This window comes from Phodopus roborovskii, unplaced genomic scaffold (genome assembly GCF_943737965.1).
Source record: "Phodopus roborovskii unplaced genomic scaffold, PHOROB, whole genome shotgun sequence".
In the NCBI taxonomy this organism is placed as follows: Eukaryota; Metazoa; Chordata; class Mammalia; order Rodentia; family Cricetidae; genus Phodopus; species Phodopus roborovskii.
Window position 1 is genome coordinate 27,709,597 of NW_026126407.1, and position 60,948 is coordinate 27,770,544.

The window sequence follows — 60,948 nt, forward strand, 5'->3', positions numbered from 1 at the left end:
CACATGAATATGATCTTTCTCTCTCTCTTTGAGGATGGGTCTCCTTAGGGGACTTTTTCCCATAGCCTACAACCACCTGGACAGTGTCCTCAAGACTTGCCTTCCTCATCTGGCCAAGAGTGCTCCCTCTGCCCTCCTAGTTGTCCCAAGAGCCAGGAAGAGCTGGCTGGCTGACCTGGCTCTGTGCTGCTGCCCGTCCTGAGCCAAAGGTGTGTAGCTGAGTTTCAGCACCATGTCCTTCCTGCTCTTTGTCTTCTCTTGTCCTGGATTATCTGTAGGGGAGTGGGGAGAATTAGGAGGGGAGGAAGATAATGTAGTATCTAAGAGTACACCAATGAGGACCAGAGTTCAAATCCCCAGGCACCCACATAAAGGGTCTGGCATGATAAAGTGCATGCCTGTGTTCTCAGCACTGTGGGAGATACAGACGGGAGGATTGCTGGGCTTGCTGGATGCCAGCCTAGTTCTAGGTTTAGTGAGAGACCCTGTCTCAAAGCCAGAAAACAGACAGTGACAGTGCAGGACATCCCATGTCTTCCTCTGCCTGCATGTGGGCACAGGTACCCACATACATGCAAGCATATACACAACACACTTTCTCTATGTGGGATACAGACCACGCAAGACTCTAAAGTCACAGGCACCTGGAATGAACCCTAGCAAAGCAAGGTCACCAGCACCATCCTCTACTTCCTCCTTCTGTGTTACATCTGGTTTGCACTGGCTGGAGGGTGTGACATCACTTTGCAACTCGGTGAAATAATTCTGACCAGTCTAACAGCCTCTTCACCTAAGTTTCCTCCTTCGACCAATGAGGCCAGTGACATTTGATGTCAGGGGACCAGTGTAGCACGGTGAATCAGTGTGCCCGATTCATTCATTTGCCTAATTATACTGTAATTGTCCCACAGCAAGCAGACAATTATAATATCAGTAATACTCTTTTTAGCCACAGTGCCTCTAGTGCCAAGTTATGGCTCATGTCCTGGGTCTTCCAGGCATCCTAGATGGTGGAAGTTAGCAAGAGGGAGTCTCCTCCTTCTATCTCCAGAGGCCAGTTTAGAAGACTGTGTGGTTCTGTTCTCAGGACTGGATTTAGCCTTGCAAATGATTATTAGCTAGTGCCAACTGTAACGCAAAGAATTTGCCAGAACACCCTGAAAGATACAATCGCCAGAGTAGCTGAAGCCCTCTGTATCAGGGACAGAGAACAGCAGAGTTGTGGGAAGAGACACAGTGTCTCTTCTGGGGTTTTCCTTCTTGCTGGAGAGGGCCTCACCCATCCAGGTGAGGTAGATGGCCCTCCAGGGGATCTCATGGGATGGGGATGTTTTGTGTCACTTTGAGTGACATCACTGACTCTTACCCACAATGTCTGGAACCACTTCTAAAGGTATTACCAGCTATGAGCCCACTGGAACCACAGAGAACACATGAGACACACAATCTAGCCGCACCCCAATAAGAGAGAAGTCTCCATCCATAAGACAGGGAGGAGGGACAGGCATGCTTGGGTTAGCCCGCTTCTCAATAGCTCAGCTGTGAAGGCTCCTCTCTCCTAAAGCTGATAAATAATCTTTGCTATTTCTGTCTTTAAAAAAAGAAAAAAGCCAGGCAGCTGTGGCACACACCTTTAATCTCAGAACTCAGGAGGCATCTCTTGAGTTTGAGGCCAGCCTTGGTCTATGGAGCAAGTTCCAAAACAGCCAGAGCTGCACTGAGAAACCCTGTCTCAAAACAAAACAAAAGTGTCAAAGAAACTGGGGGATGGCTCCGTAGGAAAAGTGCTGTTACACAATCATGGGACCTGACTCCAAAACTCCAGAAGACACATAAAAAGCCTGACAAGGAGCAAATTTCTATAATCCCTGAGCCTAGGAGGCAGACACTGAAGGATGAAATTTGCTAGATAGCCAGTCTACCCAAATCAGCAAGCTTTAAGTTCAGTGTGAGACCTTATCTCAAAAATTGGAAGGAAGGAAGGAAGGAAGGAAGGAGAGAGAAGAAAGAAAAGAGGCAGGAGAAATGGCTGAGCTGTTAAGAGAACTGGCTGCTCTTCCAGAGGACCTGAGTTTGGTTCCCAGCATCCATGTGGTGGCTCACAACATCTGTAACTCCAGCTCTAAGGGATTCACCACCCTCTTCTCTCCTCCACAGGTGCTAGGCATGCACATGGCACATGGACAGACATTCAGGAAAAACACTCATACACATAAAATAAAGTAAAATAATAAAAACTAAGAAAGGGAGAAAGGGATGATTAAGGAAGATACCTACACAAATGCACACATACACACGGACACACAGAAAACACACATGCAAATGAATATCAAGAGCATGTTTGAAATCCATGTCAAATGGTAGCAGCAAGTAAAGGCATCTGCCACTCAAGTGACTACAAAGCAGAGCGTGGACACCTGTCAGTTCTTCCAACCTCAGCCAGGCAGGTGACTTTGAAGGATGATTTGAGCCCAGAACAATGACAGAACCTTCGAGTGTTTAGGGAGCCTACTGGAATGAACCGTTCTTGAATTCATCCTGGCAGGGCTTACAGCATACCCACAGTACTCTGAGGCTGACAGAGAGGAATGGGAAAGAAGCAGTCAGAAGCATGGTCCCGTGCAAATTCTGACCCAAACAAATAGCAACTATGGATGGGTGGCATTTCCTAGCAGCCCTTGCAAACTTACTCATCTTCCTCAGATCTCAGCTCCTTCATCTCTTCCTCTGAAGAGCCTTCCTCCTGTGTTCAGTGACAAGGCCTGACCTCCACACTGTAGGCTGTCCAGCACATCTGGGTGCCTCTCTCTTGGCATCTACCACCACTGTAAGTTTATATCTGCCCAGGCAGCATGGAATCCGATTTCACAGATGATTCATGGCACGTGCTTAGTCAACACTCCTTCATTGAGTGAGGGAGAACTGAGTGGATGCTTCTCTGTCTTTTGTCTGCAAACATCGAAGACACTTTGGAACTGGCTGTTGATAAGGGATAAGGATAACAGCAATAGGGCTCCATCCATCTGGGCCCTCAATTCCAAGCACAGTCACAAACCAGACACCAACACCTGGAAAGGTCCCACTGCAAGGGACTTTGACTCGGATGATGGAAACAGGGAGAATCTCAAGAAGTCTCCATGGAAGCTGTGTGCAAGGAGTCTGGCTTTGAGAACAAGCAGCCAAGCAGGCCACAAGCTTGAGCCCATAAAAGACAGTAGTGAGGCTACCACCTTTAAAAGCAACCAGTCAGAAACCTAGGTGCTCAAGAATAGGAAAACAGGAAGAGGCCCGGACCTCTCACCCCTGCCGAGCCAGTGTCGGTCCATGAGGCATAAAGTAGGTCACCCGCTCGCTGCAGGGAGGAGCTGTGTATTTTTATAATCGGGTTTGAACACTGTCGGGTGATAAGTATATAACACTTCTGTCCCCTAGGGTGTGGCCTCAATTTATGAGCCTTATTTTTAACTGAAGGAAAGAAGTGCTGGGTCGAATGACACTGATATACAAAGGTCCCGAGCCTCAGAACGTGGCACTAGAAAATCAGACAGACCATCAAGGCAGGTGGCCTGCATGGTAGGTACCAGCCACGCACAAGCCTAGGAATCACTGCCTTTAAGAGGGGACGTCCAGCTGTGGCTCTGTCTCCCTTCTTCCTTCTCTTCCACAGCTTAGCTCCCCTGGCTAACTTGGTCTTCTCCCCTAATGATTCCAAGAAGCAGGCTGGCTGCATAAAGTGTAAGAGGCTGTGAAGAGGGAGGCCTCACCCAAGGGCATCTGGAGCATCAACTCAAGAACCCGTATCTCTTTCTAGGTTCACTTCTTAGAGTTCCTGAGACACTGGGGCCTTCAGAAAGAGGCTCATCCAGCCCAAGAAAAAGCCTAAGGAATGGCAGGTGACACACAGGCATTCTGAGTGGCAGGTGACACTCAGGCATTCCATCGCACCTGGTCAAATCAAACCTGAGGGTGTCATGCTATGTAAGATAGGAGGAGCCCCACCCACTGGGCCTTTATTACCAGGTAGGGGAAGGAGCAGATGCAAATGCCTTGGAAGGCCTCACTTCTCAGTCCACATCCAGCACTGACTGCATTTCCCAGGAGCCCCTGAGATAAGTGTGGTCACAAGCCTGAACTGTCACCAATGGTTTACTCGTCCATGTCAACTTGACTGTGTTTAGAATCGCATGAGAGACACACTTCAAGTCGTTTCTAGAGAGGCTTAACTGAGGAGGGAGGCCCATCCTAAATGTGGGCAACACCATCCCACAGGCTAAATAAAGAGGAGAAGGCAAGCTGAGCAATGGCATGCATCTCCCTGCTGCCTGTGGACACCGTGTGACTGGCTGCATCACAGTCCGACCTCCACTGACTTACCTAACGTGAGGGACGATACTCTCAAACCATGAGCCAGCATAAACCCTTCCTTCCTTAAGGAGAGAGAGAGAGAGAGTGTGTGTGTGTGCGTGTGTGTGTGCGCGCGCGCGTGCGTGCGTGTCTGTGTCTGGTCTGTGTCTGTGTGTGTCTAGTGTCTATGTATGTGTCTGTGCCTGTATGTGTGTCTCCATCTGTGTGTGTCTGTGTGTGTCTATGTATATGTCTGTGTGTGCATACATGAGTGTGCATATATATGTGTATGCTGGCACATGTGCTATGGCAGGTTTGTGGAGGTCAGAGGTCAACCTTGGGTGTCATTCCCCATCTTTCATCTTGTTTGAGGTAAGATTTCTGTTAATTTCCACTGGGCCATGTACACAGACTAGCTGGGCCATGAGCTTCTGAAGATCCTCCTGTCCCTGCCTCCCATGTTCTCAGGACAGCTAAGACATATATTGCCACGCCCAGCTTTACACACGTTCCAAAGATTCAAACTCAGGTCCTCTCCTACAAGTTTATCCTTGTGCAGCAAGCCCTTCATCCACTGAGCTATTTCCTAGCCCATAAACGGTATTTGGACCCAGCAACACAATTACTAATACAGGATTTGACCAAAGTGATGGGGGCCCTTTGCAAGCCCAGCCCATATAAACCTTCCCCAAGAGACGTAGCCCACCTCCCACTGCCTTCCAGTATGGCTGGAAAGGAGATGATCCTTTAGTGGAGCAGTTTTCAGCCTGTGGGCCATTGCCCCTTTGGGGGTCAAATGACCCTTTCACAGGGGTTGCCTAAGACAATCAGAAAATACAGATATCTACATTACAACTCATAACAGTTATAAAGCAGCAACGAAAATAATTTTATGTTTAGCGGGTCACCACAACATGAGAACTGTATCAAAGAGTCACACCATTAGGAAGGTTGAGAACCACCTAACTGACTGCAGATCATGTAGACCAGAAATATGATATGGAAGGACCCTGGGTCAGTGCTTGGAGGAGAGCTGCCTGACTGGGGTCACCCCTGTTGGATTTGAGGTGAGCTAAGTAATTTGGATGTCGAGGACTATCTGTCTATCTGTCTCAGCAGCAACTATATGGCCTGATAGACCAGGGCACCCTGTGGGGCTGAGACCAAGAGTACCTGGCCTCCTCTCCTAGCTCAACTGGCAAGCAGGACAGGACTAGACTGCTAAGCAGCAAGCTCTCACACAGTGACAGCTGGAGGACCAGGGACCAGCAAGCACCAGACTTCAATTGGAAAGATACCATGTGACTCTACCAGAGCTCAGCAAGTAGATGGGCTCATGGTCCTGCTCTCTAGGATGGCAACACCACCACCACAGAAAGTCAGAAGCCAGGAGCAAATACTGCAAACTGTTCCATCTGTTAGCACTGTCAAGAGACAGCTAATCTCTTGTCAAAAGACAGCTAGCGGGGTGGACCCCTGGGAAGATGGAGATGTCAGGGTCTCAGTTCAAGTAGGTACAGGGGACACATACAGAGCCCAGAGTGCTCCCATCACACTTTCACACATTTAGCAGATCGGTCACAGAGCCACCAGCAGTGTGCCAAGCAGTTGGAGGCCAGGCCAGTCAGACAGATGCCCACAGTATCTGCGAGCATGGAAGTTCCAGAGGCCTCCTTCCTCAACCCCAACCTCAACAAGTCTCCAGAGGGGTTACCAGGCCAGGTCATTGCCTGAGACAGCTTCTCCTTGGTTCCATGGTCCTGAGGAATGGCTTTAAGTTTTGGTTTTTGTTGTTATGTGCTGTGATTGTGTGTGTGTGTGTGTGTGTGTGTGTGTGTGTGTGTGTGTGTGTGTGTGTGTGTGTGTTGTGAATGAAAATGCAGTACCCAGAGAGGCCAGAAGATGGCATCAGATCCTCTGTAAGAGCAGTACTCAACCTCAGAACAATCTCTATAGACCCCTGGACTCTGTTATGTGCCAAAAACATCTCCATTCTGTGCAAAAAGCCCGATCTGCCCTCCCCTCCCCCTTCCCTCCTCCCTTCCCCATTCTTCACGGTCCTCTCCCACTTAAGTTCAAGTCACCCAGGTGGCAGGCAAGTAGCTTTCTTCTCTGCCTGACACTAAACCAACTGATAAGGCATTGTGGCAAATAGGAGACTAAAGGTCACCCTTAGTTCTAAACAAGACAAATTAGGACAGTAATTTAAATATGAGGATAAGGGGCCAGAAAGATGGCTTAGCAGGTGAAGGTACTTGCCACTGAATCTGAGGGCCTAAATTCAATCTCTGGAACTCACATGGTAGGAGAGGACCAACTCCCACAAGTTGTCTTCTAGTCTCTGCACGCATATACACCTTAAATATAACACACACACACTCATACACACACACTCACACACACACACTCATACACACACACCACAAACACACACACATACACACATCACACACACTCATACACACACACCATACACACTCATATACACACACACCACACACTCATACACACACAAACTCATACATACACACACACACCACACACTCATACACAAATACACACACATACACTCATACACACACACTCACATACACACACACTCATATACACACACACACAGCAAGAGAATGAAAGAAATCTGGGGTGATAGCTCAGTCAGTAAAATGCTTGCCTTGTAGACTTGGGTACCTGAGTTTGACTCCCCAGAACCCATGTGTTTGTGTTTGTGTTTGTTTTTGTTTTTGAAATCCAGTCTTGGTGGACTGATTAGAATCCTACATGGAGACTTGGGTGCATTGTATTTCTAGGACTTGCTGACCAGCCAGCACAGCTTACGTGGTGAATTCCAGACCAGTGACAAGGCGGATGACACCTGTGAATGATGCAGGGGATTTTCCCTGGCTTCCACACACATGGCATTAAAAAACAAAAATAAATTATGAGGAAAACTGATTTCTTCATGGTCTGCCTTGTGATTCATCACTCTGGGGACCTGGAGCACAGTCACAAGTGCATGTTGTCCAAGGGCTCTGGGGCCAAGATAACAGTAGGTGCAACTATCCTTTAACACCCATGGGGAACAGGACCCAGGACACCTCTACAGATACGGGAATCCATGGACACTCAGGTTCCTTCTACACATCGGTGTGGTATTTGTACATAGCCTCTGCTTGTCCTCTGGGTACTTGAAATCAGTCTGGATGACTTACAATGCCTAACACAATGTAAACACTGTGCACAGAGCTGTCATACTGTGCTGCGTGGGGAATACTGACAAGACAGGAGCTGCCACAAGTTCAGTACAGGTGCTTTTCTCCCCCAGGAATTTACAAGCCGTGGCTGATTAAATCCATGAATGCAAAACCCACAGATTAATAAGGGGGGTTGGGGATGTAGCTCAGTAGGGTAGAGTGCTTGCCTAGCATTCATGGAGGTCCTGGCATGGTGGCCCATACCTATAACCCCAGCAATTGGGAGCTAGAAGAAGGATGATCAGAAGTTCAAGGCTATCCTCAGATATCTTTGAGTTTGAGGCCAGTCTGAGCTATATGGTATCCTGTCCAGAGAGAGAGAGAGAGAGAGAGAGAGAGAGAGAGAGAGAGAGAGAGAGAGAGAGAGAGAGAGAGAGAGCAGACTGAATCCATTATATTCACTTTGTCTCAGGAACAACAAGAGGTCAGCCAAGAAGCTAGGAAGAGTAGAGAGCCAGATATATGGGAAGTGGCACGTCCCTTAACATGACAGCATATGCAAAGCTAAACAAGCTGGCAGGTGAGTGTGGTGGCTTGAATGAAAATGGGCCGCATAGCCTCATGTGGAATGGAACTATTAGGAGATATCGCCTTGTTGTGGTGGGTGTGGCCTTGTGAGAGGAAGTGTGTCACTGGGTTAGGCTTTGAGAGTCCAGATGCTCAAGCAAGGACCAGTGGCTCACTCTCAATTCCTGCTGCCTGCCAGTCTGGATGCAGACCTCTCGGGTACCTCTCCAGCACGTCTGCCTGTGCGCACTGCCGTGATTCCCTCCATGATGATAACAGACTAAACCTGTGAACCTGTAAGCCAGTCCCAATTAAATGTTTTCCTTTGTAAGAGCCGCCATGGTCTTGGTGTCTCTTCCCAACAGTAGAAATCCTAAGACAAGGAGGGAGGGCAGAACAGGAGTGCTCAAGACGACAGGTTTTCAGAGCAGGATCTTAGCCAGATTCTTGCTTCGCCTCTTCCTAACTCTGTAATACCGTGTAAGTTCCCTAACTTCTATGAATCTCCATCTTGCCCTGTATAAAATGGAGGCCATGTCCCTGCTCCTTGGGGGGCAGGGTAGGGGGCTAAGAAATCAAATGAGGTCATTCACGTTGAGGATGTGAGGATGCCTGGCGGTGGTGGTGGTGGCCATGGAATGGTCACAGAATCCTTCCTGTAAGGTACCACAGTCCAATAGGCAAGTGATCACTGAATGTGACAATATGGGGGCAGAGCTGGTTTGAGGACATTTATGAGATGCATAACAAAGGGTTCGGTCTGAAGGAAGCAGTGTAAAGTACTGTTCACATGAAGAGTAGCTTCCAATGAGGGACAGGGTAGTGATGCTGGACGTGGCAGGAGGGAGGGTTTCAGGAAGGAACACACCCTTGGCATGTACGAAATGGGCAGGGATGACAACAGACTCATTAAAAACCCAGTACACACCTGCAATCCCAGCACCCTGGGGGCGGGGGAGGGGGGGAGGACAGAGTTCAAAGTCATCCTTAGCTACATTATAAATTCAAAGCCAACTTGGGTCATATGAGACCCTTTCTCAAAATAAATAAGTAAATAAATGTCTGCCTTTTGGCTCCTACACTCTGGTAGGACAGACAATAAACAATGTTAAAAAGCAAAGCATGGTGTTTTAAAATGAAAAAAAAAAAGAAAGAAAGAAAGAAAAGGGCTGACAAGATGGCTCAGCAGGGAAAGGTGCTTGCCGCCAACCCTGACAACTGGAGTTCAATCCCTAGGTCTCATATCATGGAAGGTAAAAACCAACTCTAGCAAGTTGGCCTCCGAGCAACACGTACACACACACTATATTTTTAAAGAAAAAGGAAGAAAACAGGAAGGGGAGTGGATAGCCACTGAGTAAAGCTGTACTCAAATCAATCTGGAATAAAGGAAAAGAATAGCCAGGAAATGAGGGTGGGCTGAGGACTGGGCCACTGTGGAATAAGGCTGTGGCTAAAGCAAGCAGCCCTATGCCCCATGGCTGAACCCCCAAGGCTCCCCAGGAGTCCCCCAGATTCATGCTTACTTCCCATTTGAGCTATGAAGTTCATTCCAGCATAACTAGAACTGGTCTAGGCTGTTATTGGTCTAATAGGAGGATCTGCACACTGCTGGGGCCTGGTCACAGCGGGAATCTTTGCTGGTAAATCGTATTGCTTTGCAATCACAGGTCTGAGGTATTTCTGGCAGCCTGTACCAGCTCACCAGCATCATTTATTGATAACAGTGAGATGGATGATTGGCATCTGACCTCAGAGAGGCCTTCAAAAGGTAACACCATCAGGCTGGTGCTACAGCAAAAAATCCACCTCTGGCAAACACAGTATAAGAAGCCCTTGCCAAGATTCCCAGTCAGAACTCCTATCTGAGAATCCCACGGGTCTGCCAATGACCCAGGAGAGAAAGAACAGGAGAATGGCCTTGCCCACAGGAGACTTCTCAGTTCAGAGCAGTCTTTCCAGACTATACTGCAGTGACAGTTCCTTTGAAGAACGCTGCTGCTGTGTCGCAGCCTGTCTCACACAAAATCAATAGACTTGTCCGCATCAATGCCATGGGTCTTGTGTATTATCAGCCACCAAGCCCTGTCCAACAGCAGTAATGGGCATGCGCTCAGCCCTCTTCCTGCCTCTGGGTCACAACCAGAGATTCTCTGCTACTTTAAATTACACCCCCCCGTGTGTGTGTGTGTGTGTGTGTGTGTGTGTGTGTGTGTGTTCACTGAGCTACATCCCCAAGTCCCATTGCAGCCATTTTCAATTTTGCCTCTCACTCTGGACTCCAGAATCAGGCACTGCTGACAAGGAAAGGCCAGCAAAACTCCCAAGAGTTTCCAACCTGTAGGGGAATAAAAAGTTCTCTGAATTAAAACCTGTGGCCATGGAAACTGAAATTTAAAAATCCGACATTTCTAAGCAAATTGAAGCTTATGCAATTAAGCAAATGAATGACTAATGAAATGATTATAAAGCACTTTGCAGACAGCCTATGTAAATGAAGGCAGAAGATAAGGAGACACGGTGATGGTCTCCCTACTGTCACTTGTGATTGGGAGGGTGCTGCTCTAAGTCCTCCTGCAGAGACACCGGGCATCAGTATTCAAAGACATGTCAGTGTCTTGACAGCTCCAAAGATGAACCCTTTGGGAGAATCTGGAGGTCTTAACTGCAGGGGCTTGAGATTTGCCTGTGAACCCTGATGCCTGTTTTATCTCATTGGGCAGGCAGCCGGCCTAGCTTCACACAGAACAACTGGAAAGAGCTCTGCAGAGCATCAGGCAACTGAATCCTCGAAGACCCTCTTCCCCAGCAAAGCAACCTGAAACCAGCTGGGCTTAAAACTTCTGATGCTTGAGAATATCTGCACATGCCCCAGGCCTCTGGGAACAAGGATTCTGCTACTCCTAAGTCCATCACAAAGATGGCTGAGTCCCGTAAGATGGCAAAGCAGACATCACTGTGAGCTTCTGGGTAGAAGTAAAGGGGGTAGAGCTGTCCTCCATCATCTTTAACCAAGCAAGTTTTTCATGGAGGCAGGGCATTCAAGGAGGGAACTACAGAGGCAGCACCAACTGAGCACCTCGGAGGGACAATCTGGGGACAGGTGTGCTAAGAGCAGAAGGCTTCTTGAGAACAGGTGGGCATTGCATTACCTTCACTGCATATTTCTTTTTTAAATACTTTCCCCTCCTTGAGTTTTTCAAAACAGGGTTTCTCTGTGTGGCTTTAGAGTCTTTCCTGGAATTTGCTCTGTAGACCAGGCTGGCCTCGAACTCACAGAGATCCACCTGACTCTGTCTCCCGAGTGCTGGGAATAAAGGCGTGCGCCACCACTGTCCAGCTTCACTGCTTATTTCAAAGAGTGACATTCCCATGGCTCCAGTCAATATGCCCCCAGCACATGCCTCCACCTCCCTTCTCCACAGTTCCCATGTGCTGGGCCACAAATAGGACCCCTAGACCACTTTCCCTCCCTAAGGCTCAGGTACCATTGCAAATGAGGGGACAAAAGACTGTAAGAGCCAGAGGTCAGAGAGGACCAGAGGGAAAGTGTCTCTGGACATGACAGGACTACTGTCGTGTGCTTCTGACACAAATCATAGCACCTGGGGTTGCCTGTACAAAACCTGTACAAGATCAAACCATTCAGTAGTCTATATTCTAGTATGGAGAGGAAAAGGGCTCATGAGTTCCCACCCCTAACTAAGAGATATAGTTTATGACTTCTCAGGGAGGGAGACTCTTTAAGGGTGTGGATCCTGGCAGGTTGACCATGCTCCAGTGGATGGCTCCACACCCAGGAAGATATAGACACCACAAACTGGAGTCAGTGGGTTAGTTTTTATAAATACATATATATAAACACACATATATATCTTTTAAATATTAACATATACATATATATGTATGTATGTGTGTGTGTGTGTGTGAGCGTGCACGTGCGTGCGTGCATGCGAGAGAGTGTGTGTGTGTGTATTTTTTTAAAGAGGACATGAGGCGGACCTAGAAGGAGTTAAAGGGACCAGTTGAAGTGAAGCTAATAAAAATACATTATATGAAATTCTCAGAGAACAGAAATATTTTAAAGATTGTTTTTCCACTGTAGCCACAACTTACCAATAAATAAAATGTAATGGGGGGGGGGTAGTGGGGATATGGGGCAGTGTATGGGAGTGCTTGCCAACTAAGCCATCTCACCAGCCCCACTTAGGGGAGGGTTAGAACTCAGGTTGGTGCTACAAAGAGAAGCCCAAGCAAACCCCACACGAGACCTGAGCAAAGCCCTGTCAAGTCTGGCCTCCATTGCCATGCTGACCACACTGGGACAACTATTAACACACTCAACCGACAGACAAGGAAACTGAGGCTAACAGAGATTAACATGACCAAGCCTTGGTCCCAAGCTGGTCTTAGACACTCTAGTCTCGAATGGACTTTGGACAAGATAAGCTTGGTACTTTTCTGGAGGTCTGTAGCGGTGAGTGCCTGGGTCAGCCCCAGACCCATTCCCTAAGCAACACACAACCCAGTTCTGTCTGACCTCCCCAGCCCACCAGGAGCCCAAGATTTTGAGCACTGCACCAAAGGGTCTTCCTCTAGGCTTTAGTAATCTAAACAGTAGTTCGTTAAATTTGATGCAGTTTTGTCTGGTTAATAAATAGTGTATGGGGCTAGGTGTAGCTCAGTTGGTAGAATTCTTGCCTAACTAATAGGCACAAAACCCTGGGTTCCTGTGCCACCACCAAATAAAGCCGGCATGGTGGCACATACCTGTAATTACAGAACTGAGGAAGTAAATTCAACCTTGGCTACCTCAAGGCCACCCTGAGCTACATGAACCCCCTACCTCAAAAAGTAATGTAAATGACAGTAACTGTTAGGCCACATTTATTGTTATATGCCAGCTAATAAGGAAGAAATTATTCATAAGGCAGACTTATCTACTCTAGGGAAGGATTTAGTGAACATTGAATACAACTTTTTAAAAATACATTTAAAATATATTATTATATTTACTGTGTGTGTGCACATATGTGTGCTTATGCATGTGCATGAGTGTGCGCATTAGTGCACAAGGGTGGAAATCGGAAGACAACTTGTGAGAACCAGTTCTCCGTTCCTGCCATGTGGGATCCTGGTACTGAATCTTAGTACAATCGTTGTTACTCTCTGAGCCATCTCTCAGGCCAGAGCATAACTTCTTTAATGTGTTTAAACTGACCTGACACCATTTTTGGCGTTTGCCCCGAGCTCCGCCAAAGCTGAACTCCACCAGGTACTGGAATCCTGGCCTTTAGCGTCTGCCCTTGGAGAGGGGTCCAGGTGCCTTTGTTGCTGCCAGGAGCTGGGCATGGGGCCCAGAAACACGCTCAGCCCACCCCAGCCCAGTGCCCTTGAGTGGCCCCTCCTCTTCTCATGCTCTGCTGGAGGTAACCCTGGTATATCCAACTAACCATGAAAAGCACTTACGTCTCCTAAGTGCCCATGACTGGGGCCCGTAAATTACCAGGGACAGCCCTGAGTGTTGTGATGAGTCAATTGCACTGGTCCTCCATAATGAGCAATTATTTCCTCAGCCCTGCAGCCAACCACTCCCACACCCTACAGCGCAGAAGCCACTGACCCATGGCGCTGGGCTCTTTGGAAGGTCATGGGTGACAGCCAAGGGCAGCAATGGGTCCCTGATCAGACGCTGGCTGAAAAGACAGGGTTTGGGGATCTTTGACAGGAAATTAGTGTCAAGAAACTAATCATGGCATTGTGACTGTATATGAGTAGTATCTTTCACAGGTGCATATTGAAATAGGGGGAAAATGGTGTGATGTTCTCAATGTGTTCTTTTTTTTTTTTTTTAATTTACTAGTATATATGCATTTATTGTGTAGAAGGAGGGCTGTATATCACAATACATATGTGGAGGTCAGAGGGCAACTTAGGAAAGTTCTCTCCATCCACCCAGGGGTTAGAACTCAGGTTGTCCACCTTGACAGTAGGCACCTTTATCCACTGAGCCCTCTCACCAGCCCCATGCAATGTGTGTTCAAATATTTTGGGAAATGCCAGGCAGCAGTGGTATTTGCCTGAAATCCCAGGACTCTGGAGGCAGAGGCAGGTAGATCTCTGTGAGTTCAAGACCAGCCTAGTCTACAGAGCAGATTCCAGGACAGCCAGGGCTACACAGAGAAACCGTGTCTTGAAAAGCCAAATAAATAAATGAAAATTTAAAATGTCTTGACTTAAGACTCCTTATTCTGTTACTATGAAAGTTTATGAAAGTGCTTCAGTGTTGAAATATGGAATTTGGGGTGATCGAAATCTGTCTTACATTGGTGTTTCTTATGTATTGCATGGGACATTCAAAGAAGGAGAGTCACTCCAGAATGCAATTTCAGGCTCTCGGGCAGCAGGGAGGAACCTCCCACCTGCGATTCAAATGCATATTTATTTATTGATTGTTACACAGAGGTTGTTTTTTGGGTACAACAAGTTCCTCAAGCCAAAGCCCCTTTGATCTACACTGTATGTTCTCTGACAGAAATCACCACAACCCACAAATTAGTCCTTATTGTGTAGTGTTTGCAGTACCCAGCAATTCAAGACACTCCAAGTGTGCCTGGATAATCTTGTGACCAAAGAAAGTCATGCAACAGACAGAAACTTTCCTCAGAAAAACAACTCTGTAAATCATAGAAAGCAATCACTGTTCTCTGATTCTTTTTCAAGGCCTAGGTACCTTCAACAAACAACTATTATATTCTAATGTTGCCTTAGATACAGTGAGAAACAACTGTTTCATTCTATGTTTACCCTAGATACAATAACTCTACTAGAGTCCCACTACAGTCTTACCAGGCCATGGTCACTCATATTTGGCCCCAGGATAAACTGTATCTTATCCCCTTTGACTTGAGAATAGTGTCTTTGCCCTGATGTTAAGAAACACACATTCAGCCAGGGACCATGGAGCACACCTGCAACTCAAGTACTTAGGAAGCTGAGGCCAGAGGGTCGTGAGTTTGAGACCACATTGACTGTGTAAGAATCTAGACTCTGAGCCAGGCATGGTGGTGCACACCTTTAATTGTAGCACCCAGGAGGCAGGCAGATTTCTATGAGTTCCGGGACAGTCAGAGCTACACAGAGAAACCCTGTCTCAAAAGACAAAAAAAAAAAAAAAAAAAAAAAAAAAAAAAAAAAAACCTAGACTCTGTTTCAAAAGAAAGGTGCCAGGGTGAGGGAGGGGCTGTCAGGCAGGGTATCAGTGAGTGGTGGCTTATACCATAAACCCAGCACTTGGGAGGTAGAGACAGGAAAACTGACAAGAGCTTTAAGGCAGTCTGTTTTACAGAGTGATTTCCAGCCCATCCTGTGCTACAGAGTAAGATGAGAGGGGAGGGGAGGAGAGAGGGGGAGGAAAGGGAAAGAAAATACATATCCAACTGTTAGGGAATAACGTACAAACATACTTGTCACATTTAGTAAGTGTGGCTGAGCCTTCTCCCCACCACCTGACTGCTCTGCCCTGACCTCGCTCTGAGGAAGTCAGTGACAGCATCCACCAAGCCAGCCACTAGCAGGGCCCCTCCTGCCCTGCCCAGGCTTCACCAGCCTCTCTCCACCCTGACAAGGGACTCATTTGCCTGACCATTTATCCTCATATTGATTTTGCTATAAACCCACACAGCACTCCCCTCCCAAATCAGGAGGAGAAACTTCTGTTGATCATATTGGAATAAGGTTTGTTGTTTAAAAAAAAAAAAATGCCTGAAACATCGAAATGGAGTAGGCTCTTTGTGGGTTCATAAATCACCCGGGATAATGCCGCAAATGATCAGAGCGCCTTAACCACCTGGAAAATACGACACCGTAAAGCAGCTCTGACAAGGAGTCGCAGTTTCTCCCCAACCCCCACCCCACTCCTATAGCTACTTTGAACAGTGCTATCAATAAATATTGCTATTTGCTGAGCAAAAGAGGGAAGCTGTGTCCATCCCCTTCAAAAAGTTCCCTCAAAGTCACTTTGCCCCAATGGCAACATGGTGGGTTTTTTCCCTCACACAGTAAATATATCCCAATTATGAGCATGTCATGTTAGCTTTTACAGTTCACTAATCACAAACTTTTTGGAATGTCATTGCCAACCAGCATCTTTCCCTAATCGGAATTTATGGTTCTGTTTGGCCTGTTTGCGAGAAGGGGAGTCAAAGCAGTTTTGTTGTTCAGGGGTGGGAGGGCTCCACTCAGGCCCAAGGTCAGATGGCCTGACTGCTCTCAGAGTGAGGTTTCTGTAGAAACCTGTCCCCTGGAGTCTTTGTCCTGACCTTGGCCACTAGGAACTTGTGCCTCCCTCCTAGTTCGCCTTCTCAAAGGTTCCAAAACACAGCGGCAGCAAAAACACTCAGGAAAGCCTATAGTCACACGTTCTGGAGGGGCCTGAGCTTTGACTCTGCAGATCTGAGCCCTGAGCCCCTGGGGGCTAGCTTTCCCTGAGATCCAGCTGAGCAGCCTAGAATGGCTTTGCCTCAAGTCTGCACTGTCCAACCTTCATGCTCTGTGTGGGCCCTGCAGCTGATGTACCTCACTAAGTTAGATCAGAGTAAGGGAGACACAGAGAGAAAGCCTGGCGGTGATGGCGCCTCTAATCCCAGCACTTGGGAGGCAGAGGCAGGAGGATCTCTGTGAGTTTGAGAAGACCAGCCTGGTCTTCAAAGCTATACAGAGAAACTCTGACATGAAAAAGGAGGGAGGGAGGGAAAAGACAAAGATACAGAGAGGAGCTGGAGATGGCTCTTGGAGACAGTGCTTTCTGCACAAGCCTGAGGACCTGAGTTTGGATTCCCAGACCTGATGTAGAAGCAGGTGTGATAGGGTGTGTCTATAACCCTAGCCTAGTAGTTCTCAACCTGGGGTGGCCTAAGGCCATCAAAAAACACCAATGTTTGTATTGCAATTTATAGCAGTAGCAAAATTACAGTTATGAAGTAGCAACAAGAATACTATGAGGAACTGTCTTAAAGGGTCGCATTGGGAAGGTTGAGAACCACTGTCCTAGCAGGTGGCAAGCTCCAGGTTCAGTGAGGGACCTTGTCTCAAAAAATAAAGTGAAGAGATGGCTTCTGGGTTAGGAGCAATTGCTGTTCTTGCAGAGGACCTGAGTTCAATTCCCAGCACCCATATTGGGCAGCTCACAACCACCAGCTCCAAGGGATCAACTGCCTTCTTCTGACCTCCATGGGCCTATACTCACATACATATAACCACATGAAGACACATATACACACAACTTAATTTTTAAAAAATAAGGAAGAAAGCAAGATGAAAGAAAGATGAAAATGCCTAAAGTTGTCTTCCGCCCTCCACACTTGGGTGGACAAAGCACACTCACACACGCATGCACATGTTATGGAAATCAAACACCAAAAAATCACCCATGCACTGGGAGAGATAAGAGAACTCTTTATGCAAATGCTGGGAGAGAGGGTAGAACTATCTGTGTGGACAGGACCCATGCTAAGACTTTGAGAAGGCCACAACACATTTCCTTAGAACCTTGACAGGCTAGATAACCATGCTATAAGCCCTGTCTGCATGATCATCTGAGAGTGGTCTTTGAGTCCCCTGACCACCATGGAAGAAGCCACCACAGTTAAGCATCTTTGCAGGACATCTGCAGGTAGTCCTTTGAGCATTTCTTAACAAATGGGTTCCACGATATGACCTTTGAGCAGAGGGCTGTGGCAACCACTCCTGTGGCAGTTTCTCGCTAGGGTTTTTCTCTCTAAGACAAGAGGAGGGGGCTTTGACAACAGGCAGGAGTCAGCCCACTTAAGCAAAACTTAGCTCATTTTCCTTCTACACAATTATACAGTTTCTAGGCAAAGGTTTCCATAATGCTCTTCTAACATAGAGTAATAATTTGATTGTGTTAGGTAAAAATACCAGAGTACAAATTAGGGGGCTGGAGAGATGGCTCAGCAGTTAAAAGCACTGACTGCTCTTCCAGAGGACTCAAGTCTAATCCCCCGCACCCACATGGCAGCTCACAATCATCTGTAATTCCCAGTCCCAGGGGATCTGACACCCTCTGAGGGGCACTGCACAAATTCAGTGCACATTCAGGCAAAACACCCATACACATAAGGGGCATACATACATACATACATACATACATACATACATACATACATACATATACATACATACATACACACACAAAATATATGCCCATATCATCTCCAAATACACACACTCCCTCACACTCTTTACACACACACACACAAACACACACTTTTACACAGACACATTTGCTCACACACTCTTTCTTCCATATACTCACACACTCTTTTGCACACACACTTGCTCACACATATACATACACACATGCATACACAAAATATATGTCCATATTATCTCTTCACACACACACACAAAACCTTACTCTCTCTCTCTCTCTCTCTCTCACACACACACACACACACACACACACACAGAAGGAGAGAGAGAGAAAGGAAAAGGAGCAGGGAAGAGAGCGTCTTCTCCAGCCTTGACCTATAAGGAAACAGAGGAGATAAAGCAGCTGATTCCAAGCAGTGAAAGGACAGTTGGACCGGAAAGCAGCTGGGAGACAAAGGACACAGGGACCAATCTCAAGGAGGCTTCTGGCCAGATCTGAGCAAATTTAACATCAGAAAGAATAATGACATCCTATTCTAACACATGGGGGCGGTCCATGGCAGAAGAGGGGAGGAGGGAAGGGGAGATCTTTTCTGTACCTAAGAATGCCAGCTAAGACATGGAGAGGAGACCCTACAACTAGGGAGCTGCTGCAGGAGAGAAAAGAGGGTGGGGTATACCTAGCCTACAATAAGCAGTTTGTGAGACTTAAAACTAATACAATGAAAATAAAGAAAGGAAGGAAAGGAGGAAGAGAAAGGGAAGGAGAAGGAAAAATGGGGGACAGGAGAGAGGAAGACAGGAAGCATGGCTGTGGGGAGAACTGGACCCAATAAGGACTATGAATAAAATCTAAAACTGGGTTGGGGTGCAGCTCAGTAGTACAGTACTAGGGCTGGAGGCCCTAGATTCAATCCTCAGAATCATAAAAGGGTAATTTAAAAAGGCTAAAACTCAGAGTGGGGGAGGGGGGATCTAGGAGTCACACAAAGCCAGGCCACATGGCAAACTGTAACAGGGCTATGAACTGCAAGAGAAACCTGGCCAGGGTCAGGACTTGGAATGGGCTCAGAGTTGGAGCTGCCTAGAGATAGCACTCAAATAAGGCTCTGGACAATCAGAGCTCATCCTAGGGTGTGGTGCAGAAGGGAGTTAGAGTATCCCAGAATGGGACCTAGATGCATTCTGGAGCCAGGCAGGGTCCAGGGCCCACAGAGCAAGGACAGCATCCCAAGCCTCATCTTCCCCTACTCAGTACTGGGCCCCAGCTGGCAGGTTCTGTCACTCCTATTTCATGGCTAGTTCACTCCAGCACTGCTGCAGAATTTCCTAATGAGTAACAGGTGTCTCTTGCCAAGTCTACACAGAGAAGCAGCCCCTTCAGGGGCCAGGCATACTCTATGCAGCTATCTCCAGGGTAGAGAAATAACTGCAATATGATGTCCCTTTCAAATGCCCCAGATGAACACCCTGTTCTGTCTGGCCAGGACAGAAGCAATCAAGAGGCTTAGGGCTGGACACTGCCCATCTGTTCCTCTCTTCCAGGGCGACCTCACGCCTGCCGCTCGGTTGTCCCCTAGGGAAGGCCTTATCCACACCTGTCTACTGCTCCAGCCTCCTGGCCACACTGTCCCTCCACAGGAGTGGAAGCAGCCATCTGTCTTCATCAGCCTCTGAGACAAACAGGTGCTCAAGCTGTGGGGTCTGTGTCAAGAGTAACATACGGTACAAAAGCCAATTGTCACCTGTCATCAAGTGCTGGCCTCCTGTCTCTTTCAGGGTTGGCTGTGGGTTTCTGACCAGTTCTACCTCCATCTCCCCTGGGAGCAAGCTGAGCTCCTGCTCTTGATAGTTTCTAGAAACCTTCCAGCCTCAGACAGAGAGATGTGAGAAGCGTGTTCTGCAAGGTGATTGCTTGTGACTAGTATTTACAACAATAACATTTTTTCATGAGTTGGGGGGGGGGTCTGTCACTGCAGGAAATAAAATGCAAATTAATAACTTCGAAGATTATAACGTGATGAAATAGGACACACAGTTGAAGAACTAATGGATTAAGTACCTTTAAAGCCTGGGGAGAAAAAGAAATGTCCTTCAGAATCAAACATGTAAGTCAAGTGAGGTGACACACATCTGTAGTCCCTGCACTTGGGAGATGAAGACAGGAAGATTTGTAGTTCAAAGTTCTCTTTGGTTACACAGTGAGTTTGAGGCCAACCTGGAATACATGAGACACACACATAAAAAGAATGTGAATGGAAAAAGACATTAAGAATAAGGAGATGGGCCAGTGAGGCAGCTCTCCAGGTAAACTGCTTGTCACCAAACCTGATGATCTGAGTTTGATCCCCAGAGCCCTTGTGCTCAGTGCTCTCTCTCTCTCTCTCTCTCTCTCTCTCTCTCTCTCTCTCTCTCTCTCTCTCTCTCTCTTCATTCTGCCTTCTCTTGATCAGGCTATTGTTTTTCTAACCCCTCCAACCCTCCCATCCCCTTTTCAAGACTCAGCCCATTGGTTCACCTCCATCATGGCTCTTTGGGGTAGAAGGTCCAGAAACAGCCCTGTTATTCCCTCCCTTTAAAACAAATCAGCAAGCCCTGCTGGGCAGAGTGGTTCACATCTGTAAACCCAGCACTCAAGAGGCAGAAGCAATAGTAATGCAAGTTCAAGGCCAGTGGTGGCTATATAGTAAGACCCTGTTTCCAAAAACATCAAATTAAATTCACAGATGGTAAACACCAATCATAAAGCACCAGAAAAAAATCATTCCTGGCCGTGCTTCCTCCTCCTCCTCTTCCATCCTCTCTGATCGGCCTCACAGAAGGGGGAGTAATAGCAGAAGCCGCTGTGGAAAGAGGGCTCAGTCCCCACAGAACAGGTGTTCAGCCTGGGCCAATCCGGGGGATGTAGGAGAGCCACCCTCCCCCTCGTAGTTGGTAACATGGTGGAGTAACTGCTCCATTGGGATGCTTCCTATGACAAATGACCAAAAAAAAAAAAAAAAAAAAAAAAAGCCCAGTTCAGAGCTGGGAGGATCATGCATTCAAGGCCTGCCTCAGCTGCAGAGTGAGTTCAAGACCAGCCTTGACTAAGAATGAGCTGTCTCTCAAAGTAAAAGAGGGCTGGGGATGTAGCTTAGTGGGGGAGTGCTTGCTGATACGTCTGCCACCATCTCCAAGTCCTCACCCCTCTGCTCTGTCACTGCAGGCTCTTTGCAGCTCTTCACACCTCCCACCCCATGCTTCTTCTGCCTTAGGATTTTGTAGTCTCTGTTCCCACCTCCTTCAGATCTTTAATCAAACATCACTGTCTTCCTTTCCTGTTGCTGTGATAAAAAAAAACTTGACAAGGAAAGGGTTTTCCTGGCTCCCAGTTCCAGGTTGCACAATCCATCACTGTGGAGAAGTCAGGGCAGCAGGAACTTGAAGCAGCTGGCCACATGCATGCATGTTTGCTTTCTCCACTGTCCTGGCTGGTCTTGTGTCAACTTGACACAAGCTAGAGTGACCTAAAGGAGGGAAACTTAATTGAGAAAATGCCTCCATAAGATCCAGCTGTAAGGTATTTTCTCATTTAGTGATTGATGGGGGAGGGCCCAGCCCTTCGTGGGTGAGGCCATCCCTGGGCTGGTGATCCTGGGTTCTATAAGAAAGCAGGCTGAGGGCTGGAGAGATGGCTCAGCAGTTACGAGCACCGGCTGCTCTTCCAGAGGTCTGGAGTTCACAACCATCTATAATGAGATCTGGTGCCCTCTTCTGGCATGTGTATACATTAAAAAGTAAATAAATAAGTCTTTAAAAAAATAAATACACAGCCAGGTGGTGGTGGTGCACGCCTTTAATCCCAGCACTCCAGAGGCAGAGGCAGGCGGATCTCTATGAGTTTAAGGTCAGCCTGGTCTACAGAATGAGTTCCAGGATAGCCAGGACTGTTTCATAGAGAAACCTTGTCTTGAAAAACAAAATTTTAAATTAAAGCAGGATGAGCAAGCCATATGGAGCAAGCCAGTAAGCAACACTCCTTCGTGGCCTCTGCGTCAGCTCCTGCCCCCCAGGTCCCTGCCCTGCCTGTCCTGGCTTCCTTTGATGACAAACTGATGTGATGGGAGATGCCATTATGTTTCTCATATTTAATGAATAAAGCACTGTTGGCCAATAGGAAAGGAGATAGGAGGGACTAGGACACAAGGAGGAAAGAGGAAGTAGGAAGGAGGAGGCAAGATGGAGAGTCTGGAGAGAGCAGTACGCGGCAGCCGGCTCCCGGTAAGAAGACCACGTGGAAATACATAGATTAACACAAATGGGTTAATACTTAAGACAGAGCTAGCCGATAAGAAACCAGTACCTGGCCAACAGCATTATATCAAATACAGAGTCTCAGTGTGTTAATTGGGGATGGCGGCAGGACAAGACCAGCGGCGGGAGGAAAACCTAACTCCTTACAGTGATGTGCAAACATACGATGAAATAAGCCCTTTCCTCCCCATATTGCTTTAGTCATGGTGTTTCATCACATCAATAATAATCCTAACTAAAACATCCACTCTGCACAATCCAGGATACCCTACCTGAGTAATGGTGCCACCCACAGCGTCTTCACAGGCCAACCTAATCTAGACATTGACCATCAAGACTGTCAGCTTGAAAAGCCAACCAGCCTCCCGATCATCTGCCTCCCACCTTCCACTGCTGGTAGACATCGGTTCTGTCTCCCTTTAGCTTTTTGTCCCAACCATTCTGTTGCTTGAATGTGGCATGTGCCCACGGGCGCCCAGCAGGAGGTGCTATTCTGAAATGTTGAAGAACTTTTAGGATTAAGTGAAATCACTCAGGGCGGGCCTTGATATTGGATAGCCAGACCCCACTTCCTGTCTGCTCTTTGCTTCCTGATTATAGACACCGGGTAACCAGCCACCTCAGGCTCCTACCCCTTCTTCCTGCCATGATGGGCTACACCCCCTTGAAATGTGAGCCAAATAAACCTTTCCACTTGATTCAGGTTATTTGGTAACAACAAAGAGAGAAGTTAAGACATATTCATAACTATCCAATATCCCTTGTCTTTTGTCGATTGCTTTTTATAAATTTTGACAGTATTTTTTTTTTTTTAAAGTATGGTGGAAGGGTGGGTGTATGTCAGAGGACAATTTGCAGAATTCAGTTCTCATCCCCAGAGACCAAACTCAGGTGATAGGCTTGGCTGCCAGCATCTTTACTCACAAAGCCATTTTGCTAGCCTTAATCATTTTACTTTTATTTTGGTCCTTGTCTTTTTCCTTCCACTAGAAGGTGAATTCCTTGGGGACAGAACTTGGCCTATTTGGTTCATGATATTTTCCAGCACACAGACAGCACCTGTTGAAGTACAGTCTCCAAACCACAGCATTAGGGTGTCACTTGCTGATTTGGCCATGCCAGGGTCTAATTTGCACCTGGGGTTGTATAGCTCCCCTCACCACCACAATGGAGAGCCCCAAGACTGGCCACATGATATAGAGGGCCCCATCTTCAAGGTGGAGGTCTTTTGAGGTATCTCTCCTCAGATGGCCTTCCTTGGAAGCTCCTGCCCACCATCCACTGATGCACAGCAGGGTTCTTGGGATTCAGGGCTATGAGGCCAGGGCCATGTGACCAGAGCAAACAAATGTCCTTTCTTCAGGCGGGCGTTTCCCACTGCCATGGTCGGCTCAGGCTGTCATAGCAAAGCACCACAGACCAAGTGGCTTAGACAAAAGCTGTGATTTCTCAGTCCTGTAAGATGGTGGTCCAGGGTCACAGTGCCAGTAAGGTCAGCTCTGGTGAGACCTTCCATGGGTTTGCAGGCAGCTATATTCTATATTCTATTTGTTCTCACAGGGAAGAAAAGGAGCTCTGGTTTCTTTTCTTGGAGATCCCTGTCCCATCCCAAGGGTCTCATCCTCAGGAGTCCATCTGACTAACCTTACACTGCCACCATGTGACAAGGTAAGAACTCAGAATTCAACTCTGTGCAGCACTCAGTACACAGCAGCCTCCTGGAAACATCGAATGCAAAGGACAGCACTCAATAACCCCATGACAGGGGAGATGGCCTACTGAGTGTTTGCATTTGTGTCACACACAGGCCCCTCTCTTGATGTCCTCCGCCCAGCTCATCTACACCTGTTGGCCTAGCTATAGTCACCCAGCCAACAGGATCTCCCTGCCCCCAAGAATATCACAAGTCCACAGGGAGGGCCAGCCCAGGTCTGGACATATGCTTGGCAACAATGCAATGTTGATGCGCCTGCTCAGTTACCCAAGGAGGCTCACTCGGGCCATAAATCCCAGCTGGAAGATGCCTTTCTCCTCCCAGAGGCTAGAGGGGCCATGGTGGGGGAGCCACAGAGCCACATGAGTGGGTGCCAGGCCAGGTAGGTTGTGTCATCCCTCCCCACCCCACCACCCCCAGCATCTGATCACAAGGCTACCTGTGCCGATGAGCCCTTTCTAGACACAGATTCCATTCCCCTACAAATGTCTGTGGTTGTAGCAAATAAGGACTGGGAGACACAAAAGCCTACTCAGTTCTGTGGAAGATGCCACCTGGTGTTTAGGGGCGTTTCAGAGAGCTGTGTTAGCCACCTGTCAGGAATGGTGAGGGAAGCAGATGGAGCTCCTTGGAGAAGCATCAAACAAGTGTGAGATGAATTTGCACAGAGAAGGTAATGTAGTCGGGCCTGGGGAGTTGTGGGTGGAGTACTCGACAAGAACCTAATGATCAGTTGCTCCACGGGGCTCTGGGGAACAGTGATGGCTGCAGGAGTCAGCCCCTTCCCCAATGGGCTCCCTTGGCGCCTGCCTTTTAGGGGGCTGACAAAAGCAGCTTAATGAAGGAAAGTGTATTCTGAGAGTACAGCCCAACAAGGAGAGAACAGCAGCGACAGGAGGCAGCATCCACACAGGGCCCGCACCAGAAACAGAGAGCAGAGAATGCTGGTGCTCCGCTCACTTTCTCCATTTTATTCTGATCAGAACCCAAGCGCACATTCAGGGTGGGCCCTTCCTCTCCATCTAAACCTTCCTAGAAATATGCTCAGAGAATTTCCAAAGGTGATTCAAAATCCAGTCAGACTGACAGTGAAGATTAGCAATCACAGAATCCGATAACCCCAAGGCCATCAAGAGAGAGCAGGAGTCCAGACGAACTGTGTGGCCAGATCCGAGGTTAAACTCTCTGATTTCCAATCACACCCTCCCCTCCCCAATTTCATGGCTGGGAGTGGTGAAGGAGAGATGTCTTAGTCAGGGTTTCTATTGCTGTGAACAGACACCATGACCACAGCAACTCTTATAAAGGAAAACATGTAATTGTGGTGGCTCACTTACAGTGCAGAGGTTATACAGGAAGCAAGGCAGTGTGCAAGCAGATGTGGTACTGGAGCAGGAGCTAGTAGCCCTACATCTTGACTCACAGGCCACAGGAAGTAGTCTGTCTCACTGAGTGTGCCTTGAGCATATATGAGACCTCAAAGCCCTCCTCCACAGTGACACACTTCCTCCAACAGGAAAGCACCTACTCCAACAAGGCCACACCTTCTAATAGTGCCTCTCCCTCTGGAGGACATTTTCTTTCAAGCCACTAAAGGGGACTTTGCTTTAAGGAAGAAACCACTATATCCAACTTACCCACTATGAGAAGCTTAATACCAGAATGGCAAAAAGAGGGAGGTTGGCTTTGAAGATCCAAAATTAAAAGCAAACAAAGGACACAAGAAAGGCAATGGGGACCAGTAAAGATGGCTCAACAGGATAACTACTTGCCATCCAGACTGACAACCTGAGTTCAATACCCAGGACCCACATGGTAGGAAAGAAACAACTCCTGCAAGCTGTTCTGTGACACAGATGCGTGTAGCAGAAAATTAAATCGATGGCTTTGGGTTTTTAAAAAGAGCTCATTTTATGCAGCTTCAAACTCATAATCCTCCAGCCTCTTCTCCCAAGTATTGTGTGCCACCAGGTGTGCCTGGATTATTCTTAGCTTCTTTCTTAATTATTTTTACATATGTCCATTGATGTTTTGCCTGCATGCATGTCTGTATGTGGGATCCCCCTGGAAATGTAGTTACAGTTAGTTGTGAGCTGCCATAGTGTTCTGGGAATTGAATCCAGGATCTCTGGAAGAGCACACAGGAGGGAAGGAGAAAGCTAAGAATATGGGAACTGGGGATTCTGCATTCAACAACTCTCAGAATAGAAAAACAGGGAACAACAGAGAATAATATGATGGCCCTCATGCCGATCAATGGACTTGAAACGCTAGTAAAAACCTTCTTAAGTAATTTAAGGAAAGTCACTTGATATTCTCTTATTTGGACATACAAAGACCCTCAGATCTCAGCCATGTGCCATGGGACCTACATTGGCTACAGATATGAAGAACTGGAGAGCAGACTACCTAGTGTGCCTGACTGGGGCCAGCAATCAAAGTGTTTTCATCCCTGAGACCACATTCCCACCCTCCAAGGATGGAAGTGTGACACCCCAGCTTGGGCCAAGCATCACATACGCTCTATTGGTGTCCAGAAACTGGGTGGCTTTGAACAATCGAAAATTATTTTGTCACAGTTCTCTGTGAGTTCAAGGCCAGCCTGGTCTACAAAGTGAGTTCCAGGTTCCAGGACAGCCAGAGATATACAGAGAAACCCTGTCTCAATAATAATAATAATAATAATAATAATAATAATAATAAATAAAAGAGAGAGAGAGAAAGGAAAAAGAAAAGAAGAAAGAAAGAGGAAAGGAAGCAAGCAAGCAAGCTGAACAAGGCATCGGGAGCAAGCCAGTAAGCAGCACTCCTCCATAGCCTCTGTGTCAGCTCCTGTCCCCAGGTTCCTTTCCTGTTTGAGTTCCTGCCTGTCTGAGTTCCTTCAATGAACTTTGGTGATATGGAAGTGTAAACCAAATAAACTTTTTCCTTCCCAAGTTGCTTTGGTCATTGCCTTTCATCACATAATAGAAACCCTAACAAGGACAAGAATCTTCCATAGCAGACCACACAACACATCCTCTTTTCTGTGGCTACTCAGTCAAGGCCTGCAGTTCAAAAAACTCTGCTGGGGACAGCAGTCTCCTTGCTAGGAGAAACAATTACAGTGGCTAAGAGCCCAACTGTGAGTCACCGCAAGTCCCTGCACCAGAGGATGTATCATTCCCTCCCTGTTCCAATGACATTTTGAGTTTCTCTTCTTAACACTTCAGATGTGTCGGGTGGAGGTGGACAGGAGCCTTGAGCTAAACACACCCAGAGAAGTGTCAGGTGCAACAATCCTGAATTGGAAACATTCAGAACACCCACCCAAAAGATGGGGTGTATGAAGCTCAAGCAGAAAGTGTGAACCACAGGAACAGAACCACCACTACCACCACCCACCACCACCACCACCACCCCCAGGCAGACACAGAGTATCCATCCGCCCCAGACAGCCTGGTCTATGCTTGTCACAAAGCTAAGGTCTCTTTATGTTGTGCTGGGCAGTTTGTGTTTGTTTTGTTTTTAAGTTCCAGCATCGACATATATAGACTCCAAAATCTTAAGCAATTAGTCAGCCTGTGTGTGTCTCAGTTCCCCACTGGCAGGAATGGTGTCACCTTACAGGGCTGTGACAGCATTTGGATGAGACCATGCAGGAACACCCCATTGAATGAAAGGGAACTACCCACCTGCCTCTAGCTCTGGGTGATTGGGCCAAGAGAATCTGCGGTTTAAAACATATTTCAAAAGCCAGGCATACATCACACACATATAATTGAAGCCCTTCGGGAGGTGGAGACAGGAGACTTCCAGGCTTGATGGGCAACCAGTCTAACTAGTCAGTGAGCTTCTGAGGAACTGGGGGAAGGCACTCAGAAACTTGGAAAGTAAGTTAAACTTAGTAAAACAAACAAACAAAAAAATTAAACTTAGGAAGTAAGTAAATTGGGGCTGAAGAGATGGCTCAGCAGTTAAGAGCACTGGCTGCTCTTCCAGAGGACCCGGGTTCAGTTCCCAGCACCCACATGGCAGCTCACAACTGTCTGTAACTCCAGTTCCAGGGGATCTGACACCCTCACACAGACATGTAGGCAGGCAAAACACCAACATATATAAAATAAAAATAAATAAATCATTTTAAAAAGTAAATTCAGAAAGTACCATCATTGGCCTCTAACATCCATGAGCAAATACACATGCACCTAAGCATATACACAGAGAGAAGAGAGCTACAGAGAGACAGACAGACGGAGATGGAGAGACAGCAAGAGAGAGGATGTGTAAAGACTGATATGCACAGATATTTTATGCAACATTATTCATAATAGGAAAACAACTGGAAAATCCAAGTAACCCAAAATAGAGCAATGGAAACAGCAGAATACTGAGTAGCTGTGAGAGTAAAGGCTATCTGTGCAACCTCTTTGGCAGAACACCCTTCTCATGAGTCAGCCCTCTCAACTCGCTGGTTTTGCATCTGAGATTCAACCAACGGCAGGGAGACAGGAAATGACAGGGTAGGCAAGGGAATGATTGCAGCTGTACTGAACAAGTGCAGAATTTCTCCAGTCATTATTTCCTAAACAATATCATGTGGGTGTTCCTGCACAGGAGGCCGGATGAGTTGGAGGACCCACCCAGTGCCAGGGAGGTGACACAAACAGCAAATCAGGTATGTGGGGGCTGGCACTAAGGAACTAGAAAGGGTTCAGATCTATGTCATTGGGGGAGCCTGGCATAGTGTGCCTCTCTATTGCTGTCATAAACGCCTTGACCAAAAGCAACTGGAGGAGGAAATGGCTTGGTGTAACTTATACATTATCATTCATTAAAGAAAGCCAGAGCAAGAACTCAAGGCAGAACCTGGAGGCAGGAACTGAAGCAGAGACCAGGGAGGATGCCGCTCACTGGCTCATCCCCGAGGCTTGCTCAGCCTGCTTTCTTAGCACAACCCAGGATCACATGCCTAGGGGGTAGCACAATAGACTGAGCCCTCCCACATTAATCATTCAGCAAGAAAATGCTCCATAGACGTGCCCGCAGACTAATCTGATGCAGACAATTCAATTAAGGTTCCTTCTTCCCAGGTAGTTTGTGTCCAGTTGACAGAAACCAACCAGCACCAAGGCCCTCGAGGCCTGGACCACTGCCATTTCGTTAAGCCTGTAAGAGCAAAGACTTGCCACAGATGGGACTATAAATCCCACCCATGCTTTGAATACTTGCACTTAACAAATTGCTGCTTTTAACATTAAAATCCTGCTTGGAATCAGTCCCAAGGTCTACACTCAAAGAGATGATTGTCAGTACAGAGCTCAAGCCAAGGGCTCTCTGCCCATGGCTGCCAGGCAGAACCCTGTGTCACGGGGAGTCTCTAAAAAAGGCCTGTCTTCCTTCTCCCTCCTTGACCCTCCATCTCATTCTCTTGCAGCCTGGGGCTAGGGGCTCAGCAGTTTGTCCCCTAGAAGCCAACATTCTAGAACTGTGGTTGTTACTGTAACACAGATGCTGTGAAAACCAGGCAAACACCTGTCCCTTCCAAGTGTGTAATCCCTTACACCTGTTCAGAGCCTCCTGGGGACCCACGAGGACCACATTGCCCTTACCTGGAGAGGCCTTGATCTCCATAACCTGCCATAGTAACCCAGGGCTCTCTTCCTATGCCCTCAGACCCACTTGGGTGGCTGATGACTACATGGGTGGCACAGCCACCATCTCTCTGCCTTCATGCTCCTGCATGGAAAAGAACATAGCCCCCAAATATCCTCCTCTGATCTCAGGGCTTCGTGCCACAATGTCTCACTGGCCTCCCACTGCCTGCAGCTGGATCCAGTAGCCAGATGTTTCTCAAAGGTGGGAAAAGGTCACAGTTGTAGGGATGTATGTTTCTGGTTCTTCGAAGTGTAGGCTCTGTTAGACTTTCTTCCTTTCCTCACTCACTGAACACCCAGTGTGTTATAATACGGCACTTGAGGGACCTTGGTGGGAAGCCCCACAGCATAAGAGACAAAGGCCATGCAGACAGAGCTTACTGGAAAGGGAAGGGAGTTGGGGGAGGGAAGGGCAAGAAGAAGAGAGACACAAAGAGAGAGACAGGCAGCTCAAAGACTTGCCTGCCTCTTTAGGAATGGTAGAGAGAGTAGAAATGGTCAGAGCTTCTCTCTTTCTCCCTCCCTCCCTCCCTCTCTCTCTCCCTCCCCCCTTTTTTTTAATTTAAATTTGAAACAAACTTGTTTTACATGTAAATTCCAGTTCCCTCTCCCTCCCCATCCCTGACAGCTTGTCTCTTAAAGGGGCCTTTTGCACCTGCCTGCATAGTCTACACAGTTGCAGCCCTAGGACTCTGGGCTGGCCAGGATACTGCCTGAGTGCCTCCTGCCAGGTGAGAGGGGTCAGGCCAACATAAACCCTGAATCCTATCCCACTGAGTGCCAAGCCCCCTAACAGGTACTGGGGACACAGAACAGCAGTCTCTAAGGAGCTTATAAAGGTGTAGGACACTCAACCCACACTGCTCCCCTGGGGCTTTAGTGACTTTCAGATAATGTGAGTGAAATGTAGCATTCACAGTGCATGATGGGACCCTAACCTCCTCCCAGGGGAGCCCGGAAGTCCTCTGCAGAAATGAAGTTGGGACTGGAAGGTTGGGCAGAAGGGACCAGTGAAAGGAAAGAGAGGAACTGTTCTAGACAGGCAAGGGATGTCACAAGAGAGCTACTGTAGGATCTGGGAGTGTAGTCCAGCGCACAGGAAGCCCAGTTCAATACCAAGCACAGTATAAGCTGTGATGGCGTAGCACCTGGGAGGTAGAGATATCAGGAGTACAAGGTCATCATCAGCTACATAAGGATTTCCAGGTCAGCCTGAGCCAGTGAGGCCCTGCATCAAAAAGAAAGAAGGTTACTGTGACCACAGTGTAGAGGCACGGTAAAGAAGGGACCAAGCAGGACTCAAATGCCCAGGCCTGAGATGTGCCCATTTCTTGGGCTGAGTCATTAGTGGGGAACCTGTGTGTGGACCACAGGCCTGATCCTGAACTCATTCCTCCTGAGACTTCCTTGGCCACACCCTCCCTATTTAATGACCTCTAAGGAGCCAGTCGGGAGAGATAACCAAAGTCAGCTCTCTTGGATCAAAGGACAGGGAACCTGGCTTCCTGTCCTTCATGGCAGTCCTGGGCTGCTCAAGGAGCAGGACAAAGGGACATCATCTTCTCACATCTTGCACCTTCCAGCCACACTGGCACACCCCAGATGACACAGCCCTGCCTCTGGGTGTTGCAGCTGGGGGCGGGGGTGCTATGTTTAAGATGTTTTCACCTGGGCTATGTATAAAGTCCTGCTTCTCCATCACGCTCACGGACTATGGAGGGGCTAGGTGGCTGGAGTTCCCCCAGAATCAGAACTGCCGGGGGAGGGGGGCCAAGAGGGAGTGGTGGGGCAACCCAAGTGGACGGGCTGGGGACACACGGTGCTTTCCTGCTCACAGGGAGCCAGGGGACATCATTCTCTCTGGACTCTGCACTGGCCACTTGTCCCTCCTCCTCCCATCTCCCCGAACTCAGCGGCTCCCAGGCACCTCTGTTCCCAGCCCCCTGTCCTCAAGTTATCCAGCTCCTTGTCTGGCTGAGCTTCACATCCCAAACAGACGCCATCACATTTCTCACACTGGCTGAAAGGAAGAGTTCATTAAAAGTTCAGTTTAAGTCAGAACTTTATAGCATGAATGCATTTAAAACTGCCAAGTGGCACACACCCCAAAACCCTCAAGAAGGTAGTTTGTGTCTTCTATCACAATTAGAAAGCAAATTTTTAAAAATAAAAATACAGAGCTGGAAAGATGGCCTCTCCCAGAGGACCAGGGTCCCAGCACCCACATGAGGACTGGCAGAGTCTGTAACTCCAACCCCAGGGGGTCCAAACCTTCCTCTGTCCTCCATGGGAACTGTATGAACATGGTCCACAGATATGCAGGCAGGCAAAACACCATAAAATAAAAATAAAGGTTAAAAAATTAATACCAGGCAGTGGTGGCACACACCTTGAATCCCAACACTCAGGAGGCAGAGGCAGGCAGATCTCTGAATCTGAGGCCAGCCTGGTCTGCAGAACAAGCTCTGTGTAGCCAAGGCTACACAGAGAAACCCTGTGTAAAAAAGAAAACAAAAAGAAAAGTAAATTGAAAAAAAAAAAAAAGTTGGAGCTGAAGAGCTGACTCCGCTGTTAGCTGTTAAGACTGAAACTGTTGCAGGCTGGAGAGTTGGCTTGGAGGTTAAGGTCACTGACTGGTTTTACAGAGGGTCCAGGTTACCTGCACCCACACAGTGGCTCACAGCCACTGTAACTCCAGTCCCAGGGAATCTGATGCCCTCCCCTGGTGTCCAAAAGCACTACATATAAACAGAGCACAGACAAAGGTACAGGCAAAACACCAAATACACATACAATAAAAATAAACAAATCTTTTAAAACAATAAAATAGAAATGTGGTAAGGGTTATGGCTCAGTGGTAGAGCATTTGTCTAGCATGTATGAGGTCCTAGGCTCAATCCTCATGTCTGTGTCAATTAATTACATTTCACAGCCAGTTTTAATGTTCCCTTCTTCCCAAGCTCAAACCTATACCTTACCACAAGGAGCACTGAGAGGTGTCTGTGTGTCTGTGTGTGTGTATCTGTATTTATGTCTGTCTATGTGTGTTTGTATCTGTGTCTGTGTGTATATGTGTATGTGTGTGTATGTGTCTGTGTTGTGTGTGTTTGTATATCTATGTGTATCTGTGTTTGTGTCTGTGTGTCTGTATATGTGTGTATGTCTGTGTTTGTGTGTCTGTCTGTGTATGTTTGTGTGTTTATGTCTGTGTCTGTGTGTGTGTGTGCTTGTGTGTGTGTGTTCGTGTAAGGAAGAGGGGTGGCAGAGGAGGGGTTTGCCCAAGTGTCACAGCACACATGGAGGTAAGGAGACAGCTTGCAGAAGGTATTCTCTCCTTCCACACATGGCCCCCAAAATCAAACTCGGATTGTCAGGCTAGATGACACATGCCTTTACCCACTGAGCAATCTGGCCAGCCCACCAATGAGACCATTACAAGGAATTGACTCTCTAATGTGGGTGGGCCTCCTCCAATCAGTTGAAGGCTTGACAGAATTAAAAGACTGACATCTCCCAAGAAGAATCCTGGTGGCCTGGGACCTGGGACATCAGCTCTGCAAATGTTTAAGCTGTCAGCTTCATAATCATGAGAATTGATTTAAATGTTAATCGCCTCCAAAAATATCCCCACAGAATCATTTGGAACAATGTCTCACTAAATATCTGGGTATCCTGGGCCCAGTCAGGCTAGTATATCCCAGAAGGAGGGATATGAAAAGCAGATATGTCAGGAGGCCTGGGTTCCACTGTCTCCAGCCCTCACTATGAGGTGACATCTCTAGGTCTCACTTTCTCTAGGTCCTCACATCAGAGGAGATGATGTCTTTGAGCCCCTCTGTAAGCTGATAACTAAAGTTGCTGCTGCCTCAGTATGTACCCTTGGCTGACCTGGAACTCACTATGCTAAAGGCTGGCCTCAAACTCACAGAGATCCACTTGCCTCTGCCTCTCTAGTGCTGGGATTAAAGGCACACTCAATCTGCTGCTGCTGCTGCTGCTGCTTGCTGTTGTTAGTATTAGTATGGTTGCTCTTAGTAAGTACCTAAAGGCTGTGGGGCAGTGTGGGACTTTGCATCCCCTCCCTCCCCCCATACAGATGGGGTAGACCTGGGGGAAGAAAAGGTACCAAATATCTTCCTAGGATGCTGATTTCCAGAGGGGATTTATGAACCCTAGTAGTCACTCTTTCAGGGTGACTTATTGAGAAAAAAACAAAGCACCCATGGCCTCCTCATGCACGCTTAGTCCACAGAAAAGTATTTGCAAAACACAACAGACATCAATAATGCTTCCGGAGAAGGAGTAAATCTTCGAAGCCCGCCTTCCCTTCCTGGAGAACTAAGACACTTGATTCGCTTCTCCAGGAGCTCAGAAGTTTCCAAATAGATAACAGAATCCCCAAGTCCATTAAGCAAGGTAATTTACAGCTGTGGCAGGCCAAATGCAGGGAAATACATTAGAGCCTTTCCCCATTTGGCTTGTAGAATAGACATTATTCTGGGCACACGCGTGCAATGAATGCTGTTAGGTGATGAGGAGGAAATCGGTTAGTGCCCCTAACGAGTGCATTCCTCCCCCTCCCCAGCAGGGCATTAATTCTGAGAGTTGTATGAGGAGATAAGATTCTCAAGGCCCTGACACAGACACTGGAGACCTCATTTCCAGCCCATTAAACGGGCATCACTGGACACAGCAACAAGAAGGGGGAGAGAAGGTGACTCGCTTTGAGTCCTGACTCATACTTCAAGCTATCCCCGGAGTTGGGAAACAAAGAGGCAATTTCAAATACGAGGCTGCAGAAACAGCCAGAGGCCCTGGGGAGTATTTGGGGAGAAGAATTAAACCATAACACGATATTAAACACAAGGCAAAACATGCTAAATATTTTTTCACTTTTCATGTTTTAAAGACAGCTGAGAGTTTTGGCTCTTTTCTCTGCTTCTCTTTCCAAGATGCCCCTCCCATCCCCACCCTGAAGAGCCCTCCCCAAGTATTAGAGGACATTTCTAGGGGTGGCCAACAGCCAGGTTGGTGAGTAAGAGAGCACAGATAGCATGGATTTCTTGTTTGCTTTGTTTTGCTTTGCTAGATATGGTTTCTCTGTGTAGCCCTGCTGTCTTGGAACTCACTCTGTAGACCAAGCTGGCTTCAAACTCAGAGATCCACCTGGATCTGCCTCCTGGGTGCTGGGATTAAAGGCTTAAACCCCCACCTTCCAGCATTTTTCATACTATACCTTGACAGCATACAGCAACCTTCAGTGATGGAGGTGGGAGCTGGAGAGATGGCTGCCTGTTTTTGCAGAGCACCTGAGTTCAGTCCCCAGCACTAGCAACTCCAGCCCCAGGGGATCTGATCCTCTTCTTTCTTACAGACACCCACACACAGAGAGGCACACACATACACACACATAAATAAAAACAATCTGTTCGTAAAGCTGGCATTCTCTACATTTAACCTTCTTGTGAGTACTTCTGTGGCTTCTTCAGAGAACCAGCATGGAGTTGCATTTCCTACTGGCTTGCTGTTTGGCTTCTTCCTCAATCTCTGATTAAAGAGTCCATCTGTCTTTTTGGTCACCTTCCGTGATGACAGTGCCTTCTCCTGTCCAGGATGGCCCCCTGCTCCAAGTGCCCACTTGGGTATCCAGTCCAAGCTCAGCTCCTCTCTGCCCCTCCCCCTTCTCTCCTCCTCCCTTCTCCTTCTCATCCCACCCAGCCCTTTGTACCTCACTTCTCCAGCCCTCCCCCAGCTCCATACACCAAATCAACCTAACCCAAGTGTCTTCCTGAGGTCCTTGCTAGGCTAGCAGCTTTGGCATGCTCAGATGAAATAGGTAAAAAGTTTCTTTTCAACCCACTTTGAACCAACAAGATGGCTCAGTGGATAAAGACAGTTACTGCTGAGCCTGAAGACCCAAGCTCAAGCCTTTGGGACCCGCATAGTAAAGGGAGAAAATTACCTCCGAGTTGTTCTCTGAACCCCACACACAAGCTGGGAGATGTGTGTGCTCAAATCCATACACACATAATTTTAAAATGCAGAAACTTTTAACCTGTTTAATATGCATATTTTTTTGTTTTTATCTTAACCTTTTATTGCTTATTTATTTTTTTGTGACAAGTGTGGGCATTCATGTCATAGTGTATGTCAGGAAGTCAGAGGACAACTTTGTGGAGCCAGTTCTGACCCTCCACCCTTATGCGGATTTTGAGGCTCATAGTTGGCTGTCAGGCTTCTGGGATAAGTGCTTCTACCCAAGCCTTAGCCTCCCCAAGTGCCGAGACTGCAGTATATACGGCCATGCCCACCTCATGCTTTCTTCAGATGTTCAACACGTACCGAGCATCATCACTATTCCCGGAAGCTCCCAGCACCATCAGCATCACTCCCTTTCTCAGGGACATTTCGACTTGCTTCCCAGAGTTCTTTCAACAACTTCTTCTTTTCTAGCGTCTCCTTTGCTCTCTTCTTCCTCTCACGCTTTCTTCTCTCAGCCTCAAGCTTCTCTTTGTGGATAGGGCTGTTTTCACCATTGTAGAAAACATCCTCTTTCTCCTGGAGGATCTTCCGAGCGATCTTTCTGTTTTGATCCACAGATCGAGTTTGGTGACACTGTTTCAGCACCGGCCTCTAGCCAGAAACATTCAGCAGCAGTCTGAACCAGGACAGACGCCTATGGGTTCCCTTAATATGCATATTTGATTACATTAACATGACTATATGATACCAGCATCAGTAGTTACAGCAGGACAGATGACCAAGGGACAGCAGAATGGTACCAATCTCATTGTCATCATTTGCCATTTTGTACTGCTTGAGTTAATCTGTCATGCATGTTTTAGCAAATCCAAAACTAAAAATGTAGCACACTTTAAATCAATTAATATATATATATATATATATATATATATATATATATATATATATATATATCTTCTCCTCCTCCTCCTCTTCTTCTTCTTGAGACGACTATAATGTATACTCCAGGCTGGTCTGTAACTCACTGTATAGCCAAGACTGTCCTCAAACTCACAGCAATCCTCCTGCCTCACATTCCTGAGAGCCAGGATTACAGGTGTGTGTCACTACCAGGCCTGACTCAAACTGGGTTTTCTGGGGGGGTGGGGAATGGCCTTTTTCTTTCTGATCTTGCTGGACTATGTTCCTACGGAGGTTTTTTTCAGAACCCAGATTCGGGGGCTGCATTGTCTTGGAGATAATGGAGTAGAACAGGGAGCCAGGAACCCCCCTGGGGATGGGTGCTGAGAGCTGAATAAATCCCTCCCTTCCTGCCTCAGTTTCCCTGTCTCAGGATCCTAAGGAGTGGATTCAAGCAGAATGGCTTTCTTAAGCTTAAGGGACAAACCCCCGCCCACCTCCAAACATTAGCTGGTGTTGGGGACAGGACGGTGCAGTGTGGGTGGCTATACTTGATAACAACACTCCATGTCCCTCCAGATCAGGTGGGTGGCAGTCTCAGCCTGTCCCCTAAAGTGCTAGCTCTAGAACTCAGTCCCTAAGAGACCTTCCGTTGGACCAATCTCTCTATGGCTTAGAGTCACCTTACATAATAGATAGCACAGATAGGAAGATCACTATACACACTACAGTATCTGATACGTAGTATATCACATGTGGTACTTACATCACAGGGTTCCCTTTTTAACCTCTTCTGCAATTATTATTTATTGATAATTTGCCCTGTGTGCCTCAGCACTCTTGTGGTGGTCAGAGAACAACTTGCAGGAGTTAGCTCGCTCCTCCCACCATGTGAAGCCCAGAGATCAAACTCAAGTTGCCATAGGGTCCTAATGAAAACAAAATTGTTTAATCCATTGACGAACCTTGTCCATACTGGAGTGTTCAAGAAATGCATTGTTGGTATTAATATCCAGTACAAGCCAGAAATACAACTGTTCCTATTGACCCTCCTGGTCAGAAATTGGGGGATCTTTTTTCTTGGATCTCAAGCATTGAAAGACAAATCTCCCCAAGACAGTCAGCAGGGGAGGGGGTACCACCTCCTCTGTGTGTGTGTGTGTGTGTGTGTGTGTGTGTGTTTGGCCACACTACAGGAGAAGCTCAGCTATGGGCAGCTAGTGACCTAACATGGGTGTCCAGTTGCTGTGAAATGGCCCTCACAGGCTCATCATATGTTTGAACGCTTGGTCCCTAGGGGGTAGCATTGTTTTATTTTGTTGTTTTGTTTGGAATGCTGTGGAACCTTTGAGACTGTGGCCTGAAATGTGTTGCTAGGGTTGAGCCTTGAAGGCTATATCTATTTCAGCTTTCAGTCTGAGCTGTCTGTTTCCTAAGCTACCAAGATGCGAGGAAATTCTGCCTCAGGCTCCTGGAAACGTGAACTCCATCAGTCCCTCCTCACTCTGCCATGCATCTTCGCTCCTTCATGCTTTCCTCACCATGGCAAACTAACTTCTCAAACTATGAGCCAAGATAAGCCCCTCATCCCTCCAGTGCTTTGCCATAGTTTTGAAAACCCTAACCAATCCCACAGGCAATGCCAGGTCACAGCCTGCAGCTTCCAGATGGTCTCCTCTGCCCAGCACCAGGCACCTGGTTACCTGGAGTCACTAGTCCTAGATAGTCGGGCATCTGCTTCCAGAAGGGGCCCAGAGGCCAGCAGAGGGAATGGAGCAGCTACAAAGAAGAATCAGGTAATTTGAGCATGGTTGTGGCCTGAACGGTGACATGCTCCCCATGGGCTGCCCAGCCACTGGTCTGCTGTGGGAGGCTGTGGGTCCTTCAGAACTTTTCTTGTAGGAACACCTGGACCCCTGGGGCAGACCTGGACTATATAGTCTGCTCCCACTTCCTGTCTGTCTCCCTCGTGACTGCAGAAGCAGCCACCTCACACTCCTGCCACCGTGCCCCCGGCCATGAAGGACTATTGCCTCAAATTGCTTGAGCTTTCACTAGGAATCTTGTCAGAGCAACTGTAAGAGTGACCCACATGAGGGCTGGAGAGATGGCTCAGCAGTTAAGAGCACTGACTGCTCTTCTAGAGGACCCAGGTTCAATTCCCAGCACCCACATGGCAGCTCACTGTGACTGCAGTTTCAGAGGATCCAACACCTTCACATACAGGCAAAACACTAATGCACATGAAATAAAAATAATCTTTAAAAAAAAAAGATGGCCAACACAAAACAAATTCAATGGTATTTAAAAAAAAAAACAAAACAAAAAGCTGTGTGGTTGTTCGCCCCTTTAATCCCCGCACTGAGGAAGAAGAGACAGGCAGACCTCTGTAAATTTGAGGCCAGTCTGGTCTACAGAGTGAGTTCCAACGCTACAGAGAAACCCTGTCTAGGGAAAAAACAAACAAACAAACAAACAACAACAAAAACACAAAGGAGCACGCGGGAGGGGTCATTTCCATGAGCCCGGGCAACTTACAATGGCTACCACTGAAGACACTGCCCCTCCCCCCCCCCTGCAGCCATTGTCTTATGCCTAGACTGCCTTTGCCGAGCACCAGACGCCAAAAACCTCTCCCCGTGGAAAAATACATTGGCCTTGGAGTCCTGAGCAGGCCCCAATGTTGTCAAACATTTCTGTGGTGTTCGCCACACCTGGAACTGTGTGGGGCAGGGCAGTCAGCCTGAATTATTGCTCTCACCACAGGTGAGAGCGGTCAGAGCCTGGCATTACCACATTTCACCAGAGCTCATCCCCTTCATCTTCAAAATGCATGCAACCTGGGCACTGTGGGTCTCCAGGCTCCAAGAAAGGACAGAACTGTCCTACGGGCCTCAGGCCACACCAACCCACCCTGGACTTGCCTGCTGTCCCAGGCACCTCAGTGCCTGAACTCAGGAAAATTTGAGGGAGATTGATGGATTGATAGACCCCAGGATCCTCCCAGGTTTGGGGGAAATTAAGTTTGGCAGTGCAGGTTTCTTCTGTGTACCTGTCTGTTGTGGATTTGGGTTCATTGTCAAAGCCAGAAACATCATTCCAGGATCTGGCAGAAACGCTCCCTTTTTCCTAAAAGTAGAGAAAATTCACTGTATGGCGTGGTCACACTGCCCTCTGCTGGACAAAGTTAGCATGACAAGGAGGACTTGTATTTGTGGACAATAGCCACTAAGCACAAATGAGTGTTTGTTGTTGTTTAGTTATTAGCCATGAGTACCTCTCCTGGGTATCAGAAAAGGGAGAATGGGGTTTGAGCTGAGAAAGGCAAGAGCAAAGAGGCCAGGCCCCGAACCACGCTAGTTAATGGCCAGGATCAGGTGAGGCTGAAGGAAAGAGGGTGTGGGCCCTGGCAGAGGAGCCAGAGGGACATATGTACGCCACTTCCTGTCAGAAGGAAATTACATGGACTCTGCTTAGAGGTGGAATGCAAAGCTGCTACTTCTACCCTGTGGGTCCTCCCACCGCCACAGCAAGGCTCGGGCCAGCCCCACCACCCAGAGCACGAACCTGTTTGCTGAGTTCTCCGTTCCTGTTCCCAGCACAGACCCTCTGCAGTCCCAACAGCTCCCACACAGTGACATGGGGGCCTTGACTTGACTATAGTGGTCTGAATCTCAAATGAGCCAGCATGACCTGTTTTCAGTTCCATCAAGATAAGAAAACACCACAAGAAGTAATTGAGAGAGCTAATAATTTAACAATGCAATAGACCTTGTAATTAAAAATAAGCTGAAGGAGGCTACAAAGTGATTACAGTCATGTTTCAAGGGCCAATTACGTCCAAAGTGCCTCTCGCTGAGTCAGAAGAGAGACAGGGAATGGGACCCACCAGGCCTCTCTTGGGGCAGATTACCAGCCCACCAGTGTCACTTCTGGGCCATAAAAAACGCATCAGGTACCTGTGGCCAATACTGGCTGATGCCTTTTTTCCCAAGGCACTTAGACCTGCCCCCATCCCTTCTCCCTTTAGGGGGCACTTCTGAAAAATCTCAAGCTTTGCCCCACCCCTTTTGCCGCCTCAGCCCCTTCCCTCCCTGGTGAATTTAGTGAGCGTTAGCAAATGGCTTCCTTGGCTTCTGTACCAAGGCAATGAATAAAGCAGTGTGCTCTCCCAAAGCCTACTGAGAGCAGGGGACAGCCTTACAGCCGTGGCCCAGGTCAAGGCTACTGGCCCCTTGAGGCCCTAGGCAAAGTTTTCTCTGTCTTCATAGAGCCAATGCTGGCTTCCCAGTTCAGCTGCCCATTCCACCCTCAAATACAACATCCCACCGGATCCAAATATTTGTGTTTGGGGGGGAATATAATTTCCAGACCTAATTGTTTTCTTTCACTTTTAATGTACAGACTTCTGCCATCTCCATTAATTCTGGTCATACCATCACAGATATTTTCTCCCTAGAAATACATATGCTTTCTGATAAATCCCTGATTATCCATGGGAGGCACCGTGCATATAAACATCACCCTACCCTGGACGATGGAGGAGAGGATCACAGGAGGAGATACAGAGAGAGAGCAAGGGTGGGCAGCAGAGCAAGGAATGACCAAGGCACAAAACAAACTGAACCCCAACCTGGTGACTTTATTCACCAATGTGGCCAAAACAGCTCCTCAAACAACAGCCCTGCCTTCTTTTCCTTTTTTATACCTGAGCCAAAGAGCCCAAAGACCAAGCTTTCATTACTCTGTAGGTACAGTGTTTCTTGATGCCAGGCTCTATGCTACTGTTTGGCTTGGCTGAGCCACCTTCCTAATGAGCTCGAAGCCTCCCCTTGTGGGCCCCTCCCTCTGGAACACTTGATCTGTGGTTTTCTGCCTGCAGGTCCAAAGCCAAGAGTCTGGCTTATGTATTAGGAAAGCATCCCAGTAGGCCTTAGAAAGACTATGTTTTTCCATCCACCCTCTGCCAAGGAGCAGGACAGCCTCAGCTTCCTCACTGTAAATAGGCAGAATTGGATACTTAGTCAAAGACAAACAGACTTTCTTATTGACAACAATAAGGCCAATGACTTCCAGGATCCCAAATAATCTTGCCACAAATGGTCATAAGGGCGATCTGCCTTAGCTTGGAGTATGACTGCAAGATATCTCTCTCTCTCTCTCTCTCTCTCTCTCTCTCTCTCTCTCACACACACACACACACACACACACACACACACACACACCCTCCAGCCTACCAAGGCATTGCATTGTTGCTCATAGGCAAGGGACTGGAGAGAGAGGCTAGCTCTGTCTCATCACCTCTACCAACACATGGTTCATTTCACCCAGAAATAACTGGGGGTGGGGTGGGGTGAAGGCTGGAGATGTAGCTCAGTTGCTTGAGTGTTCTCCTCCCATGTACAAAGCCTTGGGTTTGACCCCCACCACCACCCAGCACCAAATAACCCAGGCCTGGTGGCATGTGCCTCTAATGCCAGCACTCGGGAGGTAGAGGTAGAAGCAGGAGCATCAGAAGTTCAGTCATCTTTGACTACACAGAGGGCAGCCTGGGGTGCCTGTGTCAACAGAAGAGGGGGAGGAGGGAAGGGGCAGGGAGGGGAGGACAGAAAGAGCTCTAACGACCGGTGGAGGTGGAGCATGGCCCTTCTACCATAAAAAATCGTAAAATAGGGGCCAGTGAAATGGCTCACAGGCAAGGTACTTTGCACACAAGCCTGGAGACCTGAGTTTGGTCTCTGAAACACACAGTAGAAGAGGAGAAGCCTCTGATCTCCACATGTGCCTGCAGCACACACATCTGCACATACCCGATAGGAGACAATGTTAAAAAACAACAAAAGCAGAAATAAAATGAACAGAGCTTACAGGACCCATGTGGGACTCCAACACAGGCAAGATGGAAGCCCCAGGAGTAGAGAGGCAAAAAGGAGTAAAAGGGATATATTTGAGGAAATAATGACCAAAAAGCCTCCCACACTGGACTAAGAACTCCAGGACTCAGGGGCAGGGGCAGGCAGGCCTCTGAGTCTTAGTTCAGCCTGTCTACAAGCAGGGCTGCACAGGGAAACCCTGTCTCACCATGAACCCACACATCAAAGCAGCAGCTCACCAAACTCCAAATAGGATGAACTCGGGAGGTCCTCATCACCATGACACACTACAGTCACGCTAAAGGACCTTCGAGAAGCAACTCACCACATGCAAGGGACCCCTGCAAGGTTACAGGCAGGGTCTCATCAGAGACTTGGGAAACCAAAGACAATGAACGCCACAGCTAAAATGTTGAAAGGGCTGCTCACAGGGACACAGCTACAAATCCCAGTACTTGGGAGGCTGAGGCAGAAGGACGGCTGTCAACTGAATGTCAGCCTGGGATGCATGGTGAGTACAAAGTCAGCCAGGACTGCATAGTAATATCCTGTGCTCAGCACCAAAAGGCACTTGCTGCTCTTCCAGGGAATCCAAGCTCAGTTCCCTGTACCTACATCAGGTGTGTTTCACAAATGCCTGTAACTCCAGCTCCAAGGAATCCAACTCCCCCTTCTGGCTCTGTGAGAGACGCACATGCATACACATGCACCTGCACACACACATACAAGTACAAAATAAAGCCAGTGAGATGGTCCAGCAGGTGAAGGCATTCACCACCAAGCCTGGTGACCCGAGTTCAATCCCTGGGATCCATATGAGGGAAAGAGAGAAAGTGACTCATACAATTTGTGCATATACACAAAGTAAATCTAAACAAACACAAAATTCCTGTCTCAACAAAACACACTGAGATCAGAGAAAAAGGGGGGGAGGAGAGGAGTGAGGGAGGGAAGGAGGGAGGCTAGTTAAAACATTCATAAGTTAATAAAAGGTGGAAGACTTCTGGAAGTGGTGGTGATGGTGGTGGTGGGAAGGTGATATCAGAGTCATAATGAAGACGGTGATGATAGTGTTAACTATGGTTACACAGAAAAACCTGTCTCAAAAAAAAAAAAAAAAGACAAAAAACGACAACACAAAAAAGCCTATGTGTGTTACTTTTAACCAAGTGTGTTTGTACAAGGGCAGATGCCTGCAGAGTTCAGATGAGGACATAAGATTCCTCGGAGCTGAAGTTACTGACAGTTTTGAGCAGCCATGTGGGCGCTAGGAACCGAACTTGGGTCCTCTGCAAAACCAGTAGGTGCTCTCAAGTGCCGAGCTGTCTCTCCCACCCCACTGTAAAACATTTTGTGCTCTGCCGTAGCTTTACTTTTTATTGTATTTATTGTGTATAAGCTGTGTGTGTATGAAGAATGTATGCCATGCATATATGTGAAGGTCAGAGGCTAACTTTAGGGAATTGGGTCTGGGGATCAGACTCAGCTTGTCAGACTCAGCAGCACCCACTTTGACCTGCTGAGCCACCTGATGCCCCCTCCAGCTGTAATATTCATTTTCTCATAATCTGCAGGTTGGATGTCCTTATATGCATCCTTTCTTCTATTACAAAACTATTTATTATTTTTATTCTGTGTGTATAGGTGTTTTGCCTGCGTACAAGTGTGTACATACGTGTGCAGTGCTGGTACAGTCCAGAGGGGGGATGCGGCCCCCTGGATCTGGAGTTATAGGCCTTAGTTAGCAGCCATGTGGCAGTGGGGATGGAACCCGGTCCTCTGGAAGAGCAGCCAGTGCTCTTAGCTACTGAGCCATCTCTCCAGCCTGCTTTGTATCCTTCCTAAAAGCTACTTATTTGAAGTTATTCTGCCCTAACAATTGAAATGTCTCAAACATTAAAAATAAAGACATAACAACTATGAACATATGTAAACTAAACAACAGAGTCCCAAAATATATGAAGCAAACTGTCCACAGACAAGAACTAGATAGATCTCCTGAGCAAATTGGGAGCACAGGGGGGGGGGGGAGAGGAGAAAGAGATGGAGAGAAGGAAAGGGGGGAGAAGAACATGAGGGATCAGGAAGATTGAGTCAAGGGAAGGAATAGAGAAGGAGAGCAAGAAAAGAGATACCTTAATAGAGGGAGCCATTATAGGTTTAAAGAGAAATCTGGCACTAGGGAAATGTCCAGGGATCCACAAGGATGACCCCAACTAAGAATGTAAGCAATAGTGGAGAGGCTACTTTAAATGCCCTTCCCCTATAATGAGATTGATGACTACCTTAAATGCCATCCTAGAGCCTTCACACAGTAACTGATGGAAGCAGAAGCAGAAATCCACAGCTAAGCACTGAGCTGAACTCCTGGAATCCAGTTGTAGAGAGGGAGGAGGGATGATAAACAAAGGAGTCAAGACCAGGCTGGGGAAAACCACAGAAACAGCTGACCTGAGCAACGGGGAGCTCATGAACCCCAGTCTCACATCTGGGGAAACAGCATAGGACCAGACCAGGCCCCCTCAAGTGGGTGTCAGTTGGGAGGCCTGGGCAGTCTATGGGGCCTCTGGCAGTGGAACCAGTATTTATCCCTAGTGTGTAAATGGACTTTGGGAGCCCATTCCCTATGGAGGGATACTTTCTCAAGATAGATACACAGGGGTGAGGCCTAGGCCCTACCCCAAATGACTTGACAGACTTTGATGATCCCCCATGGAAAGCCTCACCTTCCCTGGGGAGTGGATGGGGCGTGGGATGGGGGTTTGGTGGGGAGCATAAGAGGATGGGAGGGAGCAGGAACTGGGATTGGTACATAAAGAAGATAGTTTTTAACGTAAATAAAACTTTATTTAAAAAATAACTAGATACAGAGCTGTAATAATAATTGGAAACTTCCATAGACCACTTCATTAATGGATAGAGAAATTAAACAAAAAAGCAGTAAAAGGAGCTGGAAGATGACTAGGCAGTTAAGAAAATGTACTTCTTAAACCAGCATAACTACATTCCTAACTACATTCTACGTATTTCTCCTTATACCCAGATAAGCGCAAGTCTCACCCCTCATTAAAGAACATCTAGCAACAGATGCGAACCATTACAGAAAACCCACACCTGATCAAAATGCAGAGAACACGTGACCCCCGTGGTGCCCCGTGAGAGCATCAAACTCCTGTTCCTAAGGCTCAAGGATGATTGTGGCAAAGGGGCATGAGGTGGTTTGAAGAAAAATAGCTCCCATAGGCTCTTAGGGAGTGCCACTATTTGAAGTAATTAGGACATGCGGTCTCAGAAGTATTGTCACTAGGCATGGGCTTTGGGGTTTCAGAAGTTCAAGCCAGACCCAGGGGGCTCACTCTCTCTGCTTGCAGCCTGCAGATCTGGATGTAGAACTCGACTCCTTCTCCAGTACAACGTCTGCCTGTGATCTGCCATGCTTCCTGCCATGACAATAATGGACTAAACCTCTGAACCTGTGAGCCAGCCTCAATTAAATGTTTTCCTTTATAAGAGTTGGTGTGGTCACGGTGTCTTCACAGCAAAGAACCAGAAAAGTTGTAAGTGCCAGAGGAATTTGCTGTGTGACTGCATCTCCTGGAAATGTCAGAGAAGCTACACCTGTCAAGGCTCATCAACATGGCTGCCCAAACAATACCGGAACAAGGACACACCAATAGACGTGCTAACACAGAATGGAAAAATCTTATGGAGAACTACAGGCAACTAAAGAATGCTGAGCTGGATAAATAAGTCTTCCCAAGTAATGGCAGAATGTGTGCACCTGAGAGCAAGCCTGCAGCCTGAGTCTCACTCAGTCCCACTCCCCAAGGAGAGGGGCCCAAAGTCAGTTTTTCTTCCTCCCATCTCTCTCTCCACCCCTCCTCCTCTCTCTGTCTTTCTCTGTCTCTCCCTCTCTCCCCATCCCTCTCCCATCCCATTGGCCCCTGACCTTATTTCAGGACAAGGATGGAGAAGAATGAGATTATAAAGCTCTAAAGAGTCACCATCTGTCTCCTAGCAGGGCCACACATGCTCGAAAGGGTCAGCACGGCACAAACTCACCTCTGACCAGCTGTGAGCCTCAGAGGAGCCCCTGGGAACGAGAAGGCAACCCCAGGACTACAGACTACTCCTGCAGTTTCCCTTTCCAGTGGGCCCAAGGCTTGTGTTGACCCTTCTGTGGCCACAAGGATGAGATATTTAAGCCAGCCTGGAGATACCTCTCTCCCTCCCAAGAAAGACATGAATGACTTCTCCCCAAGACTGTCAATGGGAGGACTCAGCCTAGGGGCCAGATCCAGAGGGGAAGCCTGTGACTTCGAGGCACACTGTAGCTCTAATCCACACAAGGACTCTAACCCTCCTGGAGAGTCTCAGGTTTCAGTGCTATCCATCTATGCACCAGGAAGTGGGACAAAAAGGTGTCAGGACATTAGTTACCAGCACATGGAGTTCTCTACTAGGTTTCACTACACCATTAGGCCAACAGATGGCGCTGTGAGGAGGCGGCAAATGTGCCTGGGCTCTTAGAGTGGAGAAGCACTAGGCTTAGGGCTGGCTCATCAGGTAGAAACTGCTGCTTGCCCCAAATCAGAAGCAACAGGCAGCAGGTTACCACCACAGACATGTTGGAACAGTCTCCACTCTGATTCCAATGTCTGTTTGGACACTTCCCCTCCTAAATTAGAGTGAATAGAACATAAGTGGATAGAGCCCAACAAATTGAAGACTGCTACACTATGTATCATCTGGCTGGAACTCTGCCCAGTGAGGCTACACAAATCTCAACTGCTTCATGGGGGATCCCAGACTGGATACAAGCTGCTGCAGCATCAAACAAGGCTGAAAAACCCAAGTGCAGCCTCAACACTGCACACAGGCATGCAGGCTTGCAGGCACGCACACACGTGCTCTCACCAAGTGAGAATTCTGACCAGATCCAAATACCACCCCACCCAGACCTCACCATCAGTGTATGCTTTATCTTCCTATAGGGCTGTATCAGCTGTCACTCTGAAGGCTGGTTCCTACCTACGGGGTGGGCAGGTGCATGGAATATTCCTTTACACTGTGTGAACATATGTTGCTAGGGTTGGTTTAAGAAAATGAGTGGGCAATAGCTGGACAGGATAGAGCTAGGCAGGAGAATCAAACTGAATGATGGGAAGGAGGACAGAGTCAGGAGTCACCAGTAGACCCAGGGAGAAGCAAGATGAAAAGTGCAGTGTTAAAAAAAAAAAAAAAAAAAAAAGGTACTGCCACAGGGCAGAGGGCAGATAACAATTATGGGTTAACTTAAAATGTTAAGAGCTAATAATAAGGGGCTGGAGAGATGGCTCAGTGGTTAAGAGCACTGACTGCTCTCCCAGAGGACCTGGGGTTCAATTCCCAGCACCCACATGGCAGCTAACAACTGTCTGTAACTACAAGTCTGACACCCTCACACATTCATGCCCGAAAAACACCAATGCAAATAAATAATGGGGAAAAAAAAAGAGCTATAACAAGCATGAGCTACTGGCCAAGCACTTATAATTAATATTAAGCCTTTGTGTCGGTTATTTGGGAACTGGAGGGTGGGATAGCAACTTCTACCTACACAGGTGTGTCCTGAATACTAGTAGCTGTGGTAGACTAGATACCAACTATATAATCCTGGGAGGAGCCAGGGGCTGCCTGCCTCTAATTCCTCAGATACTTTATCTTAAAAGAGTGTGGAAACTGCTAGGCTGGAAGGGGGTGGGGGAGGCAACAACGTTTCCTGTTCAAGCTCAGTCTGTAGGACAATCCATATGAGTAGCCCTCACCCCCAAAGAAGCCCCGGCAAAGGCAGGCATGGTTACACATGGCAGAATGTTCTCTCAAGAAATGACAGGACTGCCCACAGACACACACCTGACAAGTTTTAACACATGCCTCTTCAGCTAACACAGAGAGCAGCTAAGTAAGGCCAAGCCTGGGCAGAGGCTCTAGGCCGCCAGTCCAGAAGTGAGCAGATCAAGTGCAGGTGGATCCATCAGTGCTGAGGTTCAAACGTGGATCAACGTCCCTCACCCAGTGGCTCAGGTGCTGTCAAACCCCAGTGTGGTCACCCTGTGCTCAACCTGGCACTCCCAAAGGCAGAGGCTGCTGAAGGCAGCACCTTCTTCAGTGAACACCACCACCAGGAGGTACCTGAGAGCCCAGATCTCCCCCCAGAGCTGATCCTCATGGTCTGGAGAGCGTCACACAGACAACAGGGAGCCCAGGCCTGAAACGCGCTCATTGGTCACCCGCAAGCCTTTTGTTGCCATCCTAGTTTGCTAGTGTTATCAGATGCAGTGACAAATTAGACCTAAGGAAGAATTCAGAATGTAAGTGGCATCCTAGAGGTAGAGTTCCTCCACTGAGCAGACCTTGCAGCAACTGGCTAGGGCTCACTCCTCCCAGTACAGGCCTCCTGTAGCCACCAAAAGTATCATTGTAATAAACACACTTATAAAAGCACAGATTTATAACTTTACCATTTATTTCTTAAAATCTTATTCAAAATATTAAATAATACAATTTCAGATATGAAAAAAACTACTGCAATAAAACAGTGCAGGTATATTTCACTATGCCGCCCACCCTGCAGTCAACTGTCCTGAAGGGGAAGGACAGCAGGCCTGCTTCTGTGTCCGCGCCGGGGTCATGGCTGCTGGCTCACCTGCGCTTTACTGAGCACACAAACACAGTAAAGGCTATGCTTTCTGGAGAGTTGTAATGAAGCTTGGTAGTCAACCACAGCTCAAATCACACATTTACATTCTGATCAACTCTAAAAATCAGGCTAACATGAAATACAGTAAATAATTCCAGTTGCTGGGGGAGGGGCAGCATAATAAAAACATGGCAGGGAGTCTGAATGTCACTGTTACACAGATCTGTGTGTAAACTTTATCCAGATTATCACTTTAACTGCAGGATTAAGACACAGTAGCATTCAAGTGATAATGGCCTCTAAAGTCTCTTCAAATTTACTGTGAAGCAAGAAACAAACTGAAAAAAATCAGATCTAAGTTTGAAACACATCGCCTGAACCCTTGGAACTTGTGCCAAAATCAAGTACAGACTAAAAGTAACTGTTGTTCACAGGTTAAATAGTCTACCAATTTCTACCCAACCTTCATTCAGTAATCCAAACCAAAAACTGCTATCTACCTAACATTTCAGCTGTGTTCACTAGGAATTGGGAATTGCAGTCTATTTTGCAAGAATTCCCAAACAAGTTTGACATGTGATTGGTAAAACAGCAGTCACATTATCATACACTGTTTTAAGTGCCTAAAAAATATCCAAAGAGGTTTTTTTTTTTCCTTTAAATAATTACATTTATTTACTGTGTGTGTGTGTGTGTGTGTGTGTGTGTGTGTAAGCACATGTGTGTGGGTGCACAAATGCCATGGCACACATGTCAGAGGACAACCCGCTTTCTTTCTACCATGCAGGTCCTGGGGACTGAACTCAGGCTGTCAGGCTTGGCGGCAAGCACCCTCACTAACTGAGCCCACTTACCATCATCTTTCAAAGCAGTTTTGAAAGAGAGGAAAATATGTTACTTTAAAGCATTATATCACAACATCCTTGTAAATTAAAGTTTGGTACCACACACACAAAAAAAAATGTGTTTGAAAATATGTTATCGGGAAGTGGGTGGGACGACCATACCTGTGGTACCAGCACTTGAGACTCCTAAGCAAGAAGACCAACTGTTCGAGGCCAGCTTAGGTTATTTAGTGAGGTCCTATCTCAATAATTAGAAATAGAATAAAGGAAAGAGGAAAAACAGCATGTGAATGTCAGCGAGCACTGCAAACCGGCAGTGCTGGGCCCCGTGAGCCTTTAGCTCCGGTTTGGGGTCTTTCAAAGGGAACCCTGCTACCAGAGGCACAATAAATGGAAAATAATAACTACACAAAAATATAAGGTAACATTTAACTCACATTTCAGATACCTGATTGAATCTAGCTCTACAGAACAGATTAAAAAAATTATATACTCCTTGTTTGTGACATTTAGTTCCCAAAGCACCAAGGCAAAAGAGAGCGCCCCCTCTTGGTACCACTTGCCTGTGGCAGAATTCTGCAGGACATCATACAAAAGTCAAGCAAATAAAATGACAGAGAAGCAAACTCCAGTCACAGTGCTTTAGAAAATATAATCATTGGTGATCTTCAGAGAAGGCATGGCCTCACTCACATTCTGGTCTAGACGATGGTACTCCACTGTTTTAGAACACAAGCCCTCACGCCACTTCCTGCTCTGAACTAGAAGGAAAATCTGAAATGAAACAAAACAATTAGACAAGCCAAAGAGAAAACTTATCCAGTAACATTTTTTTGTTTTGTTTTAAAGATTTATTTATTTGTTTGTTTGTTTATTATGTATACAGGATCCTGGCAGGCATACCTGCACACCAGAAGAGGGCACCAGGTCTCATTACAGATGGTTGTGAGCCACCACCATGTGGTTGCTGAACACAAGACCTCTGGAAGAGCAGCCAGTGCTCTTAACCTCTGAGCCATCTCTCCAGCCCCTGGTAACTTTTTTTTTAACAAGTACAGGATCTTGTTTAGGCTTTGGGACACAAAAACTAGTATCACAATAATAAAATAACACCCTTTTCCAGCCCTGTGAACAAGGCTGCACGATGCATCTCAGTGAGTGTGGGGTGGAGACCAGGAGACGACTTGGCCAAGTGTCAGCACACTAAGTTTAAGTCAGTTAACAAGGGACTCCAGGGGTTTGCCTGCTGCATTCCTGTCACTGGGCCACCGATACTCACAGCTGGAAGACATTCTGAAATTAATTGGTCCATTTTGTCATTTCTCAGGTAAGAAAATGAAGGCCTCAAAGAGGAAGACAGGCAGCTTGAGTCCCAGGAACCAAGCTCTTGAGAGCATCATATATGGAGGAAACTGCTTGAGCTCCTTCAGCATTCCAAAAGGTTCACTACTCAGTAGCACTAAGTAGCCCCCATTAGCTTATGCCTAGGTTATTAGGTTCCTCCTTTAACCCAGGAAAGCAATACAGCACAGAAATTGTCACCATCGTGCTACCTCTGAACCAAAACTTGGAATCATCTAACTGTCCAATAGGAACAGAGCACAGGGCTGGAGAAATGGCAAAGAGGTTAAGAGTACCAGCTGTTCTTCCAGAGGAACCAAGTTCAATCCTCAGCACCCACATGGCAGCTCACAACTGTCTGTAACTACCGTGCCCGAGGATCCAACACCCTCATCCAGACATACATGTAGGCAAAACACGGATGCACATAAGATAAAATAATAAAAAAACAGAGCCCAATCAATTATGTAAATATGAAACCATATTTTTAAATAAAATGTTATGGTGTCACAGTGGAGGGGGGGGCAACTAAGGAATGTTGAGAGCTGGAAAGAACACACCAATTGTCATCCAATATTAAACAGTCAGCTCTGAAAATATGTATGAGCCAGGCAATGGCACACCTTTAATCCCAGCACTCGGGAGGCAGAGAGAGGCAAATCTGTTAGTTTGAGGCCAGCCTAGTCTACAAAAGCTGGTTCCAGGACAACCAAGGCTACATAGTAAGATCCTGTCTTGGGGGAAAAAAAAAAAAAAAAAAAAAAATCACTCGATAAGACTTTGATTTTGTTCACTATGAAAAAAAAAAAAACATGAAGTAATTTCCTAGAAGTGCATCATTATTCCTAATTTGTCTAATGTACCACACTCATAACTTTATTAGACATGTTAACAGTTTATCACCACGTTCAACCTGGTTGAAAGAATTTATACAAGTATGACTAAGACAATGAAGCATTACAGAAGGAGCAAAAATCCCAACTTACCTTCCTTTTGTTGTGATACGTTACATAAACAACAGCTGCACAGAAAGCAAAAATAAGGAGATGGAAAAAGAAATGACTGTCTTCTCTGTTTGGGGGCTGGAGCTTCACCACCTTCACAGAGTCCTCAAACCCCCTGAAGCGCCTGTTCTCTCCGTCTATCTCTATGTTTATGTTATCATCAGGCTCCTCATCCCTGGGGTTAGTGGTCCAGTCGTAGTCTGGCTCTCCATAGTCACCATTGTCCAGAGTGTCTTTGGCTGTGGATGGGGAACTGTTGAGTGCCAGAAGATCCTCCTCCTCCATGCTGGGATCTTCACTGCTATCAGCCTGGTCCTGCGACGCAGAAGGAGCAGCTGAGGGGGTGGGTGTTGCAGAGGTGCCTCCATTTTTCTCTGTACTGGCTGGGGGAGGAACAGTGGTACTCATCTGGGAAATAGAAGGTTCAGTGTTGTTTCTGGGTGTTGGTGCAGCTGGAGGAGGAACAGTGGGGTTGTGTGGTGTGTTCTCTGGAGTATCTGAAAAACAAAAGCACCCCAACATTGCCAACCTTTTCTCTATTAAGAGAAAACAGTATTTATTGAATTTTTCACTAAGCATTTCTCTTCAGCATAATAAATTCCTGCAGCATTCACTTGTTTCTTCTTGGTCAATTAATCTCAGGTAGTAACTGCTTTGCTCAGTAAAACTTGAACAGAGTAAGGGACCCACTGCGGCACAGCCTGCTACTCAAAGAGCAAGCAAGCATGTAATTTCAGGTTGGGCAAAGTCTGCACAGACCCCAGGTCACCCCTACCTACTGTTTCCCTTTACCAAAGATTGGACTTCAGCCAACCTTGTCCAGGCTCCACCTCATCCCCTAGCAGAAAGAGGAGGCTAATCCTGGGTCAAGTGGGTTACAGAAACCAACTACTACACACAAACACACACACACACGCACAAACTGAGTACACTATAAAACAGGTACTTAGAATCTGCCTCTGCTTAAAAAAAAAAAAAAAAAAAAATCACTGACCCCTCAACTAATCACAGGTTAATGGCCTTCAGGTTTCTGTGCCCTGCTTCCCTCGGCAGGTTGGTAGGATAAGCACTCAAGGACATGTCTATCTAGTCTGCGTCATCCCTCTTCAAGGCTGCAAGCAGAGAAAAAAGCCGCTGCCCTAACCCTGAAGGCACCCTGCAGTCTACGTGAAGCAGATGCTCCAAGGACAGAGCAGTGACCCACCAGGGAGAAGTACACCCCCAGAACCACCAAGTCTCCTCAAGCAATAGGAACTAACTTCTGACCACCTTGCAGAACCAAACCAGAGATGAGAACCCCAGACTACACCCTGACCAGGATGCTCACTTATGCACAATCTGTCCCTCTCTGCCCCATGCATAATTTAAAAGTTCATGTCAGGACTTAGGAGTCACTGAACCCCTTTTTCGGTTTTTACCTCTCCCCACATTAATGCTCTGCTTTTCAACAGTCCTTGGCTTTAATTTGCATATTAGGGATAGGTGGCAGAACCCAGGCTTTTACTCTAAAAAGTCCTGTTTCAAGCATATAATCACTATACAAAGCCACAAACAAGCTGTAGACAGCTTTTCTAAGTGACACTTGAAGACTCTTCAAAAATAAGAAAAAAACAACTAAATTCTAAAGGACTGGAACCAGAAGCTAGAATTTGCATGCTAAGTGGCAACATCCTATTTTAAAGAATGGGAAGACAATCTCTGAATGGAAAGTGAAGCCAAATGCTTGCACAATCGTCCAGCTTGTGCCTCTACTTCCTCAAGGAGGTTTGCTGAAGTGCAGCTAAGACTTTCACAGAAGCAACTCCACACCGCAGACAGAACCAATAAGATATAGTACAGAGGAAAGCTACTGAAGCCAACAGTGTCCCAGTCTGTAACTGAATGCAGCCTCCACCGAAGACCTTCGGGCCACCTATTACTACTGAAACAAACAAACCCTATTGTGTGTGGTCTAGACCCTCAGTCTATAAACACAAGCCACAGGCCTTCACATATATGCCCATGTACAGAAAACAACTGTTCATATAAAATACTGTCTCAATTAAATAGCACAGATGACATCTACATTGTATATAGAAAAGGGGGCAGCAGCATCTTAACTGGACAGAAGTCTCCCAGAAAAAAAAAGAGTTTCTAACAAAAAAAAGAAAATGTTTAAAAAGATAGTAGGATTAGGGATATGGCCAAATATATGTGGGGCACTAGGTTTGATCCCTAACACCAGAAAAAGAAATATTAAAAGTAAATTAGAGCCAGGCACCTGCAATGTCAACAGTGAGCAGTGGAATCAGGAGCTCTGGAGTTCAAGTCACCCTCAGTTTACACAGCTAGTTGTTTCAGGGTACCCTGGGCTAGATGAAACCCTATCTCCAAACAAACAAATCAGTATTCCTCTAAAGCACCTGAGCTGGGCGTGCACAGAAACCCTCCCCTGGACCTCCAGTTCTCTCCTCCTGCTTCTCTGTTGAGAATCTGATTCCTTTCCAAACATGCTGGCCCTGAAGCCCTTTTACACAGCTGGTTTCTCTCCCATACCCTTGCACAGACTGAAGAAGGGGTACACCCCTTCTCCACATACTAGTTTCCCTTTCTTCTCCAGAAGCATCACTGATTTGGGGACACACATCTGGAAGAGCACTCAATGCTCTTAACCACAGAGCCATCTCTCCAGCCCCCAACCTACCCCATCAGCCTCTCACTCCACTGTTAACTGCTCTGCCCCAACCCATCTGCATCAGGCTTCTCAATCCATTAAGACTTACACCCATCCCCACCTTTTCAGGCCCTGATGGCCACCACCAAATTTTGCTGATAAATTCTCTTCTCTGTAACAGGGTTCAGTGCTGTGGCCAACCACTCTAATCCTTCTTGTATCAATGTCCAATTGCCTTCCCACTCACATCACACTCTCTCATTCATTTGGCAAGGGCTAAATCAAACTCACTATCCCCAAGTGCATCATGTACCTGCCCACAGCTGGAAATAAATACACTGTTTTCATGCCATCTGAAATTCAATGTGGAAGTTTCTACACTGTGTTTAACACTAAGTGGTTATACTGTAATTTCCTAGTCCATTTTCCTTCCTACTCCCTGTAGCATCCTCAATTTTCCAACATCTTCTCTGGTACCCACCCTCCTTTTTTTCACCTGGTAAAAACCACTGGTGACATCACTGTCTAACTTCTCTCAGAAAAATGATAATCAGAGAACTTCAACAAACCACCAGAACCCTTTTCATTCAACCGCCACAGGTCAGCTGCCTCCTCTGCCACTCATGATGCTCCATCTACATGATGTTCCCCATCACCGTGGCAGGGCAAGAGCAATGCACCAGGCAACCACCGACAGAAACCTCTGAAATAATGGGCAATCAACCCTGCCTCCTCTCAAGTCTTCTCAGGTTCTCTATGCCAGCCACACAAAGTAATAATGGACCTAGCTATGTGAGGCAAGGTCCTGCATTCAACCACACACACACACACACACACACACACACACACAGAGAGAGAGAGAGAGAGAGAGAGAGAGAGAGAGAGAGAGAGAGAGAGAGAGAGAGAACTGAGGAAGAGGATGGGATGTGAGGGAGTTGCTGCTGTTTATTCTAGGCTGCAAGTCTGGCATGATGTTTAAAGTCCATCAGTGTAATCCACACACTACCAAGCCAGATGAACCAAGGTTTCATCCCTTACATAAAAATTAACTAAGCAGGAGTCATATAAAATATAAAACATTAAAGGATAGAACTAGAAAAAGACCAAGGAGAAAACCCTTTGTAATCTGGGGTTCTTAAATTTTACCCAAAAAGCAAAAGTACAAGGCATAAAAGGGAAAACTGGTATTCTTCAAAAGACAAAAATTTTTGCTATCAAAGAGCCCCACAAGATAAAAAGACAACTATTTGCAAGTCCCATACCCAACAAAGTATGTGTTCCTAAGATATAAAGAACTCTCAAAATTCCAACCTGAAGAAAGCAAACAATTCAACTAAACAAAAGACATGGTGGAAAGAAAGAGTGAACCCTAAGTTCCCTCTGGCCTCCACATTCCCACTATGGCACGCCAACCTCCCCCCACACACATAAATAAATGCCTTACCTAGCACCAAGTGTGAGATGTGAAGGCTTTCACTTCACTGTCAATGCCCAGTCCAAGCCTCTATCCTCTCAGCTTTGCAATCATCTGCCTGCTTCCACCCCAACCCTGTTGTCCACATTCAACACAGCAACCTGTCATCCTGTAGAAACGTACATGAGGTCACTCCTCTACTTAGAACTCCCTTTAGCAGGCTGGAGAGATGGCTCAGAGGTTAAGATGACAAATGCTTTCCAGAGGACCGGATTTCTGTTTCCAACACCCACACTGAGAAGCTCACAACCACTTCCAACTCAACCATGTTCGGCCTCCATTGGCACCAAACACAACATACCCATAGACACAGGGAGGCAGGCAGGCAGGCAAACAAACTGGCACACTATTTATTTTCTTAATCTTCAAGCTCCCCCTTTCTTTAAAAAAAAAAAAAAAAAAAAAAAAAAAAAAAAAGCAGTCTTAGTAACTGTGTTCAAGATCCGATTTAAGAGCCAGGTGTGATGATGCATGCCTTTAGTCCCAGGACTCACAAGGCAGAAGCAGGTGGATCTCTGTGAGTTCAAGACAAGCTTGGAGTAGAAAGCGAGTTTCAGGGCAGTCAGGGCACAGAGAAAACCCTGTCTTGAAAAACAAAAACAAAATAAAACAAGATCCAGTCTGAGGGACAGAGAAGTGGCTCAGCAAGTAAGGGAGTTTGTACATCAGCAAGACCTGACTCCCCTGCCTTCCACCTACACACACACACACGGGGGGGGGGGGGGGGGGGAGAGAAAATAAATGCAAAAACCAACCTCATCTTCCCTTAGAGAAAGTAAATAAATGCAAAAACCAACCGCATCTTCCCTTTGACCATTCCCTCCTCTCCCTGACTGCCCCCCACACTACCTACTTAAAAGGCCACAGCATCCAGTGAACAAACATTAATTGCCCTCCCATCCAACCTAATCTCATCACAATGCACACTGCACCCTAAAGTCCATCTCTACACCTACTGTGCCTCTCCAAAGGACCTTCCCTCACTCCTAGCCAGGCAAAATCCTCCTTCATTGGTGAATACCTATACCTAGGCGCCAAGGAAGTCAAGAAATAAACATGTGGAAAAAATACACAAGTACAGCACAGGAAAATAAGCTAAGACTTTATCTGAAACATCTGATGCAAAGATGAATTCATCTGGTCAGATGAAAGGAGAACTCAACAACTAAAGTCAGACAGCGCTGATTTAACCGACTTCATGTCTGAACTTCATAAACATAGGTGTCACTGAGAGTGCTTAATGTTCCATCTGGGCCCTTTCCAAATCGGTACTGCCTCTAATTTAAAGGTAACAGGTAGGTAGGTAGATAGGTAGGGTGTGTTTGTATATGTGTGTGTGTGTCACAAACTTAGGTGCAGTACCCACAGAGGCCAGAGGTGTCAGATTACCCCTAAAATACAGTTTCAGATGGTTGATTTACATGATTAAATGATCAATAAATGTTCAAAACAATAATGTCTGCATCCACCACGGAAATCCTCATTACATTTTACAACGTTAAAAGAGCCTTGTAAGTGCCAGTCTTTCCCTCACAGACTCCAAAACTCTCCAGGTAAGACAGTCAACTGCCTGACTTCAGTGTTGCTGAAGAAAGTATATGCAACCTAGCACTGTAATAAAGGAATCAGTGATTGGCTAGACAGTTCCCCTTGGCAAAGAAGAAAATTATCCCTACTTTTCCTAACTCGGGAGGCAGAGGCAGGCCAATCTTTGTAAGTTCGATGACAGAACAGGCTCCAAAGCTACACAGAGAAACCCTGTCTCAGAAAAATAATAATAATAATAATAACAATACAAAGAGATTTGGGGAGAGAACAAATGCACCTTGGATGGAATGACTACTCAACAGGATGATGTTTAATTCTTTACAGCAGGGTTTTCCCACTAAATTTCCATCACAGTTTACAGATTTCATTTTCAATAAAGGTTTTAATATCCTGATTTATGTTGTAACATCTGCAAGAATACTCAAATACTACAGATCCATTAGAATGAGGCGTTCTAGTTAAGCCCCAGTGCAAGGAAGGGTATATCTTCTGACGACGACTCTCCTTTGTCCCTAAACTCCGCTCTTCCTCCCAAGTCCCTCAGCAGTCCAGCGCCCCTGGACTCCGCCTCTATCAAAAGCACCAGAGCCTCCCGGACCTCAAAAATGGGACCCCTCAAAAACCCTCCCCTCTTCCACTCTGAAATAATCAGTTCAATCAGCACACAGGGTCACTGCCCCTATCTTTATCTCTGACCTCACCTTCTCCAGAGGAAAACAAAACTAGCCTGGCCTTGCTTGTCCCCTAACCTCAAGTCTCCCATCCAATCTGCAAGACCTCGGAACTCCCCATTCTCAAGCATTCTAGGGACCCCACCCCGATCCCTGCCCTCCAAGGACAGTATTCTTCAAGACTGTCCACACCACGGCCACCTCCCGTCCCCGCCCACCCACTCGAGTCCCGGAATCTCACGACCCCACTTCTCAGGCCTGGGGAGATCGCACTGGGAGCGCTTCGGACGCCCGGGCCCAGCTCCGGCCGCGGGAACTCGGTGAGTGGGAGCCGCCGTGTCCCCGTCGAGCCCGGCCCGGTCCCTCGCCGCCGCCCTCCCCCCTCCACATCCCCGCGTCCATTACCAGAGCACAGGACGGGCGCGAGCAACAACGCCAGCACCAGCGACCGCGCCAGCGCTCCGAGGCCCCGGGCGCCCGGCCCGGGAAGCAGCTTCTCTCGCGCAGCCCCGCTCATTCTGCCCACGGCAGCGGCGGCGACGGCGGCGGCCATAACGGACTCGGCCCCGAGCCTGCGCTGTTGCTATGTTCTGCGTGATGACGTTAGGTACGCGTCTGAAGGCGCGTGCCCACAACAGCTACGTCCTGACGTGATGACGCAGCATCCCCTGAGGGGCTGGCAAGGAGATTCCCGGGTTGCAAAAGGGATTGAGAAAGACTAATGGAGCGGGTTTATTTTTATTTTTCAACTGATGGTGGTGGTGGTGGTTGTTTTGTTGTTGTTGTTTTTAATTTATTTCATGCACATTCTGTTTTGTCTGTGTGAAGGTGTCAGATCCCCTGAAACTGGAGATACATGCAGTTATGTGGTGTGAACCCGGGTCCTCTCGAAAGAACCCGGGTTCAATTCTCAGCACCCATGTGACTGCATGCTACTGGTGCAGACACACACAGGCAAAACACCCAGACACTAAATTAAATAGGTTCTTTAAAGAATATATGCTATGCTCAGGCACTACACACCTGACTTACACACACACACACACACACAGAGAGAGAGAGAGAGAGACAGCCATTCCTAAGCTAAAAATAAATCTTACTTTGTTTGCTTTTTCAAGACAGAGTTTCTCTGTGTTATGAACCGCTCATAAGTTTTCTTGGTTTTTCACGAACCATCTGTTAGGACCTTAGATATCAACGCACTGTCTTGTCCACATGGTGGAAACCATGCAGGAAATTACAAAAAAAAAAAAAAAAAAAAGGAAGAAAGAAACTATATAATTGCATGAACCCATATTAGACCTGTAAGGAAGTACAAGGTGACATGCTTTCAAGGTATTCCTATAACTGTTGGTCTGAAGTTGATGCAACACCACTCTTACAAATGTTTGAAGGTCATACTGGGATCACTACATTTACGTCTCCATGTGACTCTGCACCCTCTGTGACTAGTCTCTTTTTTGGTGATAAATTGTTTGAGATGTTGTGCAAAGAGCTGTCCAACTATCATATCAAACCACAATAAAATGCAAAACACCATCTAGAACACTATAAAGTGATCTCTGGTTACACAGAAGGACACCAAGAATTTCCTAGTTATTCTGATGGATCAAACAAGAAAAGATAGTTTGAAAGGCCATTGGTCAACAGATCCTTTGATATGCACCCCTGTATTTCCACAGACAATGAGTCACCATAGATTTGGGCAAATACGGACATTCTGGCATTTCAATGACAACACCAAATGGACAGTCACTAGGGGAGACTTTTCAAGACACAACCTGTGCTGGATTATTTCCTGCATAAATTTCGAGAATATACAAACCAAAGCAACCGTTGTCTTTGGATGAGGGAATGCAGAGGACATGTAAAGTTTCGCACATACAACCCAGCAAAAATAACAAAATATGGCTCACTTGTTTGGATGGTGTGTGATAGTGACACTAGCTATATCTGCAATATGGAGAGATGTACTGCTGAAGGAAAGAAACCGTGTGAGACTCTTCTTTCCGTCCTTGGGCCTGATCTTGGCATATGGTACCATACCTGCCAGGATA

At 47.0% G+C, this 60,948-nt stretch overlaps 1 protein-coding gene across 1 annotated transcript; it reads right to left on the reverse strand.

Annotated features, from left to right (window-relative positions):
- Positions 1-49,163: 49,163 nt before the first annotated feature.
- Positions 49,164-59,484, reverse strand: CUNH5orf15 (chromosome unknown C5orf15 homolog). The gene is made up of 3 exons (XM_051180718.1): positions 59,297-59,484; positions 52,528-53,042; positions 49,164-50,974 (listed from the first exon to the last, which is right to left on the reverse strand). The coding sequence occupies exons 1-3, from the start codon at positions 59,442-59,444 to the stop codon at positions 50,843-50,845; spliced, it is 795 nt and encodes a 264-aa protein (XP_051036675.1). The 5' UTR covers positions 59,445-59,484; the 3' UTR covers positions 49,164-50,842.
- Between the last annotated feature and the right edge of the window lie 1,464 nt (positions 59,485-60,948).

Coding starts and splice junctions, on each gene's coding strand:
- CUNH5orf15 (XM_051180718.1), bottom strand. CDS start 59,444: ATGGCCGCCGCCGTCGCCGCCGCTGCCGTGGGCAGAATGAGCGGGGCT. Junction 53,043..59,296: donor CGCGCCCGTCCTGTGCTCTG/GTAATGGACGCG, acceptor TTTGTTTTTCAG/ATACTCCAGAGAACACACCA. Junction 50,975..52,527: donor CGTATCACAACAAAAGGAAG/GTAAGTTGGGAT, acceptor GTTTCATTTCAG/ATTTTCCTTCTAGTTCAGAG.